This window comes from Oncorhynchus nerka, linkage group LG28 (assembly GCF_034236695.1).
Source record: "Oncorhynchus nerka isolate Pitt River linkage group LG28, Oner_Uvic_2.0, whole genome shotgun sequence".
In the NCBI taxonomy this organism is placed as follows: domain Eukaryota; kingdom Metazoa; phylum Chordata; class Actinopteri; order Salmoniformes; family Salmonidae; genus Oncorhynchus; species Oncorhynchus nerka.
This window is the reverse complement of record NC_088423.1, coordinates 20,882,442-20,954,530: the sequence shown is the minus strand read 5'-3', so window position 1 is coordinate 20,954,530 and position 72,089 is coordinate 20,882,442. Positions and strand designations below refer to the sequence as shown.

The window sequence follows — 72,089 nt, the reverse complement described above, 5'->3', positions numbered from 1 at the left end:
GAGAGGTTATTTTCCTGGCACCACACTCCCAGAGCCCTCATCTCCACCCAGTAGGCTGTCTTGTCGTTGTTGGTAATCAAGCCTACTACTGTTGTGTTGTCTGCAAACTAGATGATTGAATTGGAGGCATGCATGGCCCCACAGTCATGGGTGAACAGGGAGTACAGGAGGAGGCTGAGTACGCACCTTTGTGGGGCCCCAGTGTTGAGGATCAGCGAAGTGGAGGTATTGTTTCCTACCTTCACCACCTGGGGGCAGCCCGTCAGGAAGTCCAGAACCTAATTGCACATGGCGGGGTTCAGACCCAGGGCCTCGAGCTTAATGATGAGCTTGGAGGGTACTACGGTGTTGAATGCTGAGCTATAGTCAATGAACAGCATTGACTTTAGCCTCAGGATCTCATCACGGTATTTCTGTGCATTCAAATTGTCATCGATAAAATACAATTGTGTTCTTGTTCGTAGTGTATGCCTGCCCGTACCATAACTCCAGCACCACCATAGGGCACTCTGTTCACAATGTTGACATCAGCAAACTGCTCACCCACACGATGCCATACACGTGGTCTGCGGATGTGAGGCCGGTTCGACGTACTGCCAAATTCTCTAAAATGACGTTGGAGGCGGCTTATAGTTGAGAAATTAACATGATATTTTCTGGCAACAGCTCTGGTGGACATTCCTGCAGTCAGCATGCCAAATGCACACTCCCTGGAATCTTTAGACATCAATGGCATTGTGTTGTGTGACAAAAATGCACATTTTAGAGTGGCCTTTTATTGTCTCCTGGACAAGGTGCACCTCTGTAATGATCATGCTGTTTAATCAGCTGCTTGATATGCCACACCTGTCAGGTGGATGGATTATCTTGGAAAAGGAGAAAATGCTCACTAACCGGGATTTAAAAAAAATTGTGCACAACGATTTTAGAGAAATAAGCTTTTTTTGAGCATGGAACATTTCTGCTCGTGAAACATGGGACCAAAACTTTACATGTTGTGTTTATTTTTTTGTTCAGTGTAGTATTGAATGCAAGTCAAATTAAGTATATGTTCTTCTCTAGAGAACATAATTTAAGCGTATGTACTTTGGATGGTGCCCATATTGATCGTGTCCCTGCTTATCTGGACATCTAGATAGACAAAACGCTTCATTTTAAAAAGCATATTGATGAATTAATTGAGAATAAAAAATGAGCTTCTTCTATAGAAATCGGTCATGCCTCTGTCTAGTAGGAAGCAGATTATTCGGTCGACGTTCCTACCAGTCATAGACTATGGCGGAATTATCGACTGTATATGAATAAGTATATGAATGCAGCTGCTACTTAATTGAAGATGCAGTTCATCATAGCGCACTGCCAGTGCTTGACTTGGGCAGGAGCTCACCGGAGCTGAGTACCTGCACCTCAAATCTTCTACTGCTGAGCTCCTATACCTCTTATAGAATATTAGCTCAAAAGTCATGTGGAGCTCCTGCACCTACAGTAAGTATACAAAGTACAGTTACCCACATTGAGTACCGGCTACTATTTCAGTCCAAGTCAAGCACTGCACACTGCGCTTTATTACGATTACAGTTTTAGTATCACTGCGTTCTCTACAAGAAAGTTGCTTGGCCCTCTTTGAAGTCGTGTAGGTTGGTACATCATTACTAACCTTTAGACATATGAGTTACCACACCCGGTCTCAGGGATGGCTAACTCTGGAAATTCCTATGGTCTCTACTGAGTTACGTAAATCAGCCTTTAGTTTTCTTGTAACTTATTTGTGGAACAGTCTAAAATGTTCTTAAATTTGATGTTTTTTTGCGTGTGGGGCAATTCAGAAAGCTGATTGAGGACCTTTTTACTGATAAATGTGTTGTTTTTTTATGACCGTGTTTTCTTTCTGCTTGCTTTTTGTATTTATTTTTTGATGTGTGTATTTCTGTCATTTAGGGCTCACCTGTAAAAGAGACCTTGGTCTCAGTATGACTCCCTGATGCAATAAAGGTATACAAAAATACATACAAATCATCAACCAAAGTGTTGTTTATTAGACTACTGAACGTGAGTGTGTGTGTCTGTGTGTATGTGGAACTGCTCACCAAAGCCTTGGCTGCGGTTTCGATAACAACTAATAAAAATGGAAGGTGTCACACAATGAAACCCCCCATTCTGACGAGTCGAACACACTGAACTTATGCATAACTAACGACTGGGATGAAACAACACACACACTTCCTGTCACACTCACTTTGCTGTGTACTAATTCACTGTTAACGCAAAAAAAATCGAAAAAGCAACCTACCACACATACACACACACCACTACTACACACAGACCTGTGACACCACACACAACTCCATCTATACAAGTCTAAACCATCTTAAACCCCACTACTCCTGTTGTTCTATTCTAATGAAGACAAATCGCAGCTTTCTCTGTTCTCTGTGAGACCTCCAGACACACAACAACAAACAAACAAACAGACAAACTACATGGCCTTCCCTGCGCGACCCCTCTCTGCACCCAAAACTTTATCATAACTCCTTTTTAATGGAAAAGACAATGACAAGCTCAAGGACTGCAGAGAACACGTCCACCGCCAAAAAACAATTTACGATTCCAAAGTACAAAAGAGCGAAAGGGAGAGAAGGGGGGAGGAAATGAAAGACAACAATGAAAAATAAAACGTTGTTTAAGTCTTGTTTTTTTTATTTCGATGTTTTGGTGTTTAAGCCTGATATGCAATACAATACAACTATAACACAACTATAAAAGTTGTTTAAGTGTTGGCCTGATATCATTGTAAATCGTTAGCAATAGTTGTATTTCTGTCAAGCTCAGACGAAGGCAACCTTGGGTGGAAGGGAGGGAGGACTGGGATGGATAACGCTAGCAGGAGTGGGCGTGCATTCTAAATGGCACCCTATGGGCCCTGGTCAAAAGTATTGCACTATAAAGGGAATAGGGTGCCAGTTGGGATGTACTGTAGCCAGGGATGGGGATTGAGACTGGCAGCACAGAATAGGAATTCAGCTTCACTTTCTTTTTAGCTGCATATTTACATGAGCTTAGCTTTACATTAATGCTCAGCACGTCTAACCACAGTATGCAAACATACATACAGTACAGCTGAGTATGCCATTAATGTATGACTGCTCTCCCCCTCACACAGACGCATGCGCACACACACGGACACGCACACATGCACCTCATCTCAAGGGTGTCCAGGAGAGCGGAGTGAGAACACACACTTTCTGAGCAATCGGCCTGCAGGGCCCACAAAGTGACCTCCTGCCAAAGTCACTCCTGTTTGCTTTTTTTCTTTGCCCCTCTTTTTTCCTCCCCCCTCTCCTGCCCTTCCCTCTGGCCTCTCCCTCACAATTTCTCTGGTGGTCGATTGGAGTTTGTGTTCCATTGCTTCACCTGTCAAAGAGAAAGGATAGGAGCCAAGTTAAACACACGCACGCACACACACACATAAAACACACTTTCTCACTTTCCTAAACACACACACACACAAACAAATAGATTCAATATTAGAATCCCTCTTCATCAGAAAATAAAACTCCATCAGCAGGCATCCTCATTTGTCACATTTCACATGAATTACTAACATCCATTAGATTTAAACCAATACCCCCCATCCTCATCAGTCCCTAATCCTGATCAATCCAGCCCCACAGACCTCTTATTAATTTCTATTTCAGCAATGCCTTAATTTTTACCCCCAATGTTTATGAATTATGGGGCTTAAATACGTCTACAAATCACATCCATCTAACTGCTTGTCAGTCAAATTATAGAATGTGTTGAGTGTGAGATGTTCCCACAGCCTGATGCACCGTGCTTCCAGAAAGTATTCACACCCCTTGACTTTTGTTGTGTTACAGCCTGAATTTAAAATGGACTAAATTGCGATTTTTTTGGGTCATAATGTCAAAGTAGAATTGTGTTTTTCAACAAATTAATGAAAATGAAAAGCTGATAGTTTCTTGAGTCCATAGGTATTCAACCCGTTTGTTATGGCAAGCCTAAATAAGTTTAGGAGTAAAAATGTCCTTAACAAGTCACATAACAGGTTGCATGGACTTACTCTATGTGCAATGATGATGTTTAACACATTTTTAATGACTGCCTCATCTCTGTGCCCCACACATACAATTATTTGTAAGGTCCCTCAGTCGAGCAGTGTATTTCAAACACAGATTCAAACAGATTAAAAGCAGACAAGAAGGAAGCCTGTACAGAATAAAAACAATCCAAAACTGTCACACCCTGATCTGTTTCACCTGTCTTTGTGCCAGTCTCCACCCCCCTCCATGTGTCACCCATCTTCCTCATCTATTTATAGCTGTGTTTTCAGTTTGTCTGTTGCGAGTTCGTTTTGTTTTATCAAGTCTACCAGTGGGTTTTCCCGTGTGCCTGGCTGTCTCCAGTTCCTGTTTTCTAGCTTTCCCGGTTTTTGACCATTCTGCCTGCCCTGACCCTGAGCTTGCCTGTCGTTCTGTACCTTGTCACACCACCCTGGATTAATGACCTCGTCCTGCCTGCCGTTCTATATCTTTCGGACTCTCCTCTGGACTACTGACCTCTGCCTGCCCTTGACCTGTCATTTGCCTGCCCCCTGTTTTTGTCATAAACTTTGGTTATTTCGAAACTGTCTTTATCTGCATCTTCCCCTGAGCCTTGACAAAAACATGCAACCCGTTTGCAACAAGGCACTAAAGTATCACTGCAAAACAGTTAGCTTTTTTTCATGAATACAAAGTATTATGTTTAGGGGAAATCCAACACAACACACTACTGAGTACCACTTTCCATATTTTCAAGCATAGGGGTGGCTGCATCATGTTATGGTATTCTTGTAATTGTTAAGGACTGGGGAGTTTTTCAGGATGAAAAATAAACGGAATGGAGCTAAGCACAGGCAAAATCATAGAGGAAAACCTGGTTCAGTCTGCTTGGAAATCTATGGCAAGACCTGAAAATGGTTGTCTAGCAATGATCAACAGCCAGTTCGACAGAGCTTGATGAATTTTGAAAATAATAAATGGGCAAACATTTTATTTTTATTTCACCTTTATTTAACCAGGTAGGCAAGTTGAGAACAAGTTCTCATTTACAATTGCGACCTGGCCAAGATAAAGCAAAGCAGTTCGACAGATACAACGACACAGAGTTACACATGGAGTAAAACAAACATACAGTCAATAATACAGTATAAACAAGTCTGTATACAACGTGAGCAAATGAGGAGAGAAGGGAGGTAAAGGCAAAAAAGGCCATGGTGGCAAAGTAAATACAATATAGCAAGTAAAACACTGGAATGGTAGTTTTGCAATGGAAGAATGTGCAAAGTAGAAATAAAAATAATGGGGTGCAAAGGAGCAAAATAAATTAATTAATTAAATACAGTTGGGAAAGAGGTAGTTGTTTGGGATAAATTATAGGTGGGCTATGTACAGGTGCAGTAATCTGTAAGATGCTCTGACAGTTGGTGCTTAAAGCTAGTGAGGGAGATAAGTGTTTCCAGTTTCAGAGATTTTTGTAGTTCGTTCCAGTCATTGGCAGCCGTCCAGAGTAGTGATGTTGGACAGGCGGGTAGGTGCAGGTAGCGATCGGTTGAAGAGCATGCATTTAGTTTTACTTGTATTTAAGAGCAATTGGAGGCCACGGAAGGAGAGTTGTATGGCATTGAAGCTTGCCTGGAGGGTTGTTAACACAGTGTCCAAAGAAGGGCCGGAAGTATACAGAATGGTGTCGTCTGCGTAGAGGTGGATCAGAGACTCACCAGCAGCAAGAGCGACCTCATTGATGTATATAGAGAAGAGAGTTGGTCCAAGAATTGAACCCTGTGGCACCCCCATAGAGACTGCCAGAGGTCCGGACAGCAGACCCTCCGATTTAACACACTGAAATCTATCAGAGAAGTAGTTGGTGAACCAGGCGAGGCAATCATTTGAGAAACCAAGGCTGTCGAGTCTGCCGATGAGGATGTGGTGATTGACAGAGTCGAAAGCCGTGGCCAGATCAATGAATACGGCTGCACAGTAATGTTTCTTATCGATGGCGGTTAAGATATTGTTTAGGACCTTGAGCGTGGCTGAGGTGCACCCATGACCAGCTCTGAAACCAGATTGCATAGCAGAGAAGGTATGGTGAGATTCGAAATGGTCGGTAATCTGTTCGTTAACTTGGCTTTCGAAGACCTTAGAAAGGCATGGTAGGATAGATATAGGTCTATAGCAGTTTGGGTCAAGAGTGTCCCCCCCTTTGAAGAGGGGGATGACCGCGGCTGCTTTCCAATCTTTGGGAATCTCAGACGACACGAAAGAGAGGTTGAACAGGCTAGTAATAGGGGTGGCAACAATTTCTGCAGATCATTTTAGAAAGAAAGGGTCCAGATTGTCTAGCCCGGCTGATTTGTTGGGGTCCAGATTTTTCAGCTCTTTCAGAACATCAGCTGAACGGATTTGGGAGGAGACATGGGGAAGGCTTGGGCGAGTTGCTGTTGGGGGTGCAGTGCTGTTGACCGGGGTAGGAGTAGCCAGGTGGAAAGCATGGCCAGCCGTAGAAAAATGCTTATTGAAATTCTCAATTATGGTGGATTTATCAGTGGTGACAGTGTTTCCTATCTTCAGTGCAGTGGGCAGCTGGGAGGAGGTGTTCTTATTCCCCATGGACTTTACAGTGTCCCAGAACTTTTTTGAGTTAGTGTTGCAGGAAGCAAATTTCTGCTTGAAAAAGCTAGCCTTGGCTTTTCTAACTGCCTGTGTATAACGGTTTCTAGCTTCCCTGAACAGCTGCATATCACGGGGGCTGTTCGATGCTAATGCAGAACGCCATAGGATGTTTTTGTGTTGGTTAAGGGCAGTCAGGTCTGGGGAGAACCATGGGCTATATCTGTTCCTGGTTCTAAATTTCTTGAATGGGGCATGTTTATTTAAGATGGTTAGGAAGGCATTTTTTAAAAATATCCAGGCATCCTCTACTGACGGGATGAGATCAATATCCTTCCAGGATACCCCGGCCAGGTCGATTAGAAAGGCCTGCTCGCTGAAATGTTTCAGGGAGCGTTTTACAGTGATGAGTGGAGGTCGTTTGACCGCTGACCCATTACGGATGCAGGCAATGAGGCAGTGATCGCTGAGATCTTGGTTGAAGACAGCAGAGGTGTATTTAGAGGGGAAGTTGGTTAGGATGATATCTATGAGGGTGCCCGTGTTCAAGGCTTTGGGGGGGGTACCTGGTAGGTTCATTGATAATTTGTGTGAGATTGAGGGCATCAAGTTTAGATTGTAGGATGGCTGGGGTGTTAAGCATGTTCCAGTTTAGGTCGCCTAGCAGCACGAGCTCTGAAGATAGATGGGGGGCAATCAGTTCACATATGGTGTCCAGAGCACAGCTGGGGGCAGAGGGTGGTCTATAGCAGGCGGCAACGGTGAGAGACTTGTTTTTAGAGAGGTGGATTTTTAAAAGTAGAAGTTCAAATTGTTTGGGTACAGACCTGGATAGTAGGACAGAACTCTGCAGGCTATCTTTGCAGTAGATTGCAACACCGCCCCCTTTGGCAGTTCTATCTTGTCTGAAAATGTTGTAGTTTGGAATTAAAATTTCAGAATTTTTGGTGGTCTTCCTAAGCCAGGATTCAGACACAGCTCAGCTAGAACATCCGGGTTGGCAGAGTGTGCTAAAGCAGTGAATAGAACAAACTTAGGGAGGAGGCTTCTAATGTTAACATGCATGAAACCAAGGCTATTACGGTTACAGAAGTCATCAAAAGAGAGCGCCTGGGGAATAGGAGTGGAGCTAGGCACTGCAGGGCCTGGATTCACCTCTACATCGCCAGAGGAACATAGGAGAAGAAGAATAAGGGTGCGGCTAAAAGCAATAAGAATTGGTCGTCTAGAACGTCTGGAACAGAGAGTAAAAGGAGGTTTCTGGGGGCGATAAAATAGCATCAAGGTATACAGACAAAGGTATGGTAGGATGTGAATACAGTGGAGGTAAACCTAGGTATTGAGTGATGAAGAGAGAGATATTGTCTCTAGAAACATCATTGAAACCAGGAGATGTCATAGCATGTGTGGGTGGTGGAACTAATAAATTGGATAAGGTATAGTGAGCAGGACTAGAGGCTCTACAGTGAAATAAGCCAATAAACACTAACCAGAACAGCAATGGACAAGACATATTGACATTAAGGAGAGGCATCCTTAGTCGAGTGATGATCAAAAGGGTCCAGTGTGTTGTTAGCCACCTCTTGCGTTCCGTCAGTAGATTAGTGAGGTTCCGTGTGGTAGAGGGGATTAATCCAAATCACACAAAAAAATAAACAACAAATAAATAAATAAATAAATAAAATAAACATTAGATATAGTTATAGAGGCCCAAGAAGAAACATAATAATAATACAAATAAATAAATTGTCCGATTGTCTATTCTGAGAGCAGCCGGTAAGACAGCTAACGGTTAGCAGGCCGCAGATGGGCGTCCAGGTAACGTCGCGACGGAGGAGCCAGCCGGATCTCCTTCGGGTAGATAACGTCGGCAGTCCAGTTGTGAAGGCCCGGTGGGGCTCCGCGTAGGCAGTAAAACGGGTCCGGATAGGTGACTGCAGCCCAGGAGTGATTGATGGAACTCAGGAGTGATTGACGGAGCTGGCTAGCTCCGGAGTAATTGATGTTTGCTCCGGAATCGACAAAAGCAGATAGTCACACGGATAGCAGCTAGCTAGCTGTGAGATCCGGGTATGAATGTCCAGAGAGCAGTTGAAATCCAGGGACATGGAGAGAAAAATTGGTCCGGTATGTTCCGTTCCGAGCCGCATTGCGCCGTACAAAACTGGCGATAGATTTTCGAGCTAAAGGATAGCTGATGACCACAAACCGTGGTTAGCTGAATACTAACGATTTGCCAGTAAAGAAGCTAACTAGCTTCTGAACTAGCTTCTGGATAGCTCCTGGCTAGCTTCTTGGAGAATCGAGGTGTGGAAAATTCTTACCCTGAAAGACGTACAGCTGTAAACATTGCCAAAGGTGATTCTAACATGTATTGACTCAGGCGGCTGAAAAATATAATTTTATTTGTCACATACGCCGAATACAGCAGGTGTAGTAGACCTTACTGTGAAATGCTTACTTACAAGCCCTTAACCAAAAATGCAGTTCTAATGTCCCGTTGGTAGGATAGTCTCAAATGGAGCTCATCCAGTTTATTCTCCAGTGATGCATGTTGGCTAATAGAGGCGGTTTACACACTCACCGAGGAATTCTCACAAGGCACCCTGATCTCCGCCCCATGCATTTCCTTCTTTTCTTCATGCGAATGATGAGGATTTGGGCCTTCACGTCCAACTCATTAAAGAAAATTCTTCTTCCATTTTGAGGTGAGTAATCGCTGTTCTGATATTCAGAAGCTCTTTTCAGTCATAAGAGACAGTAGCATCAACATTATGTAACAATAAGTTACAAACAATGCAAAAACGGCAGCTATCCCCTCCGGCGCCATTCTTCATTCCAATAAATACATTTGTGTTTTATTTTTTATTAATTCGTTACAAATGTTTGAATTTTACTTCCACTGACATTTCAAAGTATTTTGTGTAGATCGTTGGAAAAAATGACAATTAAATCCATTTGAATCCCACTTTGTAACAAAACAAAATGTGGAAAAATAAAGATGTGTGAATACTTTCTGAAGGCACTGAATAGATCAACGATTACACGTGTCAGTGGCAGTCGTCAGGACGACACAGAGGTGAGGTTGCTATGATGAATTATGGGATAGTTGACACTCCGCCAAGGTCAGAACATCATACATGGAAGCATGACAAACAGACACACACACACCTGGTGTGACTCTCCCTGGGTTTGTGCCAATCGATGGGGTTTCATCTGTCCTACAGTCCTTTTAAAGGTTTACCATTAACTAAGGCTAGAAGACTGAAATGTAGGTCTTTTAGCAACAAAATATGTGACATGTTAAAGTAAAGCGTTGAGGTTTAGCATTGGTTTAATTATTTCTGCTAAATCTCCACTCCACTCCACCTATGAAAACACTCGCACACACACACGCACAGACCTTCAGATCCTCGTGGAAAGCGGAGCCAAAAGTTGAGAGCCAACAATGAAGCAGTACTTTCTAAAACCCTACATGACAGGTCTGTGCCTGAGGCTACAAGCAGGCCCTCTCCACTACTCCGCTGTACACTCCTCTTCTCCTCCCTCCATCCATCCATACAGCCACCCCACCATCAAAGCCCTGCTGACCCTGAGAAGGGCCATTTGAAATGTTCCCCCTGGAAGCCAAGGGAGGGAGGATGGGGAAGGGGGAGAGGAGTGAGGGGAGAAGGGGAAAGGTAGAAGATAGGGTGGAGCAGGGAGAGTAGGGAGAGTGGAAAAGAGGGAGGAGGAGAGTGGAAAAGTGGGAGCAGGCAGATGGAGAAAAAGGAGAGTGCAGTAGAGAGAATGACAGAAATGGAGAGAGGGGAGAATGGAGGAGTAGGGAGAGGGTGAGCATATGGGGATGAGAGGAGAAAAGTGTGTGAAATCTCAGTGTCTGTTTTAAAATTTCCAGCAGTGAGAAACAGACAGAAAATCAATCACTTCATTTTTCCTTCGATATGAAAAACTTAAGGGGGAGAGAGGGGTGAACCTCTCTCTCCCCCTTAAGAGAGAGAGAGACAGAGAGAGAGCTCTGCTCTGAGTCATACAGAGATAGGAGAGAGAAAGAGTCAGAGAGAGGATGGAGAGAAATAGAGCGGGATAGAAGAGAGAAGAAAGGAAGTGCGGGTGAATGGAGAGAGGAGATTTTCTGTCAAGCATGTTGAGTCTGTCTTTCTTACGTTAAACCTGGTCGGGCTTCAACGTATTTTACTTGGTCGGGCTTCGACCCCTGGTATCATATAAACACACATGGAAGAATGCGTAGAAATGCAGGAAATTAGCTTTAAAACTGCAACATTTTCTTTCCTCCATCAAGAGGGCTGTGAACACTTTGGGGTCGCGAGGGTTTGTTACTATGCCGATAAACGACATTATTCATCCGGACCTTTGCCACCTAGGAAATTTGTGTGACTGGACCTTCTAAAATAGTACTTGAGTACCTCTGGTGTAGATCAAATATAATCTACTGTCAGATAGATTGACATATTATAGTGGATTGTGTGTGCTCTATTCATTCTATTCTATCTGCAACATGCAGTTCCAGATGCAGCCCTGCCATTAGTTGAAGGCAGCAAATCCTGCAGTTTCTGAAAAGTAGTCACTTCCTGAGATTTGTTTAAAACATTTGTTTCAAGTAGTTGCTTTCTCAGATCTGTATTCAAATAGTTTAAAAAAGTAGTTCTTTTTTGGATCTGTATTCAAATAGTTTTGGAGAAATGTCAACTCCAAAGTAACTATTTGTTCAGCCCAACAATGTTTAACTTTCCACAGAGCATATTTAAAACTATAGTTATCCCAGGTCTGATATGTCCCTATGACGGTACCTCATGTGAACCGTTGACCTTTTTGTACCTCCAGGGAACAACACTGTACCCTAACCGTACCCTTGTTTTTGAGAGTGTGTGGATATATACTACTTAGCCAAAAGTATATGGACACCTGCTCGTCGAACATTTCATTCCAAAATCATGGGCATTAATATGGAGTTGGTCCCACCTTTGCTGCTAAATCTGCCTCCTTTCTTCTGGGAACGCTTTCCACTAGATGTTGGAACATTGCTGCTGTGACTTCCTTCCATTCAGCCACAAGAGCATTGGTACACTGATGTTGGGCGATTAAGCCTGGCTCGCAGTTGGCGTTCCAATTCATCCCGAAGGTGTTCAATGGGGTTAATGTTAGGGCTCTGTGCAGGCTAGTCAAGTTATTTCACACCAATCTCAACAAATAATTACTGTATGGTCCTTGCTTTGTGCACAAGGGCATTGTCATGCTGAAACCGGAAAGGGCCTTTCCCAAACTGTTGCCACAAAGTTGAAAGCACAGAATCGTCTAGAATGTCACTGTATGCTATGGCGTTAAAATTTCCCTTCACTGGAACGAATTGGCCTAGCCCGAACAATGAAAAACAGCCCCCAACCATTATTCCAGGTAGCGTTCTCCAAGCATCCGACAAACCCAGATGGTGAAGCGTGATTCATCGCTCCAGAGAACACATTTCTACTGCTTCAGAGTCCAATGACAGCAAGCTTTACAACACTCCATCCGATGGTTGGCCTTGCGCATGGTGTTCTTAGGCTTGTATGTGGCTGCTCGGCCATGGAAACCCATTTCATGAAGTTCCCGACTAACAGTTATTGTGCTGACATTGCTTCCAGAGGCAGTTTGGAACTTGGTAGTGAGTGTTGCAACTGAGGACAGACGATTTTTACGAACTACGCGCTTCAGCACTCGGCGGTCACATTCTGTGAGCTTGTGTGGCATACCATTTTGCGGCTGAGCCGTTGTTGCTCCTAGACATTTCCACTTCACAATAACAGCACTTACAGTTAACCGGGGCAGTCTAGCAATATAGAAATTTGACAAACTGTCTTGTTGGAAAGGTGGCATCCTATGACGGTGCCATGTTAAAAGTCACTGAGCTCTTCCATACGGGCCATCTAATGCCAATGTTTGTCTATGGTGAATACATGGCAGTGTGCTCGATTTTATGTACCTGGTGGCATTGCAGAAACATCTATTAACTGCCAACCAAGAAGTTGCAAGGTCAAATCCCAGGTAACTTAAAGTGTTCCTGAGCACTGCTATATTTCAACAGCGCCTCTACTTCTTAAAGCAGCTGAAAAAATTTGGTATGCCACCCCGGGTCCTCTCCAAATACTACCGCTATACCATCGAGAGCATCCTGACCAGTTGCATCCAGCACATCTACTTGAAACGGTGTTTGAGGAAGTCATACAGCACCTGTTCCATCCTTACCGTTGTGCAGACGTTATCGGAGCATGAGGTCTGATACCAACAGGCTCAGAGACAGTTTCTATCTACAAGCCATCACACTACTGGACCACCTGCACTGACTCTCTGGACCTCAGCACACACACACATGTATATTCATGCCACACACACGGCAATTGCTTCTACCAGATTCTTACTATTTACTATTGCACAATTTAAACACTTGCCGCCCAATCAGCCTTTCTCTGATACATGTGTAGATATTGTATAATAAATAATGCTTATATATTTATGCTAAAATGTTTCTTCTCTTCTACTGAACCATTGACTTTATGTTCGTATTTGTGTATTTTAGTATTTCCTAACCTTTCATTGGACGGTGTAAACCATATGTATGCTGTACAGACGACTAATAATACAACTTGAACGTGTGTCCCTGAGCTTTTGCTATATTTAAGTTGGTGTTGTCAGATAATAAGACAATTATTTACTTAATTCTGGGCAACTTTTAGAAAAGTCCAGAAATGTAATCTTGCCAATACATATTTGGCCAATCTCTGTCAAACCCACAGACCTGGTGGTGTATTACAAAATAGCCTCCAATACCCTACTCAACAAATTGGATGCAGTCTATCACAGTGCAATCCGTTTTGTCACCAAAGCCCCATATACTACCCACCATTGTGACCTGTACGCTCTCGTTGGCTGGCCCTCGCTTCATACTCGTCGCCAAACCCGCTGGCTCCATGTCATCTACAAGACCCTGCTAGGTAAAGTCCCCCCTTATCTCAGCTCGCTGGTCACCATAGCATCTCCCACCTGTAGCACACACTCCAGCAGGTATATCTCTCTAGTCACCCCCAAAACCAATTCTTTCTTTGGCCGCCTCTCCTTCCAGTTCTCTGCTGCCAATGACTGGAACAAACTACAAAAATCTCTGAAACTGGAAACACTTATCTCCCTCACTAGCTTTAAGCACCAACTGTCAGAGCAGCTCACAGATTACTGCACCTGCACATAGCCCACCTATAATTTAGCCCAAACAACTACCTCTTTCCCTACTGTATTTAATTAATGTATTTATTTTGCTCCTTTGCACCCCATTATTTTTATTTCTACTTTGCACATTCTTCCACTGCAAATCTACCATTCCAGTGTTTTACTTGCTATATTGTATTTACTTTGCCACCATGGCCTTTTTTTGCCTTTACCTCCCTTATCTCACCTCATTTGCTCACATCGTATATAGACTTGTTTATACTGTGTTATTGACTGTATGTTTGTTTTACTCCATGTGTAACTCTGTGTCGTTGTATGTGTCGAACTGCTTTGCTTTATCTTGGCCAGGTCGCAATTGTAAATGAGAACTTGTTCTCAACTTGCCTACCTGGTTAAATAAAGATGAAATAAAATAAATTAATTAAATAAAAAGACATTCAGGTAGCTGGAAACCAAGAGGTTGTGAGTTTAAACCCAGGTGAGGTGGAGTCCTAAGTAATCAGACTATAGCACCAAACTGTCCTTTTACAGCAATAACACAGAAATATAGCTTTAAAAATATACAAATATTTAGCTTATAAAAATAAAAACTTGTTATATACGGTTGAAGTCGGAAGTTTACATGCACCTTAGCCAAATACATTTAAACTCAGATTTTCACAATTCCTGACATTTGATCCAAGTATAAATTCCCTGTCTTAGGTCAGTTAGAATCATTACTTTATTTTAAGAATGTGAAATGTCAGAATAATAGTATAGAGAATGATTTACTTCAGCTGTTATTTCTTTAATCACATTCCCAGTGGGTCAGAAGTTTACATACACTCAATTAGTATTTGGTAGCATTGCCTTTAAGTTGTTTAACTTGGGTCAAACGTTTCAGGTAGCGTTCCACAAGCTTCCCACAACAAGTTGGGTGAATTTTGGCCCATTCCTCCTGACAGAGCAGGTCTAACTGAGTCAGGTTTGTAGGCCTCCTTGCTCGCACACGCATTTCAGTTCTGCCCACAAATGTTCTATAGGATTTAGGTCAGGGCTTTGTGATGGCCACTCTAATACCTTGACTTTGTTGTTCTTAAGCCATTTTGCCACAAATTTGGAAGTATGCTTGGGGTCATTGTCCATTTGGAAGACCCATTTGCGACCAAGCTTTAACTTCCTGACTGATGTCTTGAGATATTGTTTCAATATATCCACATAATTTTCCTCCCTCATGAAGCCATCTATTTTGTCAAGTGCACCAGTCCCTCCTGCAGCAAAGCACCTCCACAACATGATGCTTCCACCCCTGTGCTTCACGGTTGGGAAAAACATAACAATGGTCATTATGGTCAAATAGTTCTTTTTTTGTTTCCTCAGATCTGAGGACATTTTTTTAAAAGTACGATCTTTGTCCCCATGTGTAGTTGCAAACCGTAGTCGGGCTTTTTTTATGGCGGTTTTGGAGCCGTGGCTTCTTCCTTGCTGATTGGCCTTTCAGGTTATGACGATATAGGACTCGTTTTACTGTGGATATAGATACTTTTGTACCCGTTTTCGCCAGCATCTTCACAACGTCCTTTGCTGTTGTTCTGGGATTGATTTGCACTTTTCGCATCAAAGTATGTTCATGTCTAAGAGAGAGAACGTGTCTCCTTCATGAGCGGTAAGATGACTGCGTGGTCACATGGTGTTTATACTTGCGTACTATTGTTTGTACAAAGGAACGTGGTACCTTCAGGCATTTGGAAATTGCTCCCAAGGACGAACCAGACTTGTAGAGGTTTACAATTTTCTTGGTCTCAGCTAATTTCTTCTGATTTTCCCATGATGTCAAGCAAAGAGGCACTGCGTTTGAAGGTAGGCCTTGAAATACATCCACAGGAACACCTCCAATTGACTCAAATGATGTCAATTAGCCCAGCAGATGCTTCTAAAGCCATGACATCATTTTCTGAAATTTTCCAAGCTGTTTAAAGGCACAGTCAACTTAGTGTATGTAAACTTCTGACCCACTGGAATTGTGATACAGTGAATTATAAGTGAAATAATCTGTCTGTAAACAATTGGAGAAATGACTCATGCATAACTTCACTTGCCAAAACTATAGTTTGGTGACAAGAAATGTGTGGAGTGGTTAAAAAATGAGTTTTAATGACTCCAACCTAAGTGTATGTAAACTTCCGACTTCAACTGTATTTACCATATTTTCACTACAACCAGTAGCCGGTAGTGTAATAAATTAAAAGTTAAATTAACACGAAACCCGGATTGGACTTGAATTAACATTTTAAGGTAGCAGGGAAACAAAATGTTTTAAGGTGACGCAACACATTTTTTAGTGTTTTAGCAAAGTGCTTAATGTACTCTTGAAAATAAATCTGTGGCCAATCTCTGCCATGACCACAGACCTGGTAGCGTAGCAGGAAATTCTACTTGTCGGCAACTAAGAGTTTGTGAGAGCAGATCACAGATGAGGTTGAATTCCAAGTGTGCTCACATTGAATAAATTTGACTAAAAGTATCAAGTTTACTCAACAAGTCTTTCAATCCAAATATGGAAATTTCACTTACTATACTAGGTTGAAGTAACTTAAGATGAAGTTAACTCAACATGAAATGTAGATTGGACTTGGGTAGCAGGGTAACAAACTATTTAAAATTGAGTCAACAAATATTATTTTACAGTGTTGTTCTTCCGGTGCATACTTGCGTAGGTATAAATGAGGCTTATAAATGGGAATGCTAGTGTGGATATTGGACCAAGACGAGAGTCCTGGCCTGGCCAAGTAGGCAGCAGCTCCAACTGGGTTGATGTGGTGGACTGTTTCTGTTTGGGCCACTGGCTCATTGTCAAGCTCTCAGAGAGAGGTTAGAAAGAGTGTACAGTTTACTGTTCATTTTTTATAATTTATTTCACATTTGTTTATTATCTATTTCACTTGCTTTGTTTCCCATGCTAATAAAGCCCCTTGAATTGAATTGAGACAGAGAGATCTAAATACAATTTATTTATAAAGCCCTTCTTACATCAGCTGATGTCACGAAGTGCTGTACAGAAACCCAGCTTAAACCCCCAACCAGCAAGCAATGCAGGTGTAGAAGCACGGTGGCTAGGAAAAACTCCCTAGAAAGACCAGAACCTAGGAAGTAACCTAGAGAGGAACCAGGCTATGAGGGGTGGCCAGTCCTCTTCTGGCTGTGCCGGGTGGAGATTATAACAGAACATGGCCAAGATGTTCAAACGTTCATAGATGACCAGCAGGGTCAAATAATAATAATCACAGCGGGTACTAATCTGTAGAGGGTGCAACAGGTCAGCACCTCAGGAGGAAATGTCAGTTGGCTTTTCATAGCCGATCATTCAGAGTATCTCTACCGCTCCTGCTGTCTCTAGAGAGTTGAAAACAGCAGGTCTGGGACAGGTAGCACGTCCAGTGAACAGGTCAGGGTTCTATAGCCACAGGCAGAACAGTTGAAACTGGAGCAGCAGCACGACCCGGTGGACTGGGGACAGCAAGGAGTCATCAGGCCAGGTAGTCCTGAGACATGGTCCTAGAGCTCAGGTCCTCCGAGAGAAAGAAAGAGAGAAAGATAGAGAAATACAGAGAAACAAGAGAGAGAATTAGAGAGAGCATACTTAAATTCGCACAGGACACCAGATAGACAGGAGAAATACTCCAGATATAACAGACTAACCCTAGCCCCCTGACACAAACTATTGTAGCTTAAATACTGGAGGCTACTATCAGGTTTAGTGGTGCCACCCTTCCCCAATGGAGCAACCTGCACAGGCTCCAATACAACCCTTACACACACAGACACCACACAAACCCCACCCCCACAGATCTATGAAGTAGAGGGGAGGGGAGGAGAGGAGGGAGCCCTGAGACATGGACCTCTGTCTGTTTTCCTCTCTCCTACCTTCAGGTTAACTATCTCCCCCTTGTACTCCCTCTTCTGTTCCATATGTCTCTTTCTCTCTTTCACAATAATTCACTCACCTTTTCCCTCCCTCTATCCCGTTCATTCAGTGTTTAATTCTATCCATTTCCCTTCTCTCTCTGTCTCTCTCCAATCTCCATCCCCTCATTCCTCCTCCTCCTGTCCCCATAACAGTGTAATCGTACAGTAAAAACATTGATGTTACACCCTCACATTACCTGATGTGCACTCACTATAACATTCACATACCTATTCAAGTAAACAAAACAAAACACACACACTTAATGAAAAACAGTATTCATGGGAACGTCTTGGACGGAATCTGAACAATGGGAGTAGATTGCGGGGGCTGCAGTTGAGCTCACATTCCCACTCAAAACTATTATACTGAGAAAGTCTGAGCTGGTTAAATACTAATATCACAGTTTACTAATATAAAAGCCTCTCTCTCTGTCTCTCTCTCTCCATGCTAGCCCGCAGGTTTTCCCTCTCACAGATTTAATGAAGTGAAAACCAGCTGCTACAGTATTTAATAGACAACTCACACAGAGTAGACTGTGGTCAATGTCCATGTTTCATACCGATATCACACAGTTCTGTATGGATTTCAGCAATACTGTTAAACCGCCTCCTAGCCTGTCAGAAGGAAAGGTTGGGGTATGGCTGAGTGAGAGAGAGACAGAGAAAGAGAGAGCCAGAGATGGACCGAGCGAGAGAAATGTTGTGATCTTTCCGAGGTGCTGCTGGGAAATGGTGTTCAGGGGGTTTTCCTCCCTACTCTGCTGATGAAACATGTCATCCATCAATGTCAACTATGTCAGATTTTATAATTGTATTCAATCACAGGCAGGGGTAAGAGGTGTTTGACCCCCTTATACTCACACACGCACACACACAGGACCACACACACCCCTCCCTGGGTGAGATTGTGTAACCATGCATTGGCCCCTCATCAATCTGTGTGCCCTGTTCTGCTCTTGATTCATGCAGACCAACCTTTACTGGCTCTCTCTCTCCTTGACACCAATGACTGATAGTCACACACACACTTGAATAAACATGCACTGTACTTCAACAAACACACACACACACACACACACCTAAACACATGCATAAACACACATGTACACATACATACCTCTCCACCCTTACCTCGGCCTGCCTAGGGCCCGTTCATGTAAAGACTAAAGATGACTGTGTTTGTGTGTGTGTCCTAGCTCTGCTCTGACATCTTCATCTCCCCAGAATCAGAGAGGAGAGAGCCCGGAGACATGGTCCTTTACTCTGTCTGTTTTCCTCTCTCCTAACTTCAGCTAAACTATCACCCCCTTGCTCTTGCTTTTCTGTTCCATGTCTCTTTCTCTCCTTCACAATAATTCACTCAGCTTTCCCTCTATCCTGTTCATTCAGTGTTTAATCCTACCTCCTCCTGTCCCCATAACCGTGTCATCGTACAGTAAAAACATTGATGTAACATCCCATGTATGTAATTGCCTGGTCTACTAAATCCTCAAAAACATTTATAGGGCTTGCAGGGTGACATCTTCTCTGACCACCCGTCAAATGGACATCTCGGTGGTCACATGGGAAAACCTCTATACTGCTAACAACCTAAACAAACACATAATATTAGATGTCTAAATAAGAGGTTATCCTTATGATTGTAGTAAACATAAACTATACATAGCTCTGTGTGTGTGTGTGTGTGTGTGTGTGTGTGTGTGTGTGTTAGATGTAGATGAGGTTTCTCTGCTGTAGGGGGAATGGGCTGCGGTTGGCTGGGCTGCCAGCAGACCGCTCCACGGAAAAGAACGACTTTTTAAATTACCCATACATCACTGTCAGAGCCGCACAGCACACAGCAGAGCAGCGCTACAGAACCTCACCCGTACACAAACACACACACACACACTAGGGTTGGGATCAATTCAGAATTAAATTGACAATGACTTCAATTCTAATTCAATTCTTGAAATGTAGTAGTAAACAGGTTTCAGAATTGCAATTCGAATTTGAAAGAAATTAAATAGAATTGAATTCAGTTAAATTCAAATGCCTCTTCTATTCTATAGTGTAGTTTATGCAAATATACATATGGTACATAAAACATCAAACATGTTGTTATATACATCCATACAAAATATTGTTGAAACAATTGATTTTTAGGACAAACTCTTAAAATGATTGACCAAGGAAAACAAAACATGTGTGTGAATAGTTATTATACTGTATTTCATTAATCACTTAAATATGTTTGAAAATGGGGAAAATACATGCATTAGAATGCATTAGTTTAACCCTGCAAAAAGACACTAAACAATTAACATGTTTGGTGGAAATATAATTGGCTATTCTAAGCAGTAAGTTTTCCAGAGAAATGTGATATATTCTTTGGTATCTGGAAGTGTGACCTGTCAGATTCAATGAAACTCATGTTCTATGAATGAGTGGAATTTCTTGGAATTGTACGGAATTAAATTCCTGTCACAAACTCAAACTCAGATCTACATCCTGTAGGGTGTGGCCAATTCAATTTGAATTTCAGCTCATGAGTTGAATTGGAGTCAATTCCAAAATTCTGAATCAAGCCCAATACTGACACTGACACACACACACAAAATAATGGGTATATAAATAACCACATCCTTCCACAAGAATACATACTTCACACATATACCTGCCACTACACACACAAATCAATTTCTCATAGATTTACATAAGCAACATAGCTGCACCTCAGCCATAACGCTCAGCCAACATTCCCACAGCATTTTCTATAACACAACACGGTGCACTGTTGTGTGTTGCTGCCTGCCTGGCTATAGCTTTCTCTCTGCCTGCATCCCAAATGTCACCCTATTCCCTAAATCCAGTCAAAAGTAGTGCACTATATAGCAGTGGAGGCTGCTGAGGGGAGGACGGCTCATAATAATGGCTGGAACGGAGCGAATGGAATTCATCAAACACATGAAAACCATGTTTGGTGTATTTGATACCATTCTACTCCTGTTATTACCACGAGCCCATTCTCCACAATTAAGATGCCACAAACCTCTTGTGCTATATAGGGAATAGGGGGCCATTTGGGATGCAGGCAGAGAGAAAGCTATAGCCAGGCAGGCAGCAACACACAACAGTGCACCGTGTTGTGTTATAGAAAATGCTGTGGGAATGTTGGCTGAGCGTTATGGCTGAGGTGCAGCTATGTTGCTTATGTAAATCTATGAGAAATTGATTTGTGTGTGTAGTGGCAGGTATATGTGTGAAGTATGTATTCTTGTGGAAGGATGTGGTTATTTATATACCCATTATTTTGTGTGTGTGTGTCAGTGTCAGTATTGGGCTTGATTCAGAATTTTGGAATTGACTCCAATTCAACTCATGAGCTGAAATTCAAATTGAATTGGCCACACCCTACAGGATGTAGATCTGAGTTTGAGTTTGTGACAGGAATTTAATTTAATCTCTCTCTACTGAGGTGGCTCTTAATTGCAGGTACTTAAATTGCTTGTGTCTTTTAGAAAGCAGGAGAATAAGTGAGAGGAACATACAGTTAGCCATAAAATACAGAGCCCTATGTGGGGTTAGGCGTTGTGGGTGGGTGTAGCATATATATATTCCCTCATATACTTACACACACACAACCACAGCACTTATCAGGGATTAACATCCTGCCATGACAGAATCTGGGGTGAGAGGGCACACACATAGACAAGTTTCTTCCAATTAGTGGTGTAAATGAGATGCAATTATCACTGTACAGGATAGACAGTTAGGTGTTTCTGTGTTGATATTACCGAATTTAAAACAGCAGAGGGCGCCACAGGCCTCTAAAGTTGGAGACAGTTTTGCAGTTCCCGGCCAGTGTATTGGGATAGCTCTAGCTAATATGTTGATTACTCTGACTCGGTTCATGTGCTTGTGTATGTCTATATTTGAAAAGACCTCAAGCCTCTCTCTTTTCCCTCCCTCCCTCATCCCCTTCCTCTCTCTAGGCCTCTCTCTATTTAAGGCAATCTGTTTTGTGTACACTGGGTATACAAAACACTAGGAACACCTTCCTAATATTGAGTTGCACCCCTTTTACCCTCAGAACAGCCTCAGTTTGTCAGGGCATGGACTCTACAAGGTGTCAAAAGTGTTCCACAGGGATGCTGGTCCATGTTGACTCCAATGCTTCCCACAGTTCTGTCAAGTTGGCTGGATGTCCTTTGCGTGGTGGACCATTCCTGATAGACACGTGAAACTGTTGAGTGTGGAAAACCCAGTAGCGTTGCAGTTCTTGACACACTTAAACTGGCACTTACATCTTTTGCCTTGCCCATTCACCCTCTGAATGGCACACATATCTCAATGTCTAACTTTTCTCAAGGCTTAGAAACCCCTCTTTAACCTGTCTCCTCCCCTTCATCTACACTGATAGAAGTGGATTAAACAAGTGACATCAATAAGAGATCATAGCTTTCACCTGGTCAGTCAATGTCATGGAAAGAACAGGTGTTTAATGTTTTTACATAGTGATTATATAAAGAATATAAACACAACATGTAAAGTTCTGGTCCCATGTTTTATGAGCTGAAATAAAATATCCTAGAAATGTTTCATATGCACAAAAGGCTTATTTCTCTGAAATGTTGTGCATAAATTTGTTTATATACGTTTGGGAGCATTTCTCATTTGCCAAGATAATCCATCCACCTGACAGATGTGGCATATCAAGAATTTGATTAAACAGCATGAGCATTACACAGATGCACCTTGTGCTGGGGAAAATAATTGGCCACTTTAAATTGTACAGTTTTTTCACACAACGCCACAGATGTTTCAAGTTTTGAGAGAGCGTGCAATTGAATGCTGACTGCAGGAATGTCCACCAGAGCTGTTGCCAGATAATTTAATGTTAATTTCTCTACCATAAGCCGCCTCCAACATCATTTTAGGGAATTTGGCAGTACGTCCAACCGGGCCTCACAACCGCAGACCACAAGTAACCATGCTAGCCCAGGAACTCCACATTCAGCTTCTTCACCAGCGGGATGGTCTGAGACCAGCCACCCGGACAGCTGATGAAACTGTAGGTTTAAACAACAGAGGAATTGTCAGAAACAGTCTCAGGGAAGCTCATTTGTGTGTTCGTCGTCCTCACCAGGGTTATGACCTGACTGCAGTTCGGGGTTGTATCAACTTCAGTAGGCAAATGCTCACCTTCTATGGCCCTTGGCACGTTGGAGAAGTGTGCTCTTCAGAGTTGATATATTGAACAAAACAGGATTTAAGACTTCGTGCTTTTCACCTAAAATTTTTATATAGAATTCTTGCCACCAACAAAATGTTTCTGGTCTCAGGTTCAGGAATGGCTGAAAATGCAGAGTATATAATTGTTATTTTTTGGGAGATATAGTTTACAACCTCACCTGCACACCTTTTTACCTTGTTTTTATCTGCTCTGTTAATCTTTCACTTTTTGTTTGTTTATATGTGAGTAAATATAACTGAAACAGAAGAAGAGCTGTACAACTCTGAGATAAGTGATTTGGAGGAGTAGTGAACTCTGCTGTATCTTATCTGCTCCTAGATTAGAGCCTCCTAGATTAGAGCCTACCTGAACTTGTACTGTAGATCAAGGCCTTGAGGGGCAGACAACAAATCATTTGGACCGCTTTCAAACACTATGATGGACAGTTAACTAAGGCATCATAAATACTATGGCTGCATCTCAATACTTTTAACAGGGGCATCATAAATACTATGGCTGCATTTTGATCTTCTTACCTGGCTTCTAGTATCGCCCCACAATAGTATATGCATTGGTTGAAGCTCAATGTTAAATTAAAATCGCTCTACTATCATATCTAAGCCAAAATGAAACCAATGTCAATGAAAATGTGCAAATCAAATTGATTAGAGGTACCCGCCTCTCGTTATGAGCTGTCCGGCCATTACCGAGAACCACATACCGTATTCTTAACAGGGTGTATAGCATTAGGAAAACATTTTCAATTTCTATCACTTATCACTCTCTCATGCTTATTTCTGTCCGTTAAAATTAAGAACCAACGATGTGCTATCTTTTTGTAGCATTTCTGAAAACGATAACATTTTTTCTGCCAAATCTCAGAGTTCTAAAACAAGACCAAATCACTTGGATTGCACATCAACAGCGCTTGTAGCTAACACCAGTCGGAGAGAGGCAAGCCACAAACAAAGCTAGCTATATTTTGCTACGGAAGGTTTGTCACTTGCCTGAAGTAATATGTGTAAACTGTTGGCCTTGACACTTACATGTAGTCAGAACACAAACAAATAAGCATAAATTAGATAGCAGCCAAGGACGATCTCTATTGCCAGTTAGCTAGTAATGCTATGCCTTGTTGGCCAGTTAGCTAGCCAACTAATGTTGCCAGTAATGTTAGCTAGCTACAAGACAACAAGGCTTAACATTAGCTTTTTGGACAGATCCCAATGCACCGGCACTCAATGTTGACAATATCTCCCAAATTCTTCCACAAAGCACAGCTAAGTAAAGTTCATAATCAACACCAAACTTTGGGAAACTGCCACACTGATAATGTGTAACACATGCAGCGGGCATTTCTCATTTAACGTTAGCTAACGTTACGTCATACAATAGTCAACCTGGCTTGCTTAGTAATGTAGCTGGCTAACATTACAGCCCTTACCTTATGCATTTTTTCTTTTTTATCATCATATTCCACATGTGTTCTGACTGATTAACACAGTGTCAAGTTACTTTTCAATTTATTCCCGAAAATCTAAAGTCACCATCCAAGTTAAAAGTTGCCAAAGGGGTGCGGGTGCACCCAGGCTAAAAAAACACCAACATCATTGCTTGCGCAGTCAAAAGAAAACGGCATGCTCGCTAACTTGGTTAGCAATGTGACTGTTTTAAACACACGCCTCCAGTCATCACCAGATTGTCAATTTAAAGAGTGTGAACATAATGCGTTCATGACAGGGTTCGTAGCATACGCACGCACGGTGTGTGCTTATTTTCAATTATTAGGTGGGTCTTAAAAGAGCATAGTTGAGAAGAAATTGACAGGGACTTTGGTGAGTGTACTACTGCATGCGTTTTGCCAATAGTGTGCGATTATGGCCCGCAAATAGGGGCGTTACTGCGTGTTGTCATTCCACTGCAGGAATACTTTTCCCACCCTGTAAACACACTTGATATTCTGGATTTCAAATGCTTGTCTATGTGATTCAAATGTGGGTCAAAGGAAAATACAAGTATTATCTGAGTTTTCATGGGGGAAGGATACTGTCTACCAGTGTCCTAACTAGCTAGCTAGGTAGCTACTGGTGTCAACCCCACCTCCCGCCTACTGTGTACCAGCGTCTAATTAGCTAGCACACAGTGTCCTTCCCTCCAGTGCCCAACAGGCAGGGGCAAAGGACACGGTCTACATTTGTCTCTAGCTAGCTACCGGTATTGTCGCCCCCACCTCTTCTTCTGTGGGGTTTATCGGCGGTTGGCATCCAACGTTAAGGTGCATTAGCATTACCATTACTGGAGCACTGGTGTGTGAAGAATCCAATACTTTAGCTTGTATGCGGTACAAATTACATTCTTGTGGAAGCACCTCTAAGAGTAGGAATTTGGCTGTTTGAGGTTTGAATCCTAAACAACCTGCATACAGATTGTTTGAAGAAATAGACCCTTCACACCTACTGTTGTATGTGTGTGCTGGACATTTTTCACGTCTCTTCTCTTTCATTTGTCTCCTCTCCTTTGTCTCCTCTCCTTTGTCTCCTCTCCTTCATTTGTCTCCTCTCCTTCATTTGTCCCCTCTCCTTTGTCTCCTCTCCTTCATTTGTCTCCTCTCCTTTGTCTCCTCTCCTTCATTTGTCTCCTCTCCTTTGTCTCCTCTCCTTCATTTGTCTCCTCTCCTTTGTCTCCTCTCCTTCATTTGTCTCCTCTCCTTTGTCTCCTCTCCTTCGTCTCCTCTCTTTCACAGATATGGAAACACAGAATATGTATATCTGTTTTCCAGCATAGCTCTAAAGCAACCAGGTTAGAGTTAGTTGATGATGAATAAAACACATTAAAACAACCTACCTTCATTTTAGGAAAATAACTTGTATCAACTTTCTCCCATTTGACAATTTAATAAAGATAACTTACCAAAAGGATTTAGCCAATCCCTTCCAACCTGTATCCTACGTACACACACACACACACACCATTGAATAGACAGTTGACACAGCAAACCCATAAATGTCAAACAGCTCAACTTTTAAATCCTGAAATGAACTTTATCTCATACTGGTTTCCACTTATACGCCGGTTATAACCGATTTAAATAATACAATTATAATTGAAATCATACTTAACTTATTCTCTTTCTCTCTCCAGGGGTACATACTGTAATGACCTGACTAGATCATAAATGAACAATTGTCCAGACAGAGGTTTGAGTTTGCGAATTGACGGTTTATTGAACCAACTTTACACAGGCTACTGTTTGGGCCGTAGCACACGCCAAATAGATGACAGATAACCCACAAGCCAATCGTGACCTTCTCTTGTGAAGCCCAGACGTAAGAGAGAGAGAACAAAGGCTGAACCTGCTCTTAACTTCCAATGCCCAACCCCCCTCCACGCCACTCCGCCAACCACCAGGATGCCCGGCATCAGAACATTCCAGGCATTCCCGTGATTGGCAGATAGCAGGTTGATTGACATGTCGGACCCCGCGAACACCGGGTACTGGTCAGTACAACACAACCACCTCCTAGCCTAGCACATAACACACAGCTGTCTGTGCGGGTCGCTACAATACATTACATAAAATGTCATACATACATTACATTTCTATATAGTAATATATGATAATTTCATACATTTGCCAAGTCAAGCATGACCAGAAAGAGAGAGAATGAGAGGAAGAGAGAGGGGGAGATATAGAATAGAGGGATGAGCTCAAAGACGGAGAAAAATTGCTGGAAGGAGTTGAGGATATCTGGGAGGAGGTGGGGATTACCTGGGGTGTATTCACTGGGAACCAAACAGAACCAAACATAAACAAATGGAAGCAAACAGAACAAAACGGGGAGAAACCTAGCTGAATTTGTCCAATAAAAACTCTAGTTTTCATTGCAAAATGTTTTCCATTAGGAGTTAATGGTGTCCGTTGCAAAATGTGACTACTAAATGCACCCCAGAAACTCCAGCAGTGAGTTCCAGTTACAGCTGACAGACTGCAGAGTTCAACAGCATCCCATGTATCATCAATGAAGTACTGTCTCCACCTGGTGGGGAATAGAGGTTATTAGAAAAAAAAGGGGTTCCTACTTTTGGTCATAATTCATACATAAGAGAAGGCTATAATGATTAAACTAAAACACAACTATTCAAAAATATAAGCACACACACAACCTCAGATCAATTTAGATTAACCATATAACTGTAATAGTGGTGATGAGAAGATCAGACTGGAGGTTGTAGAACAGGACCTGTATAATAAACCTCAAAAAGGTGGATTTATGCTCTGATAGCGATAGGGTGAGAGAGATAAAATAATATCTTATCTCTCACAGCATGCAGTGACGGTGTTCGCTCTTTATCTCGGTAGGTATGAAGTGTATCAGAGTGTGATTGAACACAGTCAGTTGAAGGGTAGGAAGCTACAGGACAGAGTCTGTCAGTCAGTAGTGGTGGTGCTCAGAGTAGTTTTGCTTGGACTCTGGTGTGACTACAAAGTGTTTTGGACATATTGTGGGTTATTGTGGGACATATCACCATTGACTGTGATCCCGAGGTGACCGTGAAGCACAAGACATGCTGCTAAGACTAGGTCTCCTCAGCCTACTGACCCTCTCTCCATCTCTGGCTGCCCCACACCAAGGCTCCTTCCCTGGAGTGGATTCTCCCCACAGGAGCTCCAGAAACAACAAGCTGCTGCTCATCTCATTCGATGGGTTCCGTTGGGACTATGACAGGGACGTGGACACCCCTCACTTGGACGCGATGGGCCGGGACGGCGTCAGGGCTGCCTACGTCACACCCCCCTACCTCACCATCACCAGCCCCACACACTTCACCCTGCTCACAGGTAAACTATTACCAGGGTTGGGGAGTAATGAATTACATGTAAGGGATTGCAAGAAAAAACGGTAACTGTAATCCGTTACATTACCAGCAAAAATATTGTAATCTGATTACAGCTATTTTTTTTAACAAGATGATTACATCAAGGATGACTTTTAATTCAGAAAGGATGTTCACGAAAAAAATATGACACTTCTCTGTTTTGTCAATAACATTCAAATCAGCATTGAAAAAAGGCGCAAAGTTAAGTTAGTTCCACCTGAGCATGTCTGCCTACAAGTCAGAGACCGCTATGATGAGCCACCAAATGTGGTTGATGGATTGCGGGAAAAGAGCAGGAATAGGCTTTTGTAAACTGCTGTACAGTCCAAACTATGTCTTCCAATGGTGCGACTGCTGTCGTCATCCAAATATTATCCAATTTCAATAAACGCTTGCAGGTAAGGATGAGAGCAATGGTGTAGTTTACAGCGATACGGATATCTATATAGCGCATTGACGTGAGTCACACCGCTGCTCTCTCATTTAGCTATTTGCGCCATACGGATTGTGGTTGTTGTGGATGACTGTTCAGAAATCTAAATGTGTATTTGAATCCAATAATGGTTGAAATCAAGAAGTTTAAGCTGCCTATCAATCATTGTTTTTGAAACCAGTGGACAGCAAGTGAAAAATGCGCTCTTGAAACAGCTGCATAGTGCGGTTCCCAGCCTATGGATTAGAAATCAGGCTTTTATTGCTCAATCTAATTCATGCTGATTTTTAAAAAAATCCATAGGCCTAATGGACACATGCTCAAACTCGCACACGTTTGATAGAGTTAAAGGGGCAATCTGTAGTTGCCACTGTACATCGATTTTTGGACTTAAAAATGACAAAGATGTAAAGATATCATTTTATCATATCATTATATGTAGTACTTGTGTCCCTTTAGGGCACCTGTAACCCCCTTGCTTACCTACATTGAAATGCTTGGAATGTTCTTCATGTGGAACGCATTAAACAATGCCGACGTTAATTTCTACTCCCGTCTCATGTCCTGTCCTTATTTTAGTTGTAAAAGTAATACAGTGTGCTATACAACAAAACTGGCGACGAGGAAGAAACGTTCTCACATTTGTGCTCATTATCTTCGGCAGAAAGTCTGAGTTAAATTCGTAATTTCTTCTGCTGTAGAAAGACGCAAACAAAACATGGAGCTAGCCAGTCAAGTGAAGCTAGTTCGCTTTTGATGTCACAGCAACGAGAGCCTCGAGGGATAGGAAGAGTTTCGATGAGGGAGAAAGTGAAGTCATCGTGAGTTAAAAGACAAAAACAGGGTCTGGGAGTAAGGGACCGTCTGAAAAGTGTAAGAAAGAAAAATAAACCTAAAATGTCTGCATTGGTTGGAAATATAGGAACATTTGTTGAATCTGTGGAACAATGGAGTTCTTGCACAGAACGTTTTGAGTACTTTGTGTTGGCAAATGGAATTAAAGCAGAAGTCGTTGTGCCAACATTTTTGACTGTTTTGGGAGGAAAAACATCAATCAACTGCGCAGCCTAGTAACACCTGAAAAACCTGGTGATAAATCATATGATGAAATTGTGGCTACCTTAAAAGGACATTATTCTCCAAACCACTGATAATCGCAGAGATTCAGGTTTTATCAAATAAATCAAGAGGAGGTGGAATCAATCTCTCAGTTTGTGGCTGTATTGAAACAGTTATCTGAAAACTGTGAATTTGGGCGAACGATGAGTGACACTTTACGTGATAGGTTAGTGTGTGGCATGAGCAGCGAGGCAATTCAGAAACGCCTTTTGACTGAGAGTAACTTAACATTCCAGAGACGCACAAACAGCTAAGTGCATCGACCCAAGTGCACAAGGTGTCTACCGAGTTAAAAAACAAGGCAGGAGGTGGCAAGCCATGCTATCGCTGTGGGAAACCAGATCACCAAGCAGAAGAGTGTTGGTGCAAAGACTTAGAATGCAGACGTTGTGGAAAAAAAGGGTCAAATCGAACGTGCATGTAAAAACAAGAGACAATCAAAGAAAAGTACTGAACAAAGGAAAAGCGACTTCAGGGAGTACAAAAAGAAAGTGCATAAAATGGAGCACACAGAGGATGAACAAAGTGATACCCTGTCTGAAGGGGAAGAATCTTTGCATGTTATGTCAATTTCAGACAATGGATACGGGTACTGGGTGACACCGGTACTGGATGGAAACGCAGTACGGATGCAAGTGGACACTGGAGTAGCCATATCTTTGCTGTCTGAGGCTGTATACAAGGAGAAACTCACCTCACACCACAGCCCAGAAAGATGACGCTGAAAACATACACCGGTGAGAATGTTTCAGTGAGAGGAAGCGTGATTGTGGAGCTCAACAAACAGAAGGTAAAGCTACCACTCTACATTGTGAAAGGCAACCATCCAGCATTGCTAGGACACACATGGCTGGAAAATATCAAACTAAACTGGCAGGAAATTCACATGGTTGCAAAAGAGGACACAAACCTCCAAGGAATATTGAGGAAACACGCGGATGTGTTCAAAGGAGAACTTGGCAGTGTGAAGGACATAACAGTTAAACTGACCTTGAAACCAGACAGCAAGCCAAAATGCTTCAAAGCTAGACCTGTCCCATACACCATAAAACCAAAAGTTGAAATTGAGCTAAACTGATTAGTTGAGAATGGGGTATTGGATCCAGTTAATGTTAGTGAATGGGCTACACCCATGAGTTAGCTGAGATCATTCTTATGGTTTACTGACATACTACGCAAAGTTTGTGCCAAACCTAGGTAACATGTTAAAGTCACTGCATGAACTTTTGAACAAAACCAAACAGTGGAAGTGGACAGATGTGAGGAGGCCTTCAAGTGAAAACAGCCTTAGCTCAGTCAGAGGCCCTAACCCACTTCAACCGCAACTTTCCATTACAGTTGGCATGTGATGCATCGCCTTATGGCGTTGGTGCGGTTGTCTCACAAATCATGCCATCGGGTGAAGACCGGTCAATTGCTTTCGCATCACGGACCTTAAGTAAAGCCGAGAGTAATTATGCACAGATAGAGCGTGAAGCACTGGGCCATTGTGTTTGTAGTTAAGACATTTCATCAGTTTCTGTTTGGCCGACGATTCACACTGCTGACGGACCATAGACCCCTCACCTACATCTTTGGTCCCCACACCAGCATTCCGTCGCTTGCAGCCAGCCGCATGCAGTGATGGGCATTATTGTTATCTGCTCACCAGTATGCAATCAAGTACAGAAGGTCTGAGCAGCACTGCAATGCAGACAGCCTCTCAAGGCTTTCCTTACCTGTCGCACACACTGAGCACTCCTAGGCTGAAATCTTCTACTTCAAGGAAGTGACGAATGCCCCAGTTACATCTGACCAAGTAAAAAAGTTCACCCACACTGATCTAGTGATGTCTGAGGTCGTGGACATTGTCACTCGTGGAAAATAAGCTGTCGGACAGCCTACAACCTTACCTAGTGAGGAGAAACGAGCTCACAGTTCAGTTTGGATGCTTGCTATGGGGTTGTCGAGTCATCATACCGCCGCCACTGAGAAGGCAGGTGCTTGAGGAACTCCATTCAGGGCACTGTGGCATGGTGCGAATGAAGGAGATTGCATGCAGCTACTTTTGGTGGCCAGGTTTGGACGCAGCAATCGAAGAAAAGGTCAAGTCATGTTCTGCATGTCAAAAGATGAGGAACATGCCTCAGTTAGCGCCACTACACCCGTGGGACTTCCCAGAGGAGCCTTGGCAGCGAGTCCACATAGACTATGCAGGCCCACTGGAGGATCGTATGTTCTTAGTCGTAGTTGACGCACACAGCAAATGGCCTGAGGTCACTGTCAGTGAACCCTGACAGGTTGACTATTTAGTTCAGACTAAGACTTAAGTCTGGGAACCCTCTTTCCCTAGTTTAGAAAAGGTTATTCTGAAAAGTTCATTTATTTATATTAAGAGAACTAAAAGAAAACTAACTAAAACTAACTAACTAAAAAGAAAACAATAGGCTAAACAGTGAATATTGACTTTTTCCTTATGAGTCATCAAAAGTAAATGGGGAGCAATACGTTGTGTATTAATATTCTAGTTTAGTCCCTTTAGGGCACCTGTAACCCCCCATGCTTACCTACGTTGAAATGCTTGGAATTTTCTTCCTGTGAAATGTATTAAACATGCCGATATTAATTTCTACTCCCGTCTCATGTCCTGCCCTTTTATTTTTTTAAATTTCACCTTCATTTAACCAGGTAAGCTAATTGAGAACAGGTTCTCATTTACAACTGCGACCTGGCCAAGATAAAGCAAAGCAGTGCGACAAACAACAACACAGAGTTACACATGGAATATACAAGCGTACAGTCGATAACACAATAGAAAAATAGAACGTCTATATACAGTGTGTGCAAATGGCGTGAGGAGGTAAGGCAATAAACAGGCCATAGTAGCGAAGTAATTACAATTTAGCAGGTTAACACTGGATTGATAGATGAGCAGATGATGATGTGCAAGTAGTGATACTGGTGTGCAAAAGAGCAGAAAAGTAAATAAAAACAATTTGGGGATGAGCTAGGTAGAATGGGTGGGCTATTTACAGATGGACTGTGTACAGCTGCAGTGATCGGTCAGCTGCTCAGATAGCTGATGTTTAAAGTTAGTGAGGGAAATGTAAGTCTCCAGCTTCAGCGATTTTTGCAATTCGTTCCAGTCACTGGCAGCAGAGAACTGGAAGGAAAGGCGGCCAAAGGACGTGCTGGTTTTGTGGATGACCAGTGAGATATACCTGCTGGAGCGTGTGCTACGGGTGGGAGTTGTTATCGTGACCAGTGAGTTGAGGTAAGGCGGAGCTTTACCTAGCATAGACTTATAGATGACCTGGAGCCAGTGGGTCTGGTGACGAATATGTAGCGAGGGCCAGCCGACTAGAGCATACAGGTTGCAGTGGTGGGTGCTATAAGGGGCTTTGGTGACAAAACAGATGTCACTGTGATAGACTGCATCCAGTTTGCTGAGTAATACATTTGATTTGAGTTTTGATTTGATTTTTGATTTGATTTTGGTAGGATAGTCAGTTTTACTAGGGTAAGTTTGGTGCCGTGAGTGAAGGAAGCTTTGTTGCGAAATAGAAAGCCGATTCTAGATTTGATTTTGGATTGGAGATGTTTGATATTAGTCTGGAAGGAGAGTTTACAGTCTAGCCAGAGACCTAGGTATTTGTAGTTGTCCACATATTCTGGGTCAGAACCGTCCAGAGTAGTGATGCTGGTCGGGCGGGCGGGTGCGGGCAGCGAACAGTTGAAAAGCATGCATTTGGTTTTACTAGAGTTTAAGAGCAGTTGGGAGGCCACGGAAGGAGTGTTGTATGGCATTGAAGCTCGTTTGGAGGTTAGTTAACACAGTGTCCAAGAAGGGCCAGATGTACTGTATACAGAATGGTGTCGTCTGCGTAGAGGTGGATCAGGGAATCACCCGCAGCAAGAGCGACATCGTTGATATATACAGAGAAAAGAGTCGGCCCCAGAATTGAACCCTGTGGCACCCCCATAGAGTCTGCCAGAGGTCCGGACAACAGGCCCTCCGATTTGACACACTGAACTCTGTCTGCGAAGTAGTTGCTGAACCAGGCGAGGCAGTCACTTGAGAAACCAAGGCTATTGAGTCTGCCAATAAGAATGTGGTGATTGACACAGAGAGTCGAAAGCCTTGGCATGGTCAATGAAGACGGCTGCACAGTACTGTCTTTTATCGATGGAGGTTATGATATCGTTTAGTACCTCAAGCGTGGCTGAGGTGCACCCATGACCAGCTTGGAAACCTGATTGCACAGCGGAGAAGGTACGGTGGGATTTGAAATGGTCAGTGATTCTTTCATTGACTTGGCTTTCGAAGACTTTAGAAAGGCAAGGCAGGATGGATATAGGTCTATAACAGTTTGGGTCTAGAGTGTCACCCCCTTTGAAGAGGGGGATGACCGCGGCAGCTTTCCAATCTTTAGGGATCTTGGACAATATGAAAGAGAGGTTGAACAGGCTAGTAATAGGGGTTGCAACAATTGCGGCAGATCATTTTAGAAAGAGAGGGTCCAGATTGTTTAGCCCAGCTGATTTGTACGGGTCCAGGTTTTGCAGCTCTTTCAGAACATCTGCTATCTGGATTTGGGTGAAGGAGAAGCTGGGGAGGCTCGGGCAAGTAGCTGCGGGGGGTGCGGAGCTGTTGGCTGGGGTAGCCAGGAGGAAAGCATGGCCAGCCGTAGAGAAATGCTTATTGAATTTTTCGATTATCATGGATTTATCGGTGGTGACCGTGTTACCTAGCCTCAGTGCAGTGGGAAGCTGGGAGGAAGTGCTCTTGTTCTCCATGGACTTTACAGTGTCCCAAAACTTTTTGGAGTCAGAGCTACCGGATGCAAATTTCTGTTTGAGAAAGCTTTGCTTTCCTGACGGACTGCGTGTATTGGTTCCTGACGGACTGCGTGTATTGGCTCCTGACGGACTGCGTGTATTGGTTCCTGACGGACGGCGTGTATTGGTTCCTGACGGACTGCGTGTATTGGTTCCTGACGGACTGCGTGTATTGGCTCCTGACGGACTGCGTGTATTGGTTCCTGACGGACTGCGTGTATTGGTTCCTGACGGACTGCGTGTATTGGTTCCTGACGGACTGCGTGTATTGGCTCCTGACGGACTGCGTGTATTGGCTCCTGACGGACTGCGTGTATTGGTTCCTGACGGACTGCGTGTATTGGCTCCTGACGGACTGCGTGTATTGGTTCCTGACTTCCCTGAACAGTTGCTTATCGCGGGGACTATTCGATGCTATTGCAGTCCGCCACAGGATGTTTTGTGCTGGTCAAGGGCAGTCAGGTCTGGAGTGAACCAAGGGCTATATCTGTTCTTAGTTCTACATTTTTTGAAAGGGGCATGCTTATTTATGATGGTGAGCAAATTACTTTTAAAGAATGATCAGGCATCCTCGACTGACGGGATGAGGTCAATATCCTTCCAGGATACTCGGGCCAGGTCGATTAGAAAACCTGGTGGTTTCCTTGATATTTTGTTTGAGATTGAGGGCATCGTGGTGCCCTGACTTCCTAGTTAATTAAATTTACATGATTAGCTTAATCACGAAATAATAATTACAGAGAATTGATTTGATAAAATAACAATCTTCACCTTTAATGATGCCAAATAAACGACACTACCCATGCTAGATTACGGAGAAGTAATTTATAGAAAGGCAGGTAAGGGTGCTTTCGAGAGGTTGATGCTTATTTATAAAACCCTTTTAGGCCTCACTCCCCCCTATCTGACATACCAACTGCAGCCCTCATCCTCCACATACAACACCCGTTCAGCCAGTCACATTCTGATAAAGATCCCCAAAGCATACCATCCCTTGGTCGCTCCTCTTTTCAGTTCGCTGCAGCTAGCGACTGGAACGAGCTACAAAAAACACCCAAACTGCACCGTTTTATCTCCATCTTTTCATTCAAAGACTCAATCATGGACAATCGTACTGACAGTTGTAGCTGCTTCGACTGATGTATTGTTGTCTCTACCTTCTTGCCCTTTGTGCTGTTGTCTGTGCCCAATAATTTTTGTGCCATGTTTTGTGCTGCTACCATGTTGTACTGCTGCCATGTTGTGTTGCTACCATGTTGTTGTCATGTTGTGTTGCTGTCATGCTATGTTGTCATCTCAGGTCTCTCTTTATGTCGTTTTGTGGTATCTCTCTTGTCATGATGTGTGTTTTGTCCTATATTTTTATTTTATTTTTAATGTTTAATCCTAGCCCCCGTCCCCGCAGGAGGCCTTTTGATAGGCCGTCATTGTTAATAAGAATTTTTTCTTAACTGTCTTGCCTTGTTAGATAAAGGTAAAATAAAAAATATTAATAATTCAAAAGTTACATTACTGATTACAATTTTGGACAGGTAACTAGTAACTGTAACGGATTACATTTTGAAAGTAACCTACCCAACCCTGGCTATTGCTACACACATGTACAATGTACACATACCGGTAGGATACATACTGTTACACAAATACCGCTCATTTACATAACCAACTTCACCCTAATCACATAACAACACATATTGACATGCTGTCCTGTATTGCTTGTAAAGAGTGTATGTATCCTGTTTCCAGTACCACACGCAAAAGCTAACTTTATGAATAGCCTACAATTAGATATAATTTGCCACCTACCACACATTTTCTAACCACATTGCATGAAGTTGTCTGCTTTTAACAAACACAAGAACTCTTTGACCACTCATTCCATTTTCCTCACAACAAAAGTGCTGCACCTTCAAGTTACCCAAATGGAAGTCCACCCGGTATCATACAATTCTCTGCTATGAAATTTACTTTCAACACGTGTAGGAAGCCAGGCATCAAATCCTTATTAAAAGCTGAAAGATTTATGCAATCTGAAAAGAAGCCAGAGTGTACGAGCGTTTGATGGAAACCGTTCCGAAATGAAAAACAAATCTAAACTCAATACCACAGATACAATGCACAGAGACATTATAGTCCACCAATGCTTTTACCTTCTTAAAAAAACAAAGGCACACCAGGCCTTAAATACAAATCACTTGTTTTTTTCCCCATTCATTCGTAAAAAGTATTTTATCTGTAATTTGAGAAAATAAGGAGAACAATGTTGGCATAACAGTTTAGCTACCATCAAAAGTCTACTATCAAAATTGGAAACAATGTTTCATTTTTAAGATGTGCCGACAGGACGAAATACAACGCTTCTACATGGAGCATGCGCGTGCATCATTGAGACCTGCAAGCAACTTCTTCACAACCCTGGGGTGTATTCCTTACGTAAACCGTTTACCATTTAAGAACCATGATGGAAGCAAACAGAGCAAAAATAGAGTTTCTATTGGACAAATTCAGGTAGGCCACCTCCACGTTTCATTCTGTTTGCTTCCGTTTAAGAAACGTTTTGTAACAGAATCGTTTGATTGAAATCGCCCCAAAGCGTTCCTAGGCCGTCATTGAAAATAAGAATTTGTTCTTAACTGACTTGCCTAGTAAAATAAAGGTTAAAAAAAACATGGGCTTTACAACTGCTTGTAACCACTGTCTACAACATTTGATCAACATAGAAGTCCAAAAGTAACTCCCTGATAAACATATTTTGGTCTAAAATAGTCTAGCAACGAGTCTTAACAGATGTTTGACTCATGCATGGTTCTACTACAGGTGACAGCCCTGAATAAAAACACAGGGAAGCATTGTCTATAGCCTAATTAAGGCAGTAGCCTGATAGGCCTAGAGCAAAGTCTACCCAAATCACCTAAACATAAACACACAATTATTTTCTAAGGCAAAACGAATTGCTGAATGGCTTCTTATTCGGGTCAAATAGGCCTTGTGGTGATGTGCCTGTGAACTGTTTTCTTCTGTCTCTACCCACAAACAAATTGCTATCTATACTGAGTGTACAAAACATTAAGAAGACCTGCTCTTTCCATGACATAGACTGACCAGGTGGAAGTTATGATCCCTTATTGATGTCACCTGTTAAATCCACTTCAATCAGTGTAGCTGAAGGGGAGGAGAGGTTAAAGACATCCAGCCAACTTGACACAACTCTCGGACGCATTGGAGTCAACATAGGCCAGCATCAATGTTCCCTCTAAGCTGCGCATGGACACGCAGCTTCCCCTCTGAATACTGTGCAGAAGAAATATGAGCCTGTGCAGAGAAGCACGAGATTGAAATTCACTTAACTTTCTACAGTTTTCCCCTTTAGTCAACACTGTCAACGTTTCGCTGTGATCGTTGTGATCAAATCAATGCAATATTAGTCATATACCGAAACAAAACAAATGATTTTGTACACAAAAACAAACCATTTTGTATACAAAACTAACTGTGCATGAGATTTTCTTGTAGGCAGAGCGCATTGGAGTAGGATTCTATTGCATTGAAAGGCATGACTCATGCTTGTACTCTAAATTGGAATAGGATTCTATTGCATTGTCAAGCACGACTCAGGCTAGTATTCTACACAGACCAGTACTCTACACAGACCAGTGCGCCATAACCAATCAGAGCTGCAGTCGGCCTATTTGCAGATAGTCATTGCCAAATATGGATCTGTGCCATTCACTTTGAACTGGACTGTGTTTAGGCTACAGTATGAGCTGTCACAAGTAGATGCGCTTGTTTTGAGATCAAAGTGAGAGCTCCATGTAACCACGTGTGCACATTTGTTCATATTCTTTGCTAGTTAGTGAGTTATTAGCTCAGTTATAGATCATTTCTAGTCAACAATTGGGGAGTGGTTGCTTCAAACAAGAGCACAAAATGTGGACCGTCTTTGAAAAGCAAGTCAGATAAATAACTTTTTTATGTCTTAAAGGGGAATTTGTTTTATTTTAAGGCAGTCTTGAATAAGCTAAGTAGCCAATAGGCAGAACATAATTTCTCTAATTAACAATTAATTTTATTTTGTACAGTGGTTTCTTGCATCAGACACAACATTGTCAGTGGATTAACAGGTTAATTTCAATCCCTGCAGGGTTTGTTTTTTTCAAAAGTCTCATGGAATGTTAGTGTTGAACACCACAGATGGGCTGCTACTGTAGGCTGAATGATAGAACAGATATTTCCATGTTAAAATGTTATGTGATGTGTTTTTCTTCATTGTTTTTTTATGGTAGGCCACTCTGGTAGGCCTACATTATGATCAAATAGCCACAGTAGCCTACATGTAACTTAAAGGGGGTAGCCTCAGTGCTCACAGTAAAAAGGGCCGGAAGTTGCAGAAAATGTTATTAATTTTCAAGTTTGAGCTCAGCATACCTGAAATGTTCTTTGTGCCCAAAACACATTTTAGGGAATATTGTTCAGCGTCCCTATGGAACGCTTTCGACACCTTGTAGAGTCCATGCCCCAAAGAATTTAGGCTGTTTTGAGGGCAAAAGGGGTGGAGCTCAATATTAGGAAGATGTTCCTAATGTTTGGTATACCCAGTGTACAATATCGCTAAAGCAAGTTAAGATTCTGTTTTTAAGACATTATGATATAACAAACGCCAGTCTGATTACTATTAGGCTGTAATTTACTTTGTGACAGACACCATTCTGCAACCCACCCGGCTCCAGAAGAGATGAATGAGTGTCCATGGTCCTATTGGCCTATTATAAGCCAACAAGACAATGGAGGCCTATCAACACCACATTCACAGCTCCACTTATAAGGTCTCTAACCATGGGACTGCTTGTTGCTTGTCTCTGTTCCTCAGGTCGGTACATAGAAAACCATGGAGTGATCCACAATATTTGGTTCAACACTACGACCCAGGAGAAGAAACAGTACTACATGACCCAGTTTGTGGATTCCTACTGGGACAACGGGAGTCTGCCCATCTGGATAACAGCACAGAGACAAGTGGGTGCAACACACACAAATAATCTCTGTCATACCTTTCTTAATTCCTTCTACGTCCCTTGGTGGGTCTGAAGCTACTGTATAATTGTAATGTATTACAGCTCCGTTATAAATAAGGTTAGAATCATTTTCACCCTTCCTCTGCCATGCAGGGTCTGAAGGCAGGCTCCCTCCACTTCCCCGGCACGGCCGCCACCTACAAAGGTGAGAGAGTAAAGGTCAGCCAGGTGGAACCTCGTTTCTATGAGCACAACAATGAGACGGACTGGAGGATCAATATCGACAAGGTGATTGGTCAGTGGTTCTCCAAGGAGGACCTAGACTTTGTGTCTTTGTACTTCGGTGAACCAGATGGAACGGGACACAAGTATGGACCAGAATCCCCGGAGCGCCAGGAGATGGTCCAACAAGTGGACCGGACCGTGGGATACATCCGTGATACCACCCGGAACCACGGCCTCTCTGATCGGCTCAACATCATTATCACTGCTGATCACGGAATGACCACTGTGCTCCGGAATGGCCTGGTCGACGAGATCATCCTGTCTGAGATTCCGGGATTTGACTTCCGGGATATCAAGTTCCAACTGGTGGATTATGGACCAACAGGAATGCTTCTTCCCAGAGAGGGAATGCTGGAGAAGGTGTACCAGGCCCTGAAAGGGGGCCACCCTCACCTGCATGTGTATAAGAAGGAGGACATGCCTGGTAGGCTTCACTATAGTAACCACCCTCGCCTCCTGCCCCTGATTCTCTTCGCTGATCAAGGATATGTCATCAATGGCGTGAGTGTGCTGAAACAGTGTCCTAACAGTACTATATTGTTGTTCTTTATACACACTACTCAGGAGACGGCGTCATTTTTCCTGATCAGGTCATGTGGTCAGAACAAACTCTCTTCCTACTGTCTTGATGGCATGCATTGAAGTTCTGTTACCAAAAACCATTGCAATCTCTGCACTAAAACCCTATAAGCACTCTTTCATTATAATCTGTACAGTTTTTCCCAGTCCAGTTCAACAAGGGAGAGCACGGCTATGATAACCAGATGATGGACATGAAGCCGTTCTTCAGAGCTGTGGGGCCTGACTTCCAGAAGAACCTGGCTGTGGGACCCTTTGAGACGGTCAACGTGTATCCGCTGATGTGCCACCTCCTGGGCATTAAACCGGAGGTTAACGATGGGTCCCTGGAGGTCACCCGCCAGATGCTGGTTCCCAAGAAGGACCAGGGATCCTATGAGAGTAAGCCTTTACGTTTATAAATTATTGACAGAACATTTATGTGCAGAACAACATAGGATATTCAAAATGTGAATGCTGCTTGGACAGAATTATTAACTGTTCCTATTCCCCATTAAGTAGGTTTACCAATGGAATTACATTAGTATTTTGTACTTTTGGCTTCATAATAGAGAAACATATTTTTATTTGTCATCAACTGTTAACAGGTTAGTAATCAATATTCAACAACAAAAAGCTTCAATGTTGAGGAAATGAATTTAAGCTTGACCAAGGACAGAATCATAAGCTGTCTTTTTCTTACACCCCATTGCTCAGGTTTACCCAGGGAATTATATGACCCTTATCTCACATTGTTGAACCTTTGCCTTTATAGAGAAACACGTTTTGAATACATCAGGACATCAGTAAGATCTACCAAAATGCCTATCCCATGATAACAATCTTTCCAATGCTAGTTCTAAACCTTGAACCCGTGCAGATGTATCTGATAAACTATATAACATTCTGATAATAAATGTTGCAGATACATATCTTGTTTTATGCCTTGATATGAGAAGGTAATCTAACAGGATGATCGCCATGTGATTGTGTCCTACACAGCAAATTCCCCAGTGTTAAATTAACACTAAAGTGTGGACCCATATAGACACTATTGAAAGCTTTTTTGCATATTTCCCAGAGTGCGTTGGTTTTCGTGAGAATTATAGAGTTACCACATGACTGAATTTGTTAGTGACAGAGACATCCTTGTTGCATACATCCAATTTAGTCCTATGTACTTTACCAAGTGAGATTCTGAGTGAATATGTTATAATTTAAGGTCCCGAACAGACATTTTGATTCCCATCTAAAATAGGCTTTTGAGTGGGGAACTTATATTCATGAGCTCACCTTGACTGACAGTTCTTTGACTGATAGCTCAACAAACTTGGATGCAGTGAGCAGTGTTGCACTAAAATCATCTCAAGCTAAGTTGGTGATACACAAACCAACTCAAACAACATTTAAATTGCATCACTAACCAGATTTCCATCCTACCTTTTTCTCACCAATTGGTAGTTACAGTCTTGTCCCATCGCTGCCTGTACGGACTTAGGAGAGGCAAAGGTCGAGAGCCATGTGTCCTCTGAAACACACGCCACACTGCTTGCTTAACCCAGAAGCCAGCCGCACCAATGTGTCAGAGGAAACACCGTACAACTGGTGCCCGTAGTCAGCGTGCATGCACCCGGCCCACAACAAGGTCGCAGAGGGCGATGGAACAAAGACATCCCAGCCTGCCAAATCCTCCCCTAACCCAGACGACACTGGGTCAATTGTATGCTGCCTCATGGGTCTCCCGGTCATGGCCGGCTGCGACACAGCCTGGGATCAAACCTGGGTCTGTAGTGACACCTCTAGCACTGCAATGCAGTGCCTTTGACCGCTGTGCCACTCCGCAGGCCCTCCATACAACCTTTTTATGCAAGTAAAGTACATGTTAAATAAAAAATGTCATGACAGGCATCAAATCAAATCCAAGTGTATTTCTCACGTGCGCCTAATACAACAGGTGTAGACCTTATAGTGAAATGCTTACTTACAGGCTCTAAGCAATAGTGCAAAAAAGGTATTAGTTGAAGAAAAGGTAAGTAAAGAAATAAAAACAACAGTGAAAAACAGTAGTGAGGCTATACAGTGGCGAGGCTATTAAAGTAGTGAGGCTACATACAGACCCCGTCAGGCTGATTGAGGTAGTACATACTTGTAGATATGGTTAAAGTGACTATGCATATATGATGAACAGAGAGTAGCAGTAGTGTAAACTGGTTGGTGGGTGGTGGGTGGCGGGACACAATGCAGATATCCCGGTGAGCCAATGTGCGGGAGCACTGGTTGGTCGGGCCAATGGAGTGACTATGCATATGTGATAAACTTGATGGAAACAGCACATTTTTCGGGCAAAATTTCCAAATGAGGACAAAATAAAACACGCTAGACAAGGTGGGAACATTTTGTGTCTGTAAAATTAAATATGCAAGAAACTATGTAGGAAACCCTTTTATGAGCAAATATTGATATAATAACCCTCATATCAAAGTGAACTTGGAGTCACCAGATGAGATGTTGTGTGGAGATGTTGTGTGGTCCACTACGACTTGTCGGGGAAGTATGCAGTTTATTAGGCTACAGATTAAATCAATTATGATGAACTTCACAGGGTGGTGAAAGTGCAAGGTGATGAGCTTGATGTTCCTTTCTAATAAATATTGAGGGTCTTATTCAGGTGACATGATCATTGATGCTTGGCTGCTGTTTGACAAGTGAAAAATGTATCTTGCTCTTTTGTCCACAGTAATCTTATCACGTAGGCTACATGTGCACTCTAGCCAACAGCATGCAGATGTATATGTATCTAGAGTGCATGTGCCAATGCAGAAGTGTGCACACTTGCTATATAATGCAATTTTTTTGTTGAGAAAACCATCATTGGAGTTGAAAATGTGATGCAAACACATTTAACTTCCAATTTTATTTTTATGTATCTCCACCATCTGTGCTCTGTTGGCTAGAGTGCACATAGCAATACCATGGAAACACTTGCTATAAAATGCAACATGCGATTTATTCGGTACATGAGAATTTAAAAAACGAATAAGAAATAATAGTTTTTGTATGAGAACACAGTCTTGAAAAATCTGTGTCTTCACGCGCCATGATGAAGTTGCGCACCTGCTAAAATTGGTTTCCGATTGAACATACTTCTTTCCGAAAGATATATTATAGTTTGATTACATTTCAAGGTGTCTGAGAGGTTAATATAAACTTATTTTGACTTGTTGAAACACAGTTTAGAGGTAGATTTTTGGATTCCTTTCTCTGCAAGTTGAATGACTGGATTACTCCAATCAATGGTGCCAACGATATATACTTTTTGGTAATATAAAAAGGATTTGATCTAACAAAACGACACTACACGTTACCTCTGGGATGTGTTAACATGACAACTACTTCAGAGTTTTTCAACGACCCCCCCCTCCCTTTTGTTCCATGCTGGCTGAAGACCTAGCTAGCCACTAACCAGCTAACACCAGACACAAATGAATAGTGCCATAGATGAATAGCATAAACTTTTAGTTATATTTGTTGACACCCCACAGTCAAGTTTTGGCACCAGTAGAGCAGCTATTTAGCTATATAAACCACGCCCCTCCGCAAACACACCTTCTCCAATGTTGGTTACAAGGCAATACTTATTTACACTAGGTAAGAAAATATCATGTTGCTTTTGGTGTAATACAATTAGGGTGATGTCAAAAACATGATTTTGACCCTTCATGACCTTTAAAAAGAACCTGCTGCTTGGTCAACCCAGAAGGAAACCAATTAAAAACCCAGTTAATGGTTAAATTATTAAATTACTCCATGTTTTAGTCATCTGAACAATCCAACATGTTGGGTTATTCACACAACCTGTCGCATTATGCTGGCTTGCAAAGTGATGTGTAATTCCTATTGAAATCAAGCCATATTGGGGATGTCCAACCTTCAGAATGTTTTATCACCCACAACTGCATTCAGAATGACCCCCAGGGTTGAGAAAACTGTCATTTGAGAGTACCTAAAGCATATATACTGGGACAATCTTTTCAGTAAAGGGTGAATTAAATAAAAGTAACATATTGGATTAGTTAAGAAAATGTATGTCATTTATATTTGAGAAGCATAAGATTGATTGATTGATGTAAGTGAAAAAATGTAGACATTGAAACAGATAATTCATAAAAACAACCTGCGATTGAGCATTTTGTGAAGTCTGATAATAATAGGCTTGGTTTTGGTTAAAGCTCTGGTTGTTAACACCAACACAGGGGTTATTTTACACCAAAGAGTGTTAGTTCAACATTTACAGAATTCATTGTTATGTTTTAGAGCACAGGCCCTCAAAATGAGGCCTTATGAAATATGTATTGTGTACAATAATACATATATATATATATAAGTAATACAATTTGAATGAAAACATTCTCTTGGGATCTCACTTGGTGAAGTCCACAGGACTGAAAATGGTTGAATGCAAGAACCATGTCTCTGTCACTAACAAATATAATCATGGGTGGTAACTCTAAAAATTATCTCAAAAGGCAAGGCACTCTAGGAAATAAAGCTTTACACCAAGGAATGTGTTAACTTTTCAGTGTCTATAATTTCAGTGTTCATTTAACACTGAGAATTTGCTATGTATCAACAAACAGATTATAGCACAACTTGTCATAAAGACTCTGAAATTACAAAAGGTTAAAGTTTGTGTGCGTGTGGGCAGGCGTGCGTGCGCACGTGTGTCCAGTGGTACACACTGCATTCAGTCCTGCTTCTCCTGGCAGTACACTGCACTATGATAGTCTAACTTATTTGTAAATGTTTTCCAGACAGGGACATCCAGTGGGATGTCTTCATCGGCCTGACATCGGTCGCTGGTATATTAGCTCTGGTGTTTGTTGTCACCACAGCTCATGCCATGTTGAAAAGGACTCAAATGGACAGGAGGTAGGCTACATTTGAAAGTCCTTCTCAGAGGACAATACTTTTTTATTCTATTCTATTGTAATCTGTCTCAGCAACATCTTTACGTGACTACCACACGTCTGTAGTACTGACTACTACCTTGCCCTCACTTTCTGTTACAGATCTGAAGTCACCCACCAGGATCTCAATGAAAAAGAGTCCGATAAACAAACCTCCTTTTGAAAACCATTACCTTTGTGGGAAGTCATTTGTTTAACAAGTTATTGGGCTTCTGTGTGATTTGAGTGCTAATATCCTAGTTTATCCTAACAGAATGTTGTTTTTATACCAATGCAATATAAATCTGTATCAGTGTATCAGGAAGGCCAACACCCCAACTCTAACTCTAACCCTGGCTTCATGTCCACACCCGGTTCAACCCTACAATATGTTTCAAAACCAATAACAAGCTTATTGATTATGCTGCACTCGTTATGTCTAGGGGTCTTAGGCCTAAATGGTCTGTAACCTGATTTTTATGTGTGCATAAATGTGAGAGGTATGTGTATACAACCAGGTGTCGGATGCATGTACCCAGAAGATAGCAACTTTAACTTGGAGCTATACAGTAGAGCTATGCAAACACCACAATCGAGTTCCTTTGAACACTGAGTTAAATGGGGAACACTGCAGCATATTTAAATATTTAACTAATTCAAAAGTGTTATTTTAACACCAGTACTGGTGTTACACCAGTACTAGTGGACTCATCTGTTCACTGAAAATAGTATGTTTTACACTTTCAGAGTTAAATACCATTGATTGTACTGTGCAGCTGCCCAATCAGATTATTGTTATTTCTAAATGGTGACCAAAATACATACTGTACTGTATATACAAAAATAATCCAAAGGCCACATTGCCACCAAGAAAAAAACCTATAGCCTCCCAAGTCTACAAGCTTACACACTAATCTCCCCTACAAAGGCAAAATGCAGTAACTACCCTTTTGGTCAAAATTAATTTAAGACTGAAATCAGGCTCTGTAGCATCTGTATTTTATTCTTGTGACAATGTGTCCTGGTTCAATTTTGTTCAGTCAGAAAAAATGGAATGTGAAATGTGCAGTAACTACAAAATACAAGTAGAAACCAAGGCAAACAGCAGTAACGGAAGTTACTGCACTTTGGCTTAGTTCCAGCATGTTTTGACTGCAGTAACAACACTACCGTTCAAAAGTTTGGGGTCACTAAGAAATGTCCTTGTTTTTGAAAGAAAAGCAATTTTTTGTCCATTAAAATAGCATCAAATTGATCAGAAATACAGATTAGACATTGTTAATGTTGTAAATGACTATTGTAGCTGGAAACGGCAGATTTTTTTTGGGGGGGGGGGTATCTACATCGGCGTACAGAGGCCCATTATCAGCAACCATCACTTCTGTGTTCCAATGGCACGTTGTGTTAGCTAATCCAAGTTTATAATTTTAAAAGGCTAATTGATCTTTAGAAAACTCTTTTGCAAATATGTTGGCACAGCTGAAAACTGTTGTTCTGATTGAAGAAGCAATAAACTGTCCGCCTTTAGACTAATTGAGTATCTGGAGCATCAGCATTTGTGGGTTTGATTACAGGCTCAAAATGGCCAGAAACAAAGACCTTTCTTCTGAAACTCGTCAGTCTATTCTTGTTATGAGAAATGAAGTCTATTCCATGTGAGAAATTGCCAAGAAACTGGAGATCTCGTACAACTCCGTGTACTACTCCCGTCATAGAACAGCGCAAACTGGCCCTAACCAGAATGGAAAGAGGAGTGGGAGGCCCCGGTGCACAACTGAGCAAGAGGACAAGTAGATTAGTGTCTAGTTTGAGAAACTTTTTATTTGTATTTTTTAAACATGTTCTTTTTTTCACTGCACCAATTTGGACTATGTTGTGTATGTTCATTAGATGAAATCCAAATAAAAATCTATTTAAATTACAGGTTGTAATGCAACAAAATAGGAAAAACACCAAGGGGGGAGAATACTTTTGTAAGGCACTGTATATATACATATTTTTCCAAACGTATTAATAATAAACTTAAATATCACATTTACATAAGTATTCAGATCCTTTACTCCAGATCCTTTACTTTGTTGAAGCACCTTGGCAGCAATTACAGCCTCAAGTCATCTTGGGTATGATGCTACAAACTTTGCACACCTGTATTTGTGGAGTTTCTCCCATTAATTTTCCGCATGTCCTCTCAAACTCTGTCAGGTTGGATGGGGAGCGTTGCTGCACAGCTATTTATAGGTCATGTCCGAGCTCTGGCTGGGCCACTCAAGGGCATTCAGAGACATGTCCCGAAACCACTCCTGCATTGTATTGGCTGTGTGCTTAGGGGCATTGTCCTGTTGGAAGGTGAACCTTCACTCTGGAGCAGGTTTTCATCAAGAATCTCTCAGTATTTTGCTCCGTTCATCTTTGCCTCGATCCTGACTAATCCTACCAGTCCCTGCGGCTGAAAAACATCCCCACAGCACGTTGCTTCCACCACCATGCTTCACCGTAGGGATGGTGCTAGGTTTCCTCCAGACGTGACGCTTGGCATTCAGGCCAAATAGTTCAATCTTGGCTTCATCAGACCAGAGAATCTTGTTTCTCATGGCCTGAGAATCCTTTAGGTGCCTTTTGGCAAACTCCAAGCGGGCAGTCATGTGTCTTATTACTGAGGAGTGGCTTGCGTCTGGCCACTCAACCATAAAGGCCTGATTGGTGGAGTGCTGCAGAGATGGTTGTCCATCTGGAAGGTTCTTCCATCTCCACAGAGGAATTCTGGAGCTCTAAGGCCCTTCTCCCCTGATTACTCAGTTTGACCAGCTCTAGGAGGAATCTTGGTGGTTCCAAACTTCTTCCATTCAAGAATGATGGAGGCCACTGTGTTTTGGGGACCTTCAATGCTGCAGAAATGTTTTGGTACCTTTCCCAGATCTGTGCCCTGACACAATCCTGTCTCGGAGCTCTACGGACAATTCCTTTGACCTCGTGCCTTGGTTTTTGGTCTGACATGCATTGTCAACTGTGCAACCTTATAAAGACAGGTGTGTGCCTTTCCAAATCATGTCCAATCAATTGAATTTATCACAGGTGAACTCCGATCAAGTTGTAGAAACATCTCAAGGGATGATCAAGCTCAATTTCGAGCCTCATAGCAAAGGGTCTGAATACTTATGTAAATAAGGTATTTCTGTTTTTTAATTTTAAGAGATGTGCACACATTTCTAAAAACCTGTTTTTGCCTTTTCTTTATGGGGTATTGTGTGTAGATTGATAAAATAAAAAGGTTGAATCAATTTTAGAATAAGGCTGTAACGTTAAATTTTTGGGGAAAAAGTCAAGGTGTCTGAATACTTTCTGAATGCACTGTATACACGATTTCAGTAAGTGTTTAACTGATTATGTGTCAGTGTATGCGGCCGAGTTGATGGCCATGATTATAGGTTTGAGCTGAGTGGAGGAGGTGAAACCACTGAGTGGTGATCTGCTCTGATTCGGCTGCAGTGTTTATTAGTGTGAAGACTGGAAGGTTGGAAAGGGGAGACTTGTTTGTGGGGATGATGGTGCTGTAATGGAATTGGAGTGGTGGTAAGCTTTTGCTGGGTTCCCACCCATGTGGGTGTGGAGGGTAATGAGAAGGCCAACGTGGTGGCTGAGTGTGCTGTGAGGAGAGAGGGGGTAGATATTCAGGTCCCACTGGGCCGCAGGGAAGTCAAGTCTTTGATCCGGGCAAAAGGGCTCGAGCTTTGGCAAAGGGAGTGGGATGCTAGTAGTAAGGGGAGGCAATTTTATTGTGTGCATCGATCAGTAAAGGAAGAGGTGGGGAGTATGGGATGTGAGAGAGAGGAAGTTGTGTGGAGTAGACTACAGTTTGGCCCCACAGGTTTGAATGCCACTTTGTGGATGATGGGGAGACATGAAACAGGTCTGTGTGATGACTGTTTAGTGGAGGAAACGGTGGAGCATGTGTTGATATTTTGTGAACTGTATGATGTAGTTTATATAAAAAATTGTCAGATTAGAGTCACCCAAGTTATAGACTGTTCTCTCTACTACCGCATGGCAAGTGGTACAGGAATGCCAAGTCTAGGTCCAAAAGGCTCCTTAACAGCTTCTACCCCCAAGCCATAAGACTGCTGAACAATTCATCCAATGGCTATTTCCTTAACACTATTTTCTTAAAACTGCATTGTTGGTTAATGGCTTGTAAGTAAGCATTTCACGGTAAGGTCTACCTATACCTGTCGTATTCGGTGCATGTGACAAATACAATTTAATTTGAGATGCTGAGAGATTGTGTGAAAGGGTCAGAGTGACTGGATAGGGTTGGGTTTTGGGTGGTATAGTGGGGGGAAGGGAAGTGGTGTCTAGGGCTCTATTTCACTTTCTTAAAGGAACAGGACCAATGAAGATCATTTTTCTTGCCACTGTACATTAAATTATGTGAACCCTTTGGAATTACCTGGATTTCTGCATAAATTGGTCATCAAATTTGAGCTGATCTTCATCTAAGTCACAACAATAGAAAACACATAGTGTGCTTAAACTAATAACACACAGATTGTTGTATTTTTCTTGTCTATATTGAATACATAACATTTACATTACATTTAAGTCATTTAGCAGACGCTCTTATCCAGAGCGACATAACTTAAACATTCACTGTGTAGGTTGGAAAAAGTATGTGAACCCTTAGGCTAGTCACTTCTCCAAAAGCTAATTGGAGTCAGGAGTCAGATAACCTGGAGTCCAATCAATGAGACGAGAAAGGGTTACAAAAGTATCTCTAAAAGCCTTGATGTTCATCAGTTCACGGTAAGACAAAGTGTCTATAAATGGAGAAAGTTCAGCACTGTTGCTACTCTCCCTAGGAGTGGCCGTCAGCGCAGAAGAGTCATAGAATGTCAGCTAAAGACTTACTGAAATCTCTGGAACATCTCTTGATGAGTCTATGATACATAAAATGCTAAACAAGAATGTTGTTTGTGTGAGGACACCACAGAAGAATCCATTGCTGTCAAAAGAAAAACATTTCTGCATGTCTGAAGTTTGCAAAAGTGCACTTTGATGTTCCACAGCGCTACTGGCAAAATATTCTGTGGACAGATTAAACTACAGTTAAGTTGTTTGGAACAACACTGTGTGGAGGAAAAAAAAGGCACAGCACACCAACATCAAAACATTTACATTACATTTACATTTACATTTAAGTCATTTAGCAGACGCTCTTATCCAGAGCGACTTACAAATTGGTGCAAAGACCTCATCCCAACTGTAAATTATTGTGGAGGAAGCATCATGGTTTGGGTGTGTTTTGCTGCCTCAGGGCCTGGACAGCTTGCTATCATCAACGGAAAAATGAATTCCCAAGTTTATCAAGACATTTTGCAGGAGAATGTTAGGCTATCTGTCCACCAGTTGAAGCTCAACAGAAGTTGGGTGACGCAACAGGACAACAACCCACAACGCAGAAGTAAATCAAGAACAGAAGAAAATATGCCTTCTGGAGTGGCCCAGTCAGAGTCCTGACTTCAACCCAATTGAGATACTGTGGCATGACTTCAAGAGAGCAGTTCACACCAGACATCCCAAGAATATTGCTGAACTGAAACAGTTTTGTGAAGAGGAATGGTCCAAAATTCCTCCTGATCGTTGTGCAGGTCTGATGAACAATGACAGAAAATGTTTGGTTGAGGTTATTGCTGCCAAAGGAGGGTCAAACAGTTATTAAATCCAAGGGTTTTTCCACCCTGCACTGTGAATGTTTACATGGTGTTCAATAAAGACATGAACATGTAGACTTGTTTGTGTTATTAGTTTAAGCATACTGTGTCTATTGTTGTCATTTTTGTTGTGAATTTTTGCAGAGATCCAGATATTTCCAAAGGGTTCACACACTTTTTCTTGCCACTGTAGGTAGACCGTGACTGGCCTCACACTCCAGTACAGTAGGTGGCGGTGTATGCACCCTAAAAGTTGGATGCGATCCGCCAACCCAATCACAAAAGAAGAACAAGGAGGCGCAGGACAGACTTGCCCAAACGAGAGAACCCCACTATTTAGATTGTCCATACCTGAATGCCGTACTTCCTGACTTTAGGGGTGTGGTTTTTAGAATTAGCTTCGCTGAAATAAACTAGCAAAGTAATAAGATATCTAGCCTGTCGACCGCTCTACAAATTAATTGTAGGCTTACGCAATGTTGTTCTGAGAAATAGACTTGTTTACAAGTCGACTCTTTAGTTGCACAGAGTGGCGGGGATGCGGAATCAAAATGGGAAACATTTTCGGCAGAAAGAGACGCACGCGAGTCACAGAGCAGGACAGAGCCGTTTTGGTGAGTAGCCTAACATTACTGTAGCTAGCTGCCCGTAGCCAACTATTTAGCAAGTCAGCCTGCTAACATAGTTACTATAGTTAGCTACAAACATGTTCCAGTTGGCTCTCTACCCACACTACCCAGATAGGGAATCGATTTATAATGTTAGATCTGCAAAGTACACTACATGACCAAATGTATGTGGACACCTGCACCTCGAACATCTCATTCAAAAATCATGGGCATTAATCTGGCGTTTGCACTCCCCCTTGCTGCTATAACAGCCTCCACTTTTCTGGGGAGGCTTTCCATTAGATGTTGGAACATTGCTGCAGGGACTTGGTTCCATTCAGCCACGAGTATTAGAGGTCGGGTACTGATGTTGGCATATTAGGCCTGGCTCGGAGTCAGCATTTCAATTCATCCCAAAGGTGTTTAATGGGGTTGAGGTCAGGGCTCTGTGCAGGCCAGTCAAGTTCTTCCAAACCGATCTCGACAAATCGTTTTTGTATGTACCTCGCTTTGTGCACGGTGGTATTGCCATGCTGAAAAAGGAAAGGGCCTTCCCCAAACTGTTGCAACTAAGTTGAAACACATAATCATCTAGAATGTCATTGTATGCTGTAGAGTTAAAAAGTCCTTTCACTGGACCTAAGGACAACCATCAATAACAGCCCCTCCACCAAACGTTACAGTTGGCCTATGCATTCAGGCATGTAGCGTTCTCCTGCAGCATTACATTGCGAGCATATTTAATACTCAATTAAATGGTGTATCATGCTACTCAAATGACACCCACATGTCAATATGCACGATAGGCTGGATAGTGCGGTCATTTCTCACAGTCAGTCCTGCAATAAGAGCTACGACGCTAATATTTGTGTAAACTCTCTACTCATTGACAACCACAGAACATTACTGTAGACTGTTACCCCATTTTCATTGATCCACAATCCATAGGTAAGGCTGTACAGTGAAATAGAGTTATGCCCCCAATGCAATGAAGTTTAATACATCCACAGTGCAATTTCAACTGATATAAAAAAATAAAAAATGAATTTAACATTGTCTATTGTTGAATTTTTAAAACATTCCAAACTTCTTTTGCGTTATCTAGTTCAGATATAGCATTTCACTAATTGTATCCGTTTGCATCATGTTCAATGTGACTTATTTTGAAGGCAAACCACTGATAACACTATTGTTACTCACACTGTTGTTTAAGACACACTGGTGGGTTAGGGGCAGTCTGACAACCCATACTAACCAGGGCTAACACCAAATTCAATTGACTGTACTGGCAAGCTAGACAGTAAACTGAAGCGATTTAGCGTTGTTGGAATACCACTCATTTCAATCACGTTAAAATTTCTGTCTTCTCCATTCCAGCAACTGAAACAGCAGAGAGATAAGTTGAAGCAGTACCAAAAGAGAATCACTCTGCAGCTGGAAAAAGAGAGGAATCTGGCCAAGCAGCTGCTGAAAGATGGCAAGAAAGAGTAAGGACCTTCTCTCACCATAAATAATGCCTAAAGTAAATGTCACTTTAAAGCGCTTGAGATTGAAAGCTGTCATGATCATACATTGATACATACAATTGAAGTCAGGAGTTTACATACACCTTAGCCAAATACATTTAAACTCTGTTTTTTTTTTTATTCCCTGTCTTAGGTCAGTTAGGATCACCACTTTATTTTAAGAATGTGAAATGTCAGAATAATACTAGAGTGATTTATTTCAGCTTTTATTTTTTTCATCACATTCCCAGTGGGTCCGAAGTGTACATACACTCAATTAGTATTTGGTAGCATTGCCTTAAACAATTTAAACTTCTTATGGCGGCAGGGGCAGTATTGAGTAGCTTGGATGAAAGGTGCCCAGAGTAAACGGCCTGCTCCTCAGTCTCAGTTGCTAATATATGCTTATTATTATTAGTATTGGATAGAAAACATTGAAGTTTCTAAAACTCTTTGAATGATGTCTGTGAGTATAACAGAACTCATATGGCAGGCAAAAACCTGAGAAGAAATACAAACAGGAAGTGAGAAATCTGAGGTTGGTCGATTTTCAACCCAGGCCCTATTGAATTCACAGTGGGATATGGATGAAGTTGAATGAGGCTTCTACTGTGTTGTGGGACTGAATGAGTCGGGTTACTGGCAGAGAGCCATTTCCTGGTCACGTGCATTTCGCATGATATCGACCTGCGTTTGATTGCTTCTCTAGACACAAAGGAATTCTCCGGTTGGAACTTTATTGAATATTTATGATAACAACACCCTAAAGATTGATTCTATACTTAGTTTAAAATGTTTCTTCGACCTGTAATATAACTTTTTGACGTTTTTGTCCGAACTTATGCAGGACCTGCATGAGCATTTGGATATGTGTACCTAACGCGCTAACAAAAGTAGATACTTGGACATAAATAATGAACAATATCGATCAAATCAAGCATTTATTGTGGAACTATGATTCCTGGGAGTGCATTCTGATGAAGATCATCAAAGGTAAGGGAATATTTATATGCTTTCTGGTTTCTGTTGACTCCAACATGGCGGACAATTGTATTTATTGTGAGTGCCCTCTCAGATTATTGCATGGTTTGCTTTTTCCATAAAGTTGTTATTGAAATGTGACACCGTGGCTGCATTAAGGAGAGGTATATCTATAATTCCATTTGTATAACTAGTATCATCATCTACATTTATGAGTATTTTTGTTGAATCGATGTGGCTATGCAAAATCACTGGATGTGAACGTAACGCGCCAATGTAAACTCAGATTTTTTTATATAAATATGAACTTTATCAAACAAAACATACATGAAGTTCTATGAGTGTCATCTGATGAAGATCATCAAAGGTTGGTGATTAATTTGATCTCTATTTGTGCTTTTTGTGACTCCTCTCTTTGGCTGGAAAAATGGCTGAGTTTCTCTTTGGCTTGGTGGTGGCCTAACACTATCGTCTGTGGTGCTTTTGCTGTAAAGCCAATTTGAAATCGGACACTGTGGTGGGATTAACAACAAGATTACCTTTAAAACTGGTGAAACTGAGTCAGGTTTGTAGACCTCCTTGCTCGCACATGCTTTTCTGCCCGTACCTTTTCTATAGGATTGAGGTCAGGGCTTTGTGATGGCCACTCCAAGACCTGAACTTCGTTGTCCTTAAGCCATTTTGCCACAACTTTGGAAGTATGCTTGGGGTCATTGTCCATTTGGAAGACCCATTTGCGACCAAGCTTTAACTTTCTGACTGATGTCTTGAGATATTGCTTCAATATATCCACATAATTTTTTACCCTGATGATGCCATCTATTTTGTGAAGTGCACCAGTCCCTCCTGCAGCAAAGCAACCCCACAACATGATGCTGCCACCCCTGTGCTTCAGTTGGGATGGTGTTCTTCAGCTTGCAAGCCTCCCCTTTTTCCTCCGAACATAATGATGGTCATTATTGCCAAACAGTTCTATTTTTGTTTCATCATACCAGAGGACATTTCTCCCAAAATTACGATCTTTGTCCCCATGTGCAGTTGCAAACTGTAGTCTGGCTTTTTTATGGTGGTTTTGGAGCAGTGGCTTCTTCCTTACTTTCAGGTTATGTCGATATAGGACTCGTTTTACTGTGGATATAGGTACTTTTGTACCTGTTTTCTCCAGCATCTTCACAAGGTCCTTTACTGTTCTGGGATTGATTTGCACATAAGTACGTTTATCTCTAGGAGACAGAACGTGTGTCCTTCCTGAACAGTATGACGGCTGTGTGGTCCCATGGTGTTTGTACTCGCATACTATTGTTTGTACAGATGAACGTGGTACCTTGAGGCATTTGGAAATTGCTCCCAAGGATGAACCAGACTTGTGGAGGTCTACAATATTTTTTTTCTGAGGTCTTGGCTGATTTCTTTTGAATTTCCCATGATGTCAAGCAAAGAGGCACTGAGTTTGAAGGTAGGCTTTGAAATACATCCACAGGTACACCTCCAATTGACTCAAATTATGTCAATTAGCCTTTCAGAACCTTCTAAAGCCATGGCATCATTTCTGAAATGTTCCATGCTGTTTAAAGGCACAGTCAACTTAGTGTATGTGAATTTCTGACCCACTGGAATTGTGATACAGTGAATTATAAGTGAAATAATCTGTCTGTAAACAGTCTGTAAATTACTTGTGTCATGCGCAAAGTAGATGTCCTAACCGACTTGCCAAAACTATAGTTTGTTAATTAACAAGAAATTTGTGAAGTGGTTGAAAAACGAGTTTTAATGACTAAGTGTATGGTAACTTCCACTTCAACTGTACCGACATAACCATTCAAAGTTTGGGAAATGTCCTTGATTTCTGAAAGAAAAGCAAAAAAAAATGTCCATTCAAATAAAATAAAATTGATCAGAAATACAGTGTAGACATTGTTAATGTTTTAAATGACTATTGTAGCTGGAAACAGCTGATTTAATGGAATATCTACATTGGCGTACAGAGGCCCATAATCAGCAACCATCACTCTGTGTTCCAATGGCACGTTGTGTTAGCTAATCCAAGTGTATCATTTTAAATGGATAATTGATCATTAGAAAACCCTTTTGCAATTATGTTAGCACAGCTGAAAACTGTTGTCCTTCTTTAGACTAGTTGAGTATCTGGAACATCAGAATTTGTGGGTTCGATTACAGGCTCAACTCGTCAGTCTATTCTTGTTCTGAGAAATGAAGGCTATTCCATGCGAGGAATTGCCAAGAAACTGAAGTTAACGTACAACACTGTACTACTCCCTTCACAGAACAGCGCAAACTGTCTCTAACCAGAATAGAAAGAGTGGGAGGCCCCAGTGCACAACTGAGTAAGAGGACAAGTACATTAGTGTCTAGTTTGAGAAACAGACTCCTCACAAGTCCTCAACTGGCAGCTTCATTAAATAGTACCTGCAAAACACCAGTCTCAACTAGAGGTTGACCGACTGATTTTTCAACGCCGATACCGATTATTGGAGGACCCCAAAAAAAGCCGATACCGATGAATCGGCCAATTGTATCTTTTCTTTTTTTCTTTATTAAATGACGATTACAACAATACTGAAAGAACAATGAACACTTATTTTAACTTAATATAATACATAAAATCTATTTAGTCTCATAAGTATTGAAACATGCTCAATTTGGTTTAAATAGTGCAAAACGTGTTGGAGAAGAAAGTAAAAGTGCAATGTGCCATGTAAATAAAATAAAAAGCTAACGTTTAAGTTCCTTGCTCAGAACATTTGAAAGTTGGTGTTTCAATATTCCCAGTTCTTCAATATTCCCAGGTAAGAAGTTAGTTATTATAGTAATTATGACACGTCGACTATTTCTCTCTATACCATTTGTATTTCATATACCTTTGACAATTGGATGTTCTAATGGGCACTTTTAGTATTGCCAGCCTAATCTCAGGAGTTGATAGACTTGAAGTCATAAACAGCGCTGTGCTAAGTATTGTTAAGAGCTGCTGGAAGATGCAGTAAAGTTTGAATGAATGTTTATGAGCCTTCTGCCGCCTACCACCGCTCAGTCAGACTGCTCTATCAAATCATAGACTTAAATCTGGAACCATTCCATATTTTATTGAATGGGTGGCAACCCTCAGTCTTTATATTGCTGTTACATTGCACAACCTTCAATGTTATGTCATAATTATGTGCAATTCTGGCAAAGTAGTTCGCAACGAGCCAAGCGGCACAAACTGTTGCATATACCCTGACTCTGCGTGCAATGAACCCAAGAGAAGTTACACAATTTCTCTAGTTAATATTGCCTGCTGACATATTTATTTTAACTAAATATGCAGGTTTAAAAATATATATCATTTTGTGTATTGATTTTAAGAAAGACATTGATGTTTATGGTTAGGTACATTTGTGCAACAATTGTGCTTTTTTTTTGTTTGTTTTTTTGAGAATGTGCTTTTGTTAAATCTTCCCCCGTTTGGCGAAGTAAGCTGTGATTCGGTGATAAAATAACCGGCACCGCATTGATTATATGCAAAGTTGAGCAAGCTAGTTAACCTGGTAATATCATCAACCATGTGCAGTTAACTAGTGATTATTTTGAAGATTTAAAAAAAATATTTTTTTTTACATAAGTTTAATGCTAGCTAGCCACTTACCTTGGCTCCTTGCTGCACTCGTGTAACAGGTGGTCAGCCTGCCATGCAGTTTCCTCGTTGAATGCAATGTAATCGGCCATAATCATTGTTATGAAAACGGCCCTGATTAATCGGCCATGACATCTAGTTTCAACGTCAACTGTGAAGAGGTGACACCGGGATGCTGGCCTTCTAGGCAGAGTTCCTCTGTCCAATGTCTGTGTTCTTTTGCCAATGTTAATCTTTTCTTTTTATTGGCCAGTCTGAGATATGGCTTTTTCTTTGCAACTCTGCCTCTTTACTATTGACGTTGAGACTCATGTTTTGTGCAAAGCTGTCAAGGTAAAGGGTGGCTACTTTGAAGAATCTCAAATATACAATATATTTTCATTAAACACTTTTTTTTTACTACATGATTCCATGTGTTATTTCATAGTTTGGATGTCTTCGCTATTATTCTACAATGTAGAAAATAGTAAAAATAAAAATCTTGAATGAGAAGGCGTGTCCAAACTTTTGACTGGTGTACTGTGTATGTTATTATTTCCAATTGAGTATATTGTATTGCATTTTCTAACCTTTCTGTATTTTGATTTCAAACAGGAAGGCCCTCCTCTTGCTCAAAAAGAAGAGATACCAAGACCAGCTCCTAGACAAGACGGAAAACCAGATTAGCAACCTGGAGCGCATGGTAAATAGTTGAAACATTTTTCAAACATTTACTCTCACACCACCAGGAATAGTATAACATGGTAATTTATTCATTACTGTAACATGGGATGTATTGCACCGTAGCAACAATGTTCACTCTAAACAGAAAACGCTTTGCAACAATAACAATATTTTTTTAGATATGTCCCTCTGTTTCGTTTTGTTTGCTTCCATTTGGTTCCGAGTGAATACCCACCTGTACTCAACTAATGCTTTCTAATCGTGTTTTCTTTAGTGTCAAGACATTGAGTTTGCCCAGATTGAGATGAAAGTCATCGAAGGCCTTAAAGTTGGAAACGATTGCCTGAAGTCATTGCATGAGGTATGTGAAGGTATCAGAGATCTAAGTTTGTTCTCTATGCTTATGACATAGATGGGTAGCATACTGTATGTGTTTTTCCATAAGCCATCAGTAAGATAAATAGGTTGCTCAGGGTGTTTTCACATGGATTTCGGTACCCCCGTTCGGTTTCTTGGAGCATTTGTGAGAGTTCTACAGAATAAGTTTAGCTTTCACAACACCTGAAAATAACTGTTTCAGGATGCAACTTGTCAGGCACACATTCTACATGACGTTGGCGAGCTAGCTTGCTTGTAACGGGCACAAAGTTTCACTTGAATTGCGCTGCCGACTCTTAATACCTGGTTCTCCTGTCCTGGATGTTGGACCTGCTACTCGTGCAGGGTTAGTTTCAGCCAAGGTTTGTTAGCAGTATAGTGTGGATCAGGCTACTAAATGCTCCAGCATCCGCATCGTACAGGGGATATGTGAAAGCTCCCTTAGTTACCTTCATTGCATCTACAGTCCAAATAGCATTCCACATGAATAATCCATGGCTAAAACATTGGCTTCCCTGTACTTACTGTTTTGTTCTTTCGTATTAGGCGATGTCCATCGAGGATGTGGAGAGAATTATGGATGAGACCCAAGAAGCCATTGAATACCAGAGGGTAAGGGCCCCACTGTTTCTTTTTACAGAGGCGTTGCTATCTTACTGAAATTACTGTATTTTCTTGATATTTATTTGTACCTTTTGATCTATCTTCAGGAAATAGATGAGATGCTGGCAGGTTCCCTGACACAGGAGGATGAAGATGCTATACTGGCTGAACTGGAGGCCATCACTCAGGTCAGTAAGAATTATTCAACAACTACACTGGCTGGCAAGGCAGAAACCATCTCATCATGAGACTGTCAACCTGGACAGTATCTCTCTGTCAATAGAATGTTCTATTTCATACAAATGGAAGGTTCTATTTTGTGGACTAGAATGTACATTTCTCTGCTCAAGTCCCTCCCCCATTTCTCTGTCTTTCTCTTTCTTATTATTCCTTTCTCTAAAACCTTGATTTGTTATTGTATGTGTAGGGAGACCTTGACCTACCAGAGGTACCTGATGAGTCCCTGCCTGAAGTCCCAGAGACAGCTGAGGAAGAACCAGAGCCAGGTCAAGGTTAGACTCCTCAGATATGTCAACATGCGGAATTACAATGAGGGTTAATTTAACGTTGAAAATGTGTTCAGATTTGGATTTAGGTTGAATACTCCACCAGTTGTAATAGACTATGTGATAATTAGGAGTCATTCTGAGTCTGTCTGCTTGTCTTTATTTCAGAGAGACCGAGGAAGAAGCAAGAACGGGAGATGTTGGCTGTCTAGAAACATGTTTGTTTGCCAGGGGACTTGGTACGCCGGCCACTATATCCCCCTCGTAGGGGTCTCATGCCCCAACCACCCCAAACACACAGCCACAGAAATATTATCTTCACTCACTGGAAGCAGAAGCATCTCTTCCAGTCCCTCACCGTCAAGACTGATGCTCCTGGTGCCCTGCTAGTCCTTGGTCTTCTGAGCCCCACTATGGCTCTAGGGCTCCTCTGGACTCAACAACCCTATCACTCCAACCATGGACATGGACCTTATTTTTCAGATCATTGCCTGCAGGTTCTTTCCTATTCTTTTTATGTTTAGGGCCTATTTTGATTGTGCCTATTGCTTAAGTCCCTTGACAGGTGTGTTTTTTTGTCTTCTGTGAACAAATCGTGATTAACGGACAAATGAATGCATGTCACTTTATTTATTTCCCTTCAACATTTTGTGACTTAGGCTTATTATCTGACCACAGAACATATTATCTTTGGGAGGAATAGCCTACATTCATGTTTTAAAGTCATGACTATTTTCAGAAACCTAACCTGTTTAGATGCCAAATCTTTATTAAAAATGCCTCGATTCCGCCTCCCGGTGGCGCAGTGGTCTAGGGCACTGCATTGCAGTGCTAGCTGTGCCACCAGAGACTCTGGGTTTGTGCCCAGGCTCTGTCGCAGCCGGCCGCGACCGGGAGGTCCGTGGGGCGACGCACAATTGGCCTAGCGTCGTCCGGGTTAGGGAGGGTTTGGCCGGTAGGGATATCCTTGTCTCATCGCGCACCAGCGAATCCTGTGGCGGGCCGGGCGCAGTGCGCGCTAACCAGGTCGTCAGGTGCACAGTGCTTAATCCGACACATTGGTGCAGCTGGCTTCTGGGTTGGATGCGCGCTGTGTTAAAGAAACAGTGCGGCTTGGTGGGTTGTGTTTCGGAGGACGCATGGCTTTCGACCTTCGTCTCTCCCGAGCCCGTATGGGAGTTGTAGCGATGAGACAAGATGGTAACTAATAACAATTGGATACCACGGAATTGGGGAGTAAAGGGGTAAAATTCAACAACAAAAAATGCCTTGATTCCTGCCAAACTGTCAGAAATGCATTTGACTTTGGCTTTGATTCCAACTTGTTGATCTGGGGACAGAATCCTTATAACGACACTAACCTATTTGCTAAAGCAGCCATTTCATGTCTATTATTTTTCTTCCTCGCTGTCAAACTGTTTAACTAATCTAAAGCTACAGTTCCTTTTGGCTTGGGAATTAGTTTAGTGTCATTGGTGAAAGGAAGGGCTAATCGTATATTGTCACTGGGCTTACTTACCTCTGTACCTCACAGACAACACTGGTGTTATTATCGGATGCCTAGATTTGACTATGATTTCAGTCAAAGACAACCTCGCAGAGCCTGACCTAGCTCTCTATCCAGTGAGTAGTATGATATTCGGTCTGTCTTACAATGAAGTGTGATATTGGGTTGATAACTGCCTGGGTTTGTAATATTTTACTGGCATATCATATTCTCAGAGCATTGGCTAATTATTTCTTTATTGAAATGGAGGGCCTACATATAAAAGATAAGCACTACCAACATATTTGATGTAATCTGTATGTGGACTATCAGACCAGATATGTATTGTATTAAAAAAAAATGAGTTCTCTAATCTGTAGTGTCTCTGAGACACTCTTGATAATAACTGTGAAGACCATTTGACAGTTATATCATATTGACAAACCTGTGGCGTGTCTATACGAAATCTCTTATTCTGTAACAATACAAGCATTTTTAAAGGTAGTGTTTGGCCAGTCTGGTTTTACTCTGTATGTTATATAAACAACCACTAGAGGGCAGCAGATAGCAGTGTTTTTCTTGTTCATTGGTTCATGACTGTATTGTGTGGATTTGGGTGCTGTCTCATGTTTTTATTATGTGTGCTGTGCATGTATATGGGACAGTAACTAAACTCAGCAAAAAAGAAATGTCCTCTCACTGTCAACTGGATTTATTTTCAGCAAACTTGACATGTAAATATTTGTATGAACATCAGATTCAACAACTGAAAGAAACTGAATAAGTTACACAGACATGTTACTAACAGAAATGGAATAATGTGTCCCTGAACAAAGGGGGGTCAAAAGTAACAGTCAGCATCTGGTTTGGCCACCAGCTGCTTTAAGTACTGCAGTGCGTCTCCTCCTCATGGACTGCACCAGATTTGCCAGTTCTTGCTGTGAGATGTTACCCCACTCTTCCACCAAGGCACCTGCAATTTCCCAGACATTTCTGGGGGAATGGCCCTAGCCCTCACCCTCCGATCCAGCAGGTCCCAGACGTGCTCAATGGGATTGAGATCCGGGCTCTTCGCTGGCCATGGCAGAACACTGACATTGCTGTTTTGCAGGAAATCATGCACAGAACGAGCAGTATGGCTGGTGGCATTGTCATGCTGGAGGGTCATGTCAGGATGTGCCTGCAGGAAGGGTACCACATGAGGGAGGAGGATGTCATCCCAGTAACGCACTGCGTTGATTGCCTGCAATGACAAGCTCAGTCCGATGATGCTGTGACACCGCCCCAGTCCATGATGGACGCTCCACCTCCAAATCCATCCCGCTCCAGAGCACAGGCCTCGGTGTACTTCTCATTCCTTGGATGATAAATGCAAATCTGACCAACCCTGGTGAGACAAAACCGCGACTCATCAGTGAAGAGCACTTTTTGCCAGTCCTGTCTGGACCCGCGACGGTGGGTTTGTGCCCATAGGCAACGTTGTTGCCAGTGATGTCTGGTGAGGACCTGCCTTACAACAGTCCTACAAGCCCTCAGTCCAGCCTCTCTCAGCCTATTGCAGACCGTGAGCATTGATGGAGGGATTTTGCATTCCTGGTGTAACTCGGCCAGTTGTTGTTGTTGCCATCCTGTCCCGCAGCTGTGATGTTCGGATGTACCAATCCTGTGCAGGTGTTGTTACACGGTCTGTCACTGTGAGGACGATCAGCTGTCCGTCCTGTCTCCCTGTAGCGGTGTCTCGCAGTATGGACATTGCAATTTATTGCCCTGGCCGCATCTGCAGTCCTCATGCCTCCTTTGCAGCATGCCTAAGGCACGTTCATGCAGATGAGCAGGGACCCTGGGCATCTTTCTTTTGGTATTTTTCAGAGTCAGTAGAAAAGCCTCTTTCGTGTCCTAAGTTTTCATAACTGTGACCTTAATTGCCTACCGTCTGTAAGCTGGTTGTGTCTTAATGACCGTTCCACAGGTGCATGTTCATTAATAGTTTATGGTTCATTGAACAAGCATGGGAAACGGTGTTTAAACCCTTTACAATGAAGATCTGTGAAGTTATTTTGATTTTTACGAATTATCTTTGAAAGACGGGCCTGAAAAGGGCCGTTTCTTTTTTTGCTGAGTTTGCATAGTTATGGGGAGAATCGTGATGAATTAAATGTAACTATAGTATAATCTCTAAGGCGCTTTTAAATAATTACATAGTTGGTCACAGAGAATTGTTATACAGCAACCTACATGACTAAAGATTCCAAGCAACGAGTAAGTGGTAGGTCTCCTTGATGACCCATATTTTGGGTGAAATCTGTGAAATGTACTTCTATGGGATAAGTACTTCATTATGTCACTGATTGTTCCCGTCAAACCAATGACCATGTGGGAGACAGAGTAGGTGGGCAAAGGCATTAAGGGAACCTGAATAACAGTGAATAGCTGTGCTCTATGATTCACAAAAGGGAGATTTGAACCTGCGAGATGATTACAGGCAGGGAAAATGGAGTGAGGGGGTGTGTAGGAGGAGAGGAGGATGGTTTCAAGTTCTCCTGAAAAAGCCAGGTCTGCAGAGGAAGGCACCATAATGATGATCTGGGGGATATGGGAGGCAGGGAGTGTGTGTCTGTCCCCTTGCTGCCAATCCATCAGGCAGAATGCTACACACCACCCCCACACCCTGTGTTCAATTGTAGTTACCTACAGTTCCTCCTATGTTGCATGTCATTAGGGACCAATGTTGATTGATGTCGTACTCTATTTATTCTCACCTGCTGTCTCAATTGAATAGGAAGCTGTCTCATTGTTGAGATGTTTCATTCTGTCCACCTGGACAAAAGGAACACCTATGTAAGAATCACAGAAGGTTGGTGGCACCTTAATTGGGGAGGACGGGCTCATGGTAATGGCTGGAGCGGAATAGGTGGAATCGTATCAAACATGGTTTGATGCCATTCCATTTGCTCCGTTCCACCCATTATTATGTGACGTCCTCCCCTAAGCAGTCTCCACTGGTAAGAATGCTGTTTGTTTACTATAGCTCAGCATTCAACACCATAGTCCCATTCAGGGCATCCTAAGTGGCGCAGCAGGCTAAGGCACTGCATCACAGTGCTAGAGGCGTCACTACAGATCTGGGTTGTATCACAACCGGCCCTGATCGGGAGTCCCAAAGGCGGCATACATTTGGCCCAGGGTTGTCCAGGTTAGGTGAGGGTTTGGCTGGGGTAGGCCGTCATTGTAAATAAGAATTTGTTCTTAACTGACTTGCCTGGATAAATAAAAGCTCAGGACCCTGGGACTAAACACATTTCTCTGCAACTAGATCCGCCACACTGGCCATCAACACAGGGGACCCTCAGGGGTGTGTGCTTGGTCCCCTCCTGTACTCTCTGTTCACCCACGACTGTGTGGCCTCAACTCCAACACCAACACTATCATTTGCTGCCGACAACTATGGTAGGACTGATCACCGGCCACGATGAGACAGCATATAGGGAGTAGGTTAGAGGCCTGGCAGTGTGGTGCCAGGACAACAACCTCTCAACGTCGGCAAGATGAACGAGCTGATTGTGGACTACAGGAGACTGAGGAGTGAGCACTCCCCCATCCACATCGACGGGGCTGTAGTGAAGCTGGTTGGGAGCTTCAAGTTCCTCGATGTTCATTCCTTAGTGATGTGGACATGGTCAACACACCCACACCGTTGTGAAGAGGGCACAACATGGCCTCTTCCCCCTCAGGAGGCTTTAAAGATTTGACATGGGCCCTCAGATCCTTAGAAAGTGCTATAGCTGCACAATTGGGAGCATCTTCACTAACTGCATCACCGCTTGGTATGGTAACCACAAGGCACCTGACCACAATTCGCTACAGAGGGTGAGTACGACCCAATACATCACTGAGGTAGAGCTCCTTGCCATCCAGGAACTCTATACAAGGTGTCAGAGAAGGCCACCCAAAAATGAAGACTCCAGTTACCCAAGTCAGACTGTTCTCTCTGCTGCAACATGGCAAGCCGGACCAGTGCCCCAAGTCTAGAACCAACAGGATCCTGAACAGCTTCTAGCTCCAAGCCATAAGACTGCTAAACAGATCACTAAACGGCTACCCGGACTACCTGCATTGCCCCTTTTTTGTACTAGCTCTCTTGCACTGACACTATGCTTTCACACACTGGACTGTACCTACACATTCTTGCAGTACACTGACGCACACACACACATAACATGCATACTGACCCCATACACACACACACACTTTCACACTCCCCACATACGCTGCTGCTACTGTCTTATCCTGTTGCCTAGTAACTTTATCCCTACGTATGTACTGTTCATAGCTACCTCAATTACCTCGTACCCATGCACATCATATAGCCATGTTATTTTCAACTCCTTGTATATAGCCATGTTATTTCCAACTCCCTGTGTATAGCCATGTTATTTCCAACTCCCTGTGTATAGCCATGTTATTTCCAACTCCTTGTGTATAGCCATGTTATTTTCAACTCCCTGTGTATAGCCATGTTATTTCCAACTCCCTGTGTATAGCCATGTTATTTCCAACTCCCTGTGTATAGCCATGTTATTTCCAACTCCCTGTGTATAGCCATGTTGTTATTCACTGTATTTATTCCTCATGTCTCAACGTTAAATTAAAAAAATTAAATAATCTTTAACACTGCATCTTTAGTCTACACTTGTTGATTAAGAAGCATGTGACATAACATGTGATCTTATTTAATTTTGGAAACCACTTGTGGACCAACTACACTGCGCAAAAAGATAAACAAAACATGCAGGAATTTCAAAGAATTTACTGAGTTACAGTTCATATAAAGAAATGTCAATTGAAATACATTTACTCCGACACCAATCTATGATTTTCACAGGACTGAGATTACAGATACCGAAAAAAGATAGGGGCATGGATCAGAAAACCAGTCTGTGTCTGTGTAACAGTATAACTTTAGACCGTCCCCTCGCGCGAACCAGGACCCGCTGCACACATCAACAACAGTTACCCATGAAGCATCGTTACCCATCGCTCCACAAAAGCCGCCGGCCCTTGCAGAGCAAGGGGAACCACTACTTCAAGGTCTCAGAGCGTCCCCTACTTCAAGGTCTCAGAGCGAGCGACGTCACTGATTGAAACACTATTTTTGTGCGCACCACCGCTAACTAGCTAGCCGTTTCACATCCGTTACATCTGGTGTGACCAACATTTGCCCCTTGCTGCATGACACATCACCTTCACATAGAGTTGATCAGGCTGTTGATTGTGGGCTGTGGAATATTGTCCCACTCCTCTTCAATGGCTGTGCGAAGTTGCTGAATATTGGCGGGAACTGGAACGCGCTGTTGATCTAGACGCAGGGGTGTCAAAGACAAATGGACGGAGGGCCAAATAAAAAAATCAGCTACAAGACGAGGGCCGGACTGTTCGAATGTTCATTGAAAATTTTTTAAATGACGCATATAGTCTAGTGAACCTAATTGAACCTACTGAAAACCTAACAAATATATTACAATATGATCAGATAAATAAAGCAATATTTTCTTATGGCTCTGTCAGTAATCTTTAATTTTCAACAGACACAAAAGACAAATTTCCTTTATATAAATATCCCCATAACATGAACATTAAATGAAAGAAACCGGTATTCAAGGCACCATCAGTAGACTATATTTTCTATTTTAGCAAAAGTGGGCTAAATTTACTTCAAAGAAAAAACAATAATAGCAATTTTCTATCATCCACTCAACTGAAATATTTTTAAAATATAATTGGATTGAAATACAAAAAAATAAAGTGCAAAAATCTATTAATCAAAAACAACACTTTGTTTAAGGAGAAGTAACATGCAGTGAAAACAAATATTAAATTTTAACTTTTAAACTTGAACTGAGTAAAAACTCTAAATATGTGATTGCACAGTAATGTTCACTTGTTTGAGGTTGAGGGTGATACTTGGTGGTGTCCCATCTTTTCCACAAGTTCATCAATGTTCGGGGTAAGGCTCTGAGCTGAAGAAATCCTCAGAATTGAGTGGAGGTGTTCAGCAGTAAGTCGACTTCTGTGTGATGTTTTGTTCAGGTTCATCAAAGAAAACAGTTGTTCACACAGGTATGTGCTGCCAAACATAGACAACGTTTGAGCAGCCTGGATGCGCAGCTGGGGCATTGTGCCGGGAGGAAACGGGCGAACTCCGCAGCACCCACTGCCGCATATTTTGCCCTCAGTGCATCATTGCATTGGAGGTCAATCAACTCCATTTGGAGGTTTGGTGGTGAGCTTTCCACGTCAACAGCAAATGGGTTACCGAGCAGTTCCAACCTGCTTTTTGTGCTTCAAAGTCAGCAAATCGGCGTCGAAAGTCAGCGGCAAGCATACCTATTTTATCAGCCAACTGTGTGCTCGGGAACGCACTGGTAGAGAGCTTCTCTTTCATGGTCTGGCAGCTGGGAAAGTGGCTCAAATTTTCTTTCCGCATCTGCGTCTCCCACAGAGTCAGTTTGGTTTTAAATGCCTTCACTGTACTGTACATATCAGAGATGACACGATCCCGACCCTGCAGCTGCAAGTTTATTGCATTCAGATGACTCGTAATGTCACACAGAAAAGCCATTTCACACAGAAACATTTCGTCTCGGAGTTGTGTTGTGTCTTTCCCTTTGCTGTCCAAGAACAGACAAATCTCCTCACGAAGCTCGAAACATCTTTGAAGCACCTTTCCCTGGCTTAGCCATCGCACCTCTGTGTGATAAGGCAAATCACCATGCTCCGTTTCTAACTCCGTCAGAAATGCCTTGAACTGGCGGTGATTCAAACCTTTGGCTCTGATAAAGTTAACTGTGCGCGTGATGATGCTCATTACATGCTCCATTTTCAAGGCTTTACCGCACAACGCTTCCTGGTGTATGATACAATGATAAGCTGTCAGCTCACCTGTCGCGTTTTCCTCTTGCATCTTTTCCCGTATCTTCGCCACCAGTCCGCTCCTGTGTCCACACATCGCAGGTGCTCCGTCGGTTGTCAAACCCACGAGTTTTTCCCAAGGCAGCTCCATCTCATTTACACATCTTGACACCTCTTCATACAAATCATGCCCCGTAGTTGTGCCATGCATAGGACGTAAAGCCAAAAACTCCTCTGTCACGCTTAGGTTGGAGTCCACTCCGCGGATGAAAATTGACAACTGGGCAATGTCAGAAATGTCGGTGCTCTCATCCACAGCCAAGGAATATGCAATAAAATCTTTTCCCTTTTTCACAAGCTGCTCTTTTAGATTGATGGACAACTGGTCTACTCTCTCGGCAATGGTGTTTCTGCTCAGACTCACATTTAAAAAGAGTTGCCTTTTTTCTGGGCAAACTTCGTCACAAACTTTAATCATGCAGTTTTTGATGAAATCCCCCTCCGTAAATGGCCGGGCTGATTTAGCGATCTCTTCTGCCAAAATAAAACTGGCCTTGACAGCAGCCTGGCCTTGTGATTTGGCTTTTTTGAACAGAGCCTGTCGAGATTTGAGGCCTCGTTTTAATTCCTCTGCCTTTTGTAGCCTTTGTTCCATGTCCATATTCTTGTTTTTGTCCGCGTGTTTCGTTTCATAATGTCGTCTCAGATTATACTCTTTCAGTATCGCCACACTTTCTCCACACAGAAGACACACAGGTTTTCCAGCTACCTTCGTGAACATATACTCCGACTCCCACCTTGTTTGAAACCCCCGGTTCTCAGTATCCACCTTCCGTTTTGCCATTTTTGATGGGTATCTGAAAGTTAATTTTACTGTGATGCTGACGACTGCTGTGCCAATAAATATTGAAATGAAGCAGCCTACTGCTCGGTGCGTCACCTTTGCATTGTGGGAAATGTAGTATTGGTGCGTGTAAAAGATCTGCGGGCTGCCGGCTTGCTGCGGGCCGGTTCTAATAATAAATCAAGATCATCCCAGGGGCCGTAAAAAACCTTCTTGCGGGCCGGATGTGGCCCGCGGGCCTTGACTCTGACATATGTGATCTAGAGCATCCCAAACATGCTCAATAGGTGGCATGTCTGTTGAGTATGCAGGCCATGGAAGAACTTGGACATTTTCAGCTTCCAGGAATTGTGTACAGATCCTTGCAGCGTGGGGCCGTGCGTTATCATGCTGAAACATGAGGTAATGGCGGCAGACGAATGGCACAACAATGAGCCTCAAGATCAAGTTATGGTATTTCTGTGCGTTCAAATTGTCATTGATAAAATGATATTGTTTTCATTGTCCTTAGCTTATGCTTGCCCATACCATAACTCCACCTCCACCATGGGGCACTCTGATCACAATGTTGACATTAGCAAACCGCTCTTCGACAAGATGACATACATACTGTCTGTGATCTGCCTGGTACAATTGAAACCGGGATTCATCCATGAAGAGCACACTTCTCCAGTGTGCCAGTGGACATCGAAGATGAGCATTTGCCCATTGAAGTCTGTTACAACGCTGAACTGCAGTCAGGTCAATATCCTGGTGATGAGAACGAGCACACAGATGAGCTTCTCGGAAACGGTTTCTGACAGGTTGTGCAGAAATGATTTGGTTGTGTAAACCCACAATTTCATCCGCTGTCTGGGTGGCTGATCGTAGATGATCCTGCAGGTTAAGAAGCCGGATGTGGAGGTCCTGGGCTGGCGTGGTTACACGTGGTCTGTGGTGGTGGAGGTCCTGGGCTGGCGTGGTTACACGTGGTCTGTGGATGTGGAGATCCTGGGCTGGCGTGGTTACACGTGGTCTGTGGTGGTGGAGGTCCTGGGTTGGCGTGGTTACACGTGGTCTGTGGTGGTGGAGGTCCTGGGTTGGCGTGGTTACACGTGGTCTGTGGATGTGGAGGTCCTGGGCTGGCGTGGTTACACGTGGTCTGTGGTTGTGGAGGTCCTGGGCTGGCGTGGTTACACGTGGTCTGTGGATGTGGAGGTCCTGGGCTGGCGTGGTTACACGTGGTCTGTGGATGTGGAGGTCCTGGGCTGGCGTGGTTACACGTGGTCTGTGGTTGTGGAGGTCCTGGGCTGGCGTGGTTACACGTGGTCTGTGGATGTGGAGGTCCTGGGCTGGCGTGGTTACACGTGGTCTGCGGTTGTGAGGCCGTTTGGACGTACTGCCAAATTCTCTAAAATGATGTTTGAGGTGGCTTATGGTAGAGAAATTAACATTCAATTGTCTGGCAACAGCTCTGGTGGACATTCCTGCAGTCAGGAATGATATCTACTGCAGCCCTCATCCTCCACCTACAACACCCGTTCTGCCAATCACATTCTGTTAAAGGTCCCCAAAGCACACACATCCCTGGGTTGCTCCTCTTTTCAGTTCGCTGAAGCTAGAGACAGGAACGCGCTCCAACAAACACTCTAACTGGACAGTTTTATCTCAATCTCTTCATTCAAAGACTCAATCATGGACACTTACTGAGAGTTGTGGCTGCTTTGCCGGATGTGTTGTCACTACCTTCTTGCCGTTTTTGCTGTTGTCTGTGCCTAATAATGTTTCTACCCTGTTTTGTGCTGCTGCCATGTTGTTGTCATGTTGTGTTGCTGCCATGCTATGTTGTTGTCTTAGGTCTCTCTTTATGTAGTGTTCTGTTGTCTCTCTTGTCGTGATGTGTGTTTTGTCCTAGGCATTTTGCCTTTTGTTGGGCAGTCCATTGTAAATAAGAATTTGTTCTTTATTGACTTGCCTAGTTAAATAAAAAATAAAAAAATTGCACACTCTCTTAACATGAGATATTAGAGGTATTTTAGAGTTGCATTTTATTGTCCCCAGAACAAGGTGCACTTGTGTGATGACCATGCTGTTTAATCAGATTATTGATATTCCACACATGTCAGGATTATTTTGGCAAAGGAGAAATGCTCACTAACATGGATGTAAAAACAAATTTGTGCACACAATTTGAGAGAGAAACCTTTTGTGCATATGGAACATTTCTGTGATATTTTATTTAATCTCATGAAACATGGGACCAACCCTTTACATGTTGCGTTTATATTTTTGTTCGGTATTGATCATCACACAAGCAATGGCAAAATTGAAAAATGCATTTCAACAACTTAATTCAGGATTTTTACTGTTGGGTTATGTGTTGGAGGGTTGTTAAAAGAGGTACCTAAACCCAGGGGTTGAGTGCCCTGTATATCTCAACAATGTATAAGGTACTGTACTTCTCCATGAAAGGTGACTGAAAATAGGTTTGGTATTCTATACAAGGCCGCTTTTAGAATTGGCCTTGACATTTGGAGATATTTTACAACAGGCTCTTGTAGTGCAGATTGTGACTTTCTGAATAAGGTGTGGAGTATTCCCCTGCCTACATTACATACTGTAGCCAATACGAGAAAAGTGACCCCGTCCTACACACACACCCACTATACATCCCACTCACTAAGCCTATTCATACATGAATAGCTATAGGCATAACTGTAACAGTTAAATAGAAATAAATGAACAGCTATTCAGTGGTAGTGTATTGTACAATGTTCGATAAATACACTTGGTTCTTCGCCATTATACAGTATATGTTATGCATCAAATGTGTGCAGAATTTGTTAATTTACCTTGACCGCAAGAGCACAATCTGTTGAAATCATTATTGTTGTGTATAGAGATGTGTGTATGTGATTGTGTGTACTGAAGTCATTCAGGCATGCAGTTGTTATGAATTATCTTTATGCAGAAGAGGCAAAGCGGAGGCAGTGGTGTGGGCAGTGTTCGAGAGAGAGAGAGAGAGAGAGGAGGCAGAGCCCTTTAAAATGGCAAGCAGCGCTATCCCTATGACATGTTTCCCTCTGCGCTCCACGCCTGGTATAGCCTCCAGACTGCGTGGGCTAGTGTGGGTGCAGTAGACGAGTTTCGTATAAAACCTCTGATTCCGGAGTCTCATATTACGCGCGTTCGC

General features: G+C 42.4%; 3 protein-coding genes and 1 long non-coding RNA gene across 7 annotated transcripts in view; 3 read left to right on the top strand and 1 right to left on the bottom strand.

Moving 5' to 3' along the window:
- Nucleotides 1-26,244: 26,244 nt before the first annotated feature.
- Nucleotides 26,245-29,151, bottom strand: LOC135565548 (uncharacterized). Its single transcript, XR_010461665.1, has 2 exons — nucleotides 28,845-29,151; nucleotides 26,245-27,083 (listed from the first exon to the last, which is right to left on the bottom strand). It is a non-coding gene; the product is annotated as an uncharacterized LOC135565548 (long non-coding RNA).
- LOC115113842 (ectonucleotide pyrophosphatase/phosphodiesterase family member 7-like) lies at nucleotides 27,401-47,016 on the top strand. The gene is made up of 6 exons (XM_065012693.1): nucleotides 27,401-27,886; nucleotides 39,162-39,307; nucleotides 39,460-40,092; nucleotides 40,308-40,551; nucleotides 44,961-45,078; nucleotides 45,219-47,016. Exons 1-6 carry the CDS (start codon nucleotides 27,613-27,615, stop codon nucleotides 45,277-45,279), a joined length of 1,476 nt encoding a protein of 491 aa, XP_064868765.1. The 5' UTR covers nucleotides 27,401-27,612; the 3' UTR covers nucleotides 45,280-47,016.
- A 4,155-nt stretch (nucleotides 47,017-51,171) lies between these two features.
- On the top strand, nucleotides 51,172-59,982 carry chmp6b (charged multivesicular body protein 6b). Its single transcript, XM_029640127.2, has 8 exons — nucleotides 51,172-51,414; nucleotides 52,786-52,895; nucleotides 58,123-58,210; nucleotides 58,466-58,552; nucleotides 59,116-59,181; nucleotides 59,280-59,360; nucleotides 59,600-59,684; nucleotides 59,847-59,982. The coding sequence occupies exons 1-8, from the start codon at nucleotides 51,352-51,354 to the stop codon at nucleotides 59,888-59,890; spliced, it is 624 nt and encodes a 207-aa protein (XP_029495987.1). The 5' UTR covers nucleotides 51,172-51,351; the 3' UTR covers nucleotides 59,891-59,982.
- Nucleotides 59,983-71,923: 11,941 nt separating this feature from the next.
- Nucleotides 71,924-72,089, top strand: part of LOC115112985 (brain-specific angiogenesis inhibitor 1-associated protein 2-like) — a 181,574-nt gene continuing 181,408 nt past the window's right edge. For all 4 annotated transcript variants that reach the window (XM_065012692.1, XM_029640123.2, XM_065012691.1 and 1 more), the window contains exon 1: nucleotides 71,924-72,089. This exon is cut by the window's right edge and continues 178 nt beyond it. The gene's annotated coding sequence lies outside the window, so the exon portion shown is untranslated.

Bases quoted from the DNA above. Each gene is read 5' to 3' on its own strand.
- LOC115113842 (XM_065012693.1), top strand. From the start codon at position 27,613: ATGCTGCTAAGACTAGGTCTCCTCAGCCTACTGACCCTCTCTCCATCT. The intron at 40,093-40,307 runs GTGAGTGTGCTG...TAATCTGTACAG, and splicing joins AAGGATATGTCATCAATGGC to TTTTTCCCAGTCCAGTTCAA. The intron at 45,079-45,218 runs GTAGGCTACATT...TTTCTGTTACAG, and splicing joins AGGACTCAAATGGACAGGAG to ATCTGAAGTCACCCACCAGG.
- chmp6b (XM_029640127.2), top strand. From the start codon at position 51,352: ATGGGAAACATTTTCGGCAGAAAGAGACGCACGCGAGTCACAGAGCAG. The intron at 51,415-52,785 runs GTGAGTAGCCTA...TCTCCATTCCAG, and splicing joins AGCAGGACAGAGCCGTTTTG to CAACTGAAACAGCAGAGAGA. The intron at 59,182-59,279 runs GTAAGGGCCCCA...ATCTATCTTCAG, and splicing joins AAGCCATTGAATACCAGAGG to GAAATAGATGAGATGCTGGC.